This window comes from Aethalodelphis obliquidens, unplaced genomic scaffold (genome assembly GCF_003676395.1).
Source record: "Aethalodelphis obliquidens isolate GAN/ISIS:26980383/991018 unplaced genomic scaffold, ASM367639v1 scaffold10, whole genome shotgun sequence".
NCBI classification, from domain to species: domain Eukaryota; kingdom Metazoa; phylum Chordata; class Mammalia; order Artiodactyla; family Delphinidae; genus Aethalodelphis; species Aethalodelphis obliquidens.
Window position 1 is genome coordinate 29,034,141 of NW_020837954.1, and position 72,089 is coordinate 29,106,229.

The 72,089-nt window shown below is 40.7% G+C and overlaps 1 protein-coding gene across 2 annotated transcripts; it reads right to left on the bottom strand.

Moving 5' to 3' along the window:
• Window positions 1-6,877: 6,877 nt before the first annotated feature.
• GCH1 (GTP cyclohydrolase 1) lies at window positions 6,878-60,282 on the bottom strand. 2 transcript variants are annotated; one of them, XM_027111293.1, is made up of 6 exons: window positions 59,568-60,252; window positions 33,863-33,972; window positions 22,147-22,202; window positions 11,017-11,048; window positions 9,877-9,961; window positions 6,878-9,100 (listed from the first exon to the last, which is right to left on the bottom strand). In XM_027111293.1, the coding sequence occupies exons 1-6, from the start codon at window positions 59,905-59,907 to the stop codon at window positions 8,974-8,976; spliced, it is 750 nt and encodes a 249-aa protein (XP_026967094.1). In that variant the 5' UTR covers window positions 59,908-60,252; the 3' UTR covers window positions 6,878-8,973. The 2 variants fall into 2 exon arrangements, with proteins under 2 accessions (XP_026967094.1, XP_026967095.1); XM_027111294.1 differs by lacking the exon at window positions 9,877-9,961 and having other exon boundaries at window positions 8,967-9,100; window positions 59,568-60,282.
• Window positions 60,283-72,089: the final 11,807 nt, after the last annotated feature.

Here is a 72,089-nt window from a genome sequence, read left to right on the forward strand (position 1 = left end):
AGCAGATGGACGCATTAGGGCTGTGTACTGCATGTGCTAGGAGTCATCCCAACAGGATTTGTAAGCAAGTCATAACTACACTGTTATGCAGAGCATAAAAGAAGCTACTTAAATACAAGACTGGGTGTGTCACTTCCCTCCCCACCCCAGTCAGCCAGAGCCTGGTATTCTTACTCAGAGGGCCATGGACATATAACTGAAGTCAGGCACCCAAACACTCTGACCGTCACCCAAACCTTGGAATTCCCCAGGAATAGGCCCACAAAGTGATGTCCAGTCTTGTGGGATTCACCAATTCCAGTCCTACAATAACACTTCCTCCTTAACCCAAATCTTGACAGCCAAGGAACACACCACAATGAAGCCAAGGAAGTCACGTGGTAGATGTTTTAAAACTGAAGCCTGTTTTAAAACTGAAGTGTATGATCCAGAAAGGACAGACCCTCCCCAAAAAGGAGAGAACTCTGTTCCATACCTCGGAGGGTGACTCTGAGTTACAAAACAAAGGAGAGCTGTGTCTAAGGTAAAGGCTGAGCAGGACCAGGCTGAGGGGGGCTGCCTCGGGAGTAGGAATACAAGGTCATGGAGGAGTATTGTAGAAGAGAACAACCCTTTGTCTTCTGGTCAGCTGAAGTTTCACTTAGCTGGACAGCCATGGACATTCCAGCATTTGACATTCCTTGGGGTAAACATAGGGCTTCTCAAAAGCAAATGACCAAATAAATTGTAAAGGAGAATATGGGACTGAGGGAGCAAGAGGTGAATCTACAGCTTTAAAAAAGGCTTTGAGGAACTTCCCTGGTGGTCCAGTGGTTAAGAATCCACCTTCCAATGCAGAGGACGCGGGTTTGATCCCTGGTAGGGGAACTAAGATCCCACATGCCACGGGGCAACTAAGCCCTCGTGCTGCAACTACTGAGCCCGTGTGCTCTAGAGCCTGTGCGCCACGACTAGAGAGCCCGCGTGCCGCAACTACTGAGCCTGCGCACCCTGGAGCCCACACCACAACTAGGGAGAAGCCTGTGCACCGCAACGAAAAGATCCTGCATGCTGCAACAAAGATCCCACGTGCCACAACTAAGACCCAACACAGCCAAATAAACAAATAAATTAATTAAATATTTTTTAAAGGCTTTGAAAACACATCAACCAATGAACAATCTACAGAGGAAATTAACCTCTCACAGTATACACAACAAAAAGTGGCATTTTTGACATCTATATGAATGGCAACTGCAAATGAATGTCCTTGAATTTGCTATGAATAAATAGCAAATTAATAGCAGTTAACTCATAAAAAAATAAAGAGGAAATTAAGAAAATACTTTCATTTACAATAGCATCAGCAAGAATAAAATAGGTGATAATTGTGGAACATGAATGATTTTTAGGGCAGTGAAACTACTTTGTGTGACACTATAATGGTGGATACATATCATTATACATTTGTCTGAATCCACAGAATGTACAACACCAAGAGTGAAACCTAATGTAAACTATGGACTTTGAGTGATTATGATGTGTCAGTGCAGGTTCATCAGTTGTAACAAATGTATCACTGTGGTGTGGAATGTTGATACCGGGAGGCTGGGCATGTGGGGGCGGGTAGGAGGTATATGGGAAATCTCTGTACCTTCCACTCAATTCTACTGTGAATCTAAAACTGCTTTAGAAAATAAAGTCTGCTAATAAAAAAGAATAGAATACTTAGGAATAAACTTAACTAAGGAGGTGAAAGACTTGTACACTGAAAAACTATAAAACATTGATAAAAGAAATTAAAGAAGACATTAATAAATTGAAAGATACCCCATGTTCATGAATCGGAAGACTTAATATTGCTAAAAGGTCCAGCAAGCTACAGATTTACTGCAATCCGTATCAAAACCCCAATGGCATTTTTTTTTTTGCAGAAATAGAAAAAAAATCCTAAAATTCATATGAAATCTCTGAGACCCCAAATAGCCAAAACAATCTTGAGAAAGAAAAACAAAGCTGGAGGTCTCAATTGGTTTCCAAACATATTATAAAGCTACAGTAATCAGGGCTTCCCTGGTGGCGCAGTGGTTGAGAGTCCGCCTGCCGATGCAGAGGACATGGGTTCGTGCCCTGGTCTGGGAGGATCCCACATGCCGCGGAGCGGCTTGGCCCGTGAGCCATGGCCGCTGGACCTGTGCGTCCGGAGGCTGTGCTCTGCGGCGGGAGAGGCCACAGCAGTGAGAGGCCCGCGTACCGCCAAAAAAAAAAAAAAACTACAGTAATCAAAATAATGTAGTACTGGCATAAGCACAGACATATAAACCAATGGAACAGAATCAAACAGTCCAGAACAAATCCTCAAGTGTATGATCAAATGACCTTTGACAAAGGTACAAGTGATAGACAATGGGGGAAAGACAGTCTGTTCAACAAATGCGCTGGGAAAACTGGACAGCTACATACAAAAGAATGAAGTTGGACCCTTACCTTACATCATATGCAACAGTTAACTAAAAATGGATTAAAAACCTAAACCTAAGAACTGAAACTGTAAAATTCCCAGGAGAAAACAGAGGCAGAAACTTCATGACATTGGAATGGGCATTCTTGGATATGACACCAAAAGTATAGGCAAAAAGACAAATGGGACTACACCAAACCTAAAAACTTCTGTGCAGCAAAGGAAACAATCAACATAGTAAAAAGGAAACCTACAAAATTGGAGAAAATATTTGCAAACTATTTATCTGATAAGGGATTAATATATAAAGAACTCCTATAACTCAACAACAAAAACATCATATAACCTGATTTATAAAAAGTACTTGAATAGACATTTCTCCAAAGAAGATACACAAATAGTCATACGCACATGAAAAGATGCTGAACATCACTAATCATCAGGGAAATGCAAATCAAAACCACAATGAAATACTACTTCACACCCATTCCGATGGCCATCACAAAACTGGAAAATATCAAGCTTTGGCAAGAAGGTGGAGAAATTGGAACTCTCGTGCATTGTTGATGGGAATGTAAAATGGTACAGCAGCTATGGAAAACAGTATGGCGTTACCTCAAAAAATTTTAAAGAATTACTATATGATCTAGCAATTCCACTTCTGGGGTATATATCCAAAATAAATGAAAACAGGATATTGAGATATTTGCATAGTTATGTTCATTGCAGTATTATTCACAATAGCCAAGAGGTGGAAACAATCTAAATGTCCATCAGCAAATGAATGGATAAAGAAAATATAGTATATATGTATACAGTGGAATATTATTCAATTTTTAAAAAGAAGGAAATTCTTAAAAAAAAAAAAAAAAGAAAATCTTTAAACAAAAAAATGATTAAATTTTAAAAAAAAAAAAAAAACTAAAAAAAAAAAAAAAAAGGAAATCCTTATACTACAAAATGGATGACTCTTGAGGACATTATGCTAACCAAAATAAACCTGTCACAAAAAAGACAAATACTGCTAATTCTACTTATATGAGGAATCTGAAGCAAACTCTTAGAAAATAGAGTAACAGTTACCAGGGTCTGAAGGAGGGAAAAAGTGAGGGAGTTGTTCAATGGGTAGAGGGTTTCAATTTTGCAACATGAAAAATTCTAGAGATCTGTTGTACAATGTGCATATAGTTACTACTGTACCATACACTTAAAAATGGTTAAGATGGTAAATTTTATGTGTTTTTAACACAGTTTAAAAAACCCAGATCAAGCAATTGCCGTGTATAGACCTCATTTGTACTTTGATTCAAATAACTCTTTTTAAAAATTATGGGACAATAGAGAAAAATTGAATGCCAACTGAATATTTTATATTAAAGCATTGTTTTGTGTGATAATGAATGGTATTTGGGTTACGTGATTCCTCTTCTTTTAGTTAATTAATTAATTAAAATATTTATTTATTTATTTAGGCTGCGCCGGGTCTTAGTTATGCCACACGGGATCTTCATTGCAGCACGTGGGACCTTTTAGTTGCGGTGTGCAGGCTTCTTAGTTGCAGCATGCAAACTCTTAGTTGTGGCATGCATGCGGGATCTAGTTCCCAACCAAGAATCAAACCCGGGCCCCCTGCATTGGGAGCACGGGGTCTTACCCACTGAAACACCAGGGAAGTCTCTCCTCTTTTTTTAGTTAATCTGAAATATTTATGCGTGAAAGGATGTCTGTGATTTGTTTTGAAATCCAGATGGAGGAATCATGATGACCATGAGTTGAGACTTACTGAAGCTGGATGATGGGTACACGAGGCTCATGTACTGTCTACTGTTGTACGTTTTTTCCATAATAAAGACTAAAACACAAAGCAAGTGCCCCTGGAAGGGTTGGGGCTGTCAGGCATTTACACTGTGCCCTTGAGCTCATCTACTGAAAGTTTCCTCTTCACCATCAGCAGGACCAGGCCCATCACGGTGAATCTTGGTGTTCTGTGTTGATGGACCGCCTTCTCTAAAACCTTTGGTGTCTGCAACTGCTTTTCCATTAAGTGATAAAACAAGGAACTCACCCAATTTAATCTTAAAAAAATTTTTTTTTATTGTAGTTGATTTACAATATTGTGTTAGTTTCAGGTGTACAGCAAAGTGATCCATATATATATATTTCAGACTCTTCTCCATTATAGTTTATTACAAGATATTGAATATAGTTCCCTGTGCTATACAGTAAATCCTTGTTATTTTATATATAGTAGTGTGTATATGTTAATCCTAAACTCCTAATTTATCTCTCCCTCCTCCTTTCCCATTTGGTAACCATAAGTTGGTTTTCTATGTCTGTGAGTCTATTTCTGTTTTGTAAATAAGTTCATCTGTATCATTTTTTTTAGATTCCACATATAAGTGATATATATTTGTCTTTCTCTGTCTGACTTACTTCACTTCGTATAATAATCTCTACGTCCATTCATGTTGTTGCAAATGGCATCATCTCATTCTTTTTTATGGCTTAGTAATATTCATATATATATATACCACATCTTCTTTATCCATTCATCTGTCCATGGACATTTAGGTTGTTTCCATGTCTTGGCTATTGTAAATAGTGCTGCTATGAACATAGGAGTGCATGTATCTTTTTGAATTAGAGTTTTCGTATTTTCTGGATATATATGCCCAGAAGTGTGATTGCTGGATTACATGGTAACTCTATTTTTATTTTTTGAGGAACTTCCATATTGTTCTCCATAGTGGTTACACCAATTTACATTGCCACCAACAGTGTAAGAGGGTTCCCTTTTCCCCACACCCTCTCCAGAATTTATCATTTGCAGAGTTTTTGATGATGGCCATTCTGACTGGTGTGAGGTGATACCTCATTGCGGTTTTGATTTGCATTTTTCTAATAATTATCAATATTGAGCATCTTTTCATATGTCTGTTGGCCATCTGTATGTCTTTTGGAAAAATGTCTATTTAGGTCTTCTGCCCAGTTTTTTATTTTTGTTTTTTTGATATTGAGCTGTATGAGCTGCTTGTATATTTTAGAAATTAATCCCTTTTCAGTTGCATGGTTTGCAAATATTTTCTCCCATTCCATAGGTTGTCTTTTCATGTTGTTTATAGTTTCCTTTGCCGTGCAAAAGCTTTTAAGTTAATTGGTCCCATTTGTTCATTTTTGCTTTTACTTCTATTACTCTAGGAGACAGATCCAAAAAAAATATGCTGTGATTTATGTCAAAGAGTGTTCTGCCTATGTTTTCCTCTAGGAGTTTTATAGTATCCAGTCTTACATTTAGGTCTTTAATCCATTTTGAGTTTATTTTTGTGTATGGTGTTACAGAATGGTCTAATTTCATTCTTTTACATGTAGCTGTCCAGTTTTCCCAGCACCACTTATTGAACAGATTGTCTTTTCTCTACTGTATATTCTTGCCTCCTTTGTCATAAATTAATTGAACCTAAGTGCATGGGTTTATTTCTGGGCTCTCTATTCTGTTCCACTGATCTATTTCTGTTTTTGTGCCAGTAACATACTGTTTTGATTACTGTAGCTTTGTAGTATAGTCCAAAGTCAGGGAGTGTGATTTCTCCAGCTCTGTTCTTCTTTCAGCCAATTCAATCTTTAGTGAAAAAACTCAGGAGCAGCAACTTGGGCTTATTGAGCAGCTCATTGTTTTATTGACACGTGTGAGTTGTGGTTTCAGGAATGTTTTAGGAATTCCCTGGTGGTCCAGTGGCTAGGACTCTGCACTTTCACTGCTGAAAGCATGGGTTCGGTCCCTGGTTGAGGAACTAAGATCCCACAAGCTGCGTGGTGGGGCAAAAAAAAAAAGGAATGTTTCTTGCATTCCTAGTTTAGGTGATTAGGTTCACTACCTACAGGCTACAGGGTCCTTCAAAGAGCAGCAGGCCACTCCATTGGCCCCAGCACCCGGACAGGCTGACAATCAGTGACGGCTAGGGCCTCTGCCTAGGTGGAGCAGGGAATGGGAAGTCCACCCAATAGAGGGAATGATGTGGTCACCAGGCATGGACAGAAAAGAGGCAGCAAAACCTTTGCTCCTACTTGGAAGTTTTGCCCAGGCAGGCTCTTCCCTATAAAAGGGAGGGAAACTCTTCCACTCCCTGCATTGCCCAGCTCCCTGCCCCAGCCAGCTCTTCCCTCCTCAGCTGCTCCCACACAGAAAGCAGTGGAGTTCTCAGGAGCTGCAGTTATGCAAAGTTAGGCTTAGAACAAGGACATGTGGGCCATTCAGATTCCTTACTCTTAACCCAGATCTGTCCTTCCCATTACTGCAATAGGGTGAGGACAGTAATACCCAAACTGAATACCAAAGGGAAACACAGAGCCTGGGGTAAATTTATGTCTGGGATTTATATTCTAATAGCTTGATGGCTGAGAGAAGCCCTTACGAAGGGTATCTTTGCTAAAACAGAATGCAGTAAAAATAATTGAATTTATTGATTTATCTATAGCAGTGGTTCAAAAAGAAACTACTTTCACAAGAACAGTCATAACACTTTAATAATTTGAATAAAACCAACTTCAGGAACAATATACATACAATTTGAACAATTAAACTGAACAGTGTATTTAAATGCATCGAATTCTTAAAAATCCCCCAAATGAGTTCAAGCCCACGGATATGAAAAAGTAATTTTGAAGTACTACAGACCAGAGTAAAACAGACAAGGTAATTACTTTGCATTTATCAATACTCTAGACCAATACTGTGGATACTGTAGACCTTTATGAGAACACTTCTAAGGAATGTTAGAATAAACAGTCATTAAAAAGGAATATAATTGATCTCAGAAAGATGAATTAACAGCTAACAATTTCTTTGGTCCTCCAAGTCACAGGTGTAAAAACTTTAAAATACCAAACGTGAGCTGAATGTTTAATTCTATCTCTAAATGTTAAGCAGGATAATGTTTATATCAGGTTAGATTTTAAAAGGAACTCAGAATCAACCACCACTCTACTTTAGAAACTCCAAGTGAAAAAAATATATATATAGGAACTAGAAGTAGGGAAGATTTAAAATTAAAAAAACAAACAAACAAAAAACCTGCCATCTGGCCCTAGCATAAGCCAAATGGCATCAGAGTGGCAGAGACAGGACTACCAGAGTTACAGCAAGCATTGTAGTTAATCCTTGTTGGTAACAGGATAAATTTGAAGAGCACAGTGTCAACCAAATAAGAGACTTCTCCATGGAATAACTGTGTTTGTTTTTGCAGAGAGTTGGGTTTTTTTTTCATTTGTTTGTTTTAATTTGGCCCACACTGCCCCAGTGGAGGAAATTTTAAGATAATCATTAATAAGGCAGCAGCTTCCTGGACTAAAAGACCTATCCCACTTGAACAGTTACACAGACAAGATCCACGTGGACCACAAGGGAAACCAGAACACTGGCTTCCAGTAGCTTCCAATCACTCCAGAGAATGACGGTGCATTTTTACAGACACCAACAATACAGCTTTCATTAGACATGGGACATAGTTCAAAGCAGTCCACAGTGCAATTCTGCATTCTCTCATATTCACGGAAGCTATGGTTCTGCAGACCTGAAAATGATGGACACTTTCAAAAGTTTCTGTAAATACTTAGAAAAATATTTGATAAGTTAAAAAAAAAAGTTTTGAGGCATCTACAAGGAACTCACAAAGTAAGCTCCAAGAAACGTGTAAAGGTAGAACTGTGAGAGCTAGTTATTTGCAAGGTCAGTACTAAGTCTTATAAAATAATGGCTTTTAAAAAAAAGGCAAAGGTATCTACACTCTAAATGGTGTGATATTCTCATCAAGGCACAGAGAGTTAAATGTCTAAATCCCTGTACATACTGACATGAGAATACACTCGTAAACAACTCCAGGAACTAATTCCCTGTACTTGAATTTTAAAAAGAATAGAAGGTAGAAATTGCTTTTTTAACTCACAGTGAAATTAAAAAACATAGATATTCCACCACCTTCCCTTGGTGACATATGTTACAACTGGATAGTTAAAAAATAAATATATAAAAAATAAAGTATCACTGGCAGTTAAATAAACATGATTAAAATGGAGCTGTTGGACTTTGAATTTGCAGAGAAATGCTGCACAGTGTACATAAATTATTTGAAGCACTATGCCATTTTTGTTTGGGGAGGATAAAATAAATATATTGGTCATAGTTTTCTCCCATTCCCAACACACCTGTGCTTCTGAATCAAATTACCATACTCTGAACAAAACACATGAATTCTTCTCCCTTCCCAGCACCCTCAGGTTACCTGAAAGGCAGTGGTTTTATGCAAGTAACTTACACTATTGGCAGTTTGCTTGAATGTTGCCACTAAAAGGTGGCAAGAAGAAAGTAGATTAATTACCCCTTTATTAATTATCTTTATTTGACTTGCTTTAAATAATTATTAAATACAATTAGTGACAAGGGATAAGCAACAACTGGAAATGGAATGTACAAACAATTAAGACCAAATGATGCTACTAGCTGCACAATCTGTAAACCATGTGGCACATGCTGAGGTTCAGCTCTTAATGAGAGTCAGAAACTCTTCCCGGGTCTTCGGGTCCTCGCGGAACACCCCCAGCATCGTGCTGGTCACGGTTCTGCTGTTCATTTTCTGTACCCCTCGCATTACCATACACATGTGTCTACAAAACAAGGCAACAAATGTGGCTTCAAGGAGTAGACAGTTGCTGGTTTGGTTTTTAAAATAAAAGCAGCCCGAAAGATTAAATCTGATTCAACTGAGTTCACAGTTACCAAGTATATCAAAATGTCGCTTCTTAGACAAATTTGGTCTAAAACTTTTTTTTTTTTTAAGTTCCTAAGCCTTACAGCTCTCATTCTTATCACTGGTTGAGTCCTTAAGGCATCCAGTCGGAGGGGGAAAAATAGGATTTTCTTCCTGGGTGAAACTAATACAAAGTGTCTACAGAGATACACAACTTCTAGATAAAAAGAAATTCAGGATTCTCACTTGATCCATCTTCAGGACCGAGACAGCACTAAGCTAGCTTAGGTGTTCCAAGAAATACTGAGGCACGGTGGTCTCACCAGGCAGAATCCAGAGAACAGTGACCACAGTGGGTGAAGCTGGACGGCACCCACAGTGCACAGTTCACGCCATGACAAAAGAATGGGTGAAAACTGCCCACAAGATGTTCGCAATTCTCATAATTCATTCTAACTTAAAGAAGTGTCTTCAGTTGCCCTTTGTACCTATTCTTAAGTACAACTCTTTATTTTTCAAATGTGTCGCAAAATATTGGGAAAACTCTGCTCTTAGCAACAAAGAGCTAAAGAAGAAATCAAGAGAAGACTGATTTGCACTGTTATGCAAATTCACTACACCTAAGTCTATGACTCTCTACACCTCCAGCCCAAAACACCACTGGGACATTATTAAAGGCAAACACGGACTTACGTCGCTTCAACCACTACCCCCACTCCAGCAGGTCGCAAGGCCTCTGTGATTGCTACAGCAATTTGTTTCGTAAGGCGCTCTTGAACTGTGGATGTGACAAGGAGCTCAGTTTAAGAGTCTGACACGAACAGAGACCTGGAAGCTTTTGTTGTCTCTAGAATATTTGAAATCTTAAAAAGCAAGACTTTGGTGAGGTTTAAGAGCCAAGATGCACCACCTTTTACCAGTTTGCTTGCTCTGCTGTCTGGGCCACAGGACGCCCCTGTTCAGTCCCCTCACCTGCAGTACAGGTGCCAAGGGGAACTAAGGAACCCCCAGTGCCCACCAGCACCACTGGAGGGAACAGATCAGAATGACGACTGTCTCTTTAGGTGTGCACAAAGACTGACCAGATATTGATAACAAGCACCCCCGTGGAGGCAGGGTAAAGTAAATGAATAAATAGCTTGAAGCAGGGTTAACAAAGGAGCTACAGTCCAATTATTGAATTGTACTTAGAGCAATGTTGAAAATCAACGATTTAACCTAAATAACGTAGTTCCTGTGCTGAATAAACAACATCTTTGAAAACATTAAGTGTTCAGCACTGCCTCTATTTGAAAACCGACAAAATCCCCAAATATCAGAGCAGGAACTGGTTAAATCAAGCCACAGCGTAGCTGTACAATGGAATGCTGAACAGCCAGCAAAATGAATGAGATGGTTAATGTATGTGAAAAAATGTTTAAGATTTGGTAAGTGGAAAAGTAGGGGAAAAAGAAGGTGACACCAATTTTCAAATACTATAATAAAAGTAGATTGATTTTTTAAATGTTGGTATATGCAATAAAATGTGAAGGAATGTGCAAATACAATGATTTGTTCTGGAGGCTTGAAACACAGCAGACTTTCTGTTTTATATTCCTATAAAGTTTTCTTTTTTTTTTTGGTCACACCACACGGCTTGGGGGAATCTTAGTTCCCTGAACAGGTATTGAACCCTGGCCACTGCAGCGAATGCACCGAGTCCTAACCACTGGACCGCCAGGGAATTCCCTTGATTTTTATAAGCCATATGTATTACACTTGTAATAAGAACAAAAAATACTTTTTCCTTAATAAAAAAGGTTTTTCTGTAAATAAAGTAGTTTCAAAGTTTACCTTGTAATCTTCTACTATAGATTTCTACAATCCTAGAAAAGAAAGAATTGTTTTAGTTAATTATAAATTGTTTGAAGTGAAATTGGCAAGGCTTCCCCATAAGTCTAAAGAATAATTGCTTTATTGAAGTAATTGTAGGGTCTGGGCAGGAGATAAATGCTTATAGGAGGAGGATAGAAAGATACAAAAACTACAAGGAAATGAGAAGAGGGTCTAAAGGAGACCACCAACCATGACACAGTGGTACTTCCGTAAGTCACCAAAGACAGAGAGAATTAAGTGTAACATTCACTTAGGAAAAACAACAATTAGAGGTGAGTAATTTTCAAGCTCCCATGTCATCAATTTTAGGTCACATCTCACGTGTTCTAATTAATCATATTGTTTAATAAGAGCTTAAAGCTCAAGTTAAAAATAAAGACTATTTGTTAATTAATAGCAGACAAATATCAACTATGTACCAACTAAACCTATTAGGATAATCAGATGAGAGCTAAACAGACCTCTTCAGACATCTCTTTATAATATAGGTCTACATAAGCACTCAGCAGGATTAACCACCCCCTCCAAATAAAAGCCCCTGATCTTAGCTCATAACACAATCTGTCAAGTGATGAACTTCCCCTTTCAACATCTTTTACTCTGGCTGTAAAATGGCTACAGAATTACACATTTGAGGACTGCAATTCACGTGAAGGGTCTTTTCTTTAAAATTTGGCCTTTTAGTCATGAATTTGGACTCAATTTAAGGATCAGCTTACCTATGAGGTATGTTATGGCCCTTCCCCCCACTGTGCCACTCAGACAGAACTGATGACTTGCTTCTTTATACCTGCGACAGCCAATGCAGTCAGTCACAGGGGGGCTGCCTACCCTAACAGGAATGCCTCTAACATTTCACTGCCAGCCCGGGTGCCTGCCTGTTGCTGGCGACTGTGCCGGACGAGGGTCATTCGTTATTGAGTGCCTACTGTGTATATGATTATGTGGCGAACTGGGCCCCTATGCTCAGAGTTTATCATTTCTTATTCCTAGTTTGTTTTTCTTTTTCAAGTAAAGAATAGGTGTCGGATTTCTGTCTTCTCAGCATTAAAGATAATCACAGTGTATGCAGGCCATTCAAGATGGCTGCTGTCTTGCTCTCTCTACACCCCCTGCTTGATGAGTCCCTGCTTCACTCACATGACTATCCAATCCTCTTCATTATAGGGCTTAATCAGTAACTGCCTCCATGCTTGCCCCCTGCCCCAGCCGCTGGTTTCCCTGGTAACTGATGAACCAACCTGATGTCAATTCCCCCTATAAATGGTAGCCTCCTTCTCCCCCGGGGAGCGAAGGTTGTTGCCGCGCACGGTGAGGTGTTGCTCCAGGACCTGGCTTTGGACTAGTAAGATCCTTTTCTCCACTAAACCGCTGATGTCTCTGTCACTGTTTCGGGGCTCGCTCTTCAGTCTTGAGGCTGGGCTATCAATCATAAGGCTTGCAGGCCTTCGAGGCGCAGCCCAATAATTGCTGAGCCAGCCAGGAGGCCGAGGAAACTCCCGTGAATGCAGAGATGTCGGGAAATACGGGTGAGAACGGAAAGTTGGGGGAGGGGGGCGGGAATCGCGAGGTGGCTGTCCACTAGCCATGTGGGGCCCTGTGGCAGCTGACTGCCATGAGAGATGCCTTCTTCTTCCATTATACTGATGATAGCCTGTTATCCTCAGAGTCTCTTTCCAATTTAAAAGTACCAGCCCCGGGTTTCCGTGGTGGCGCAGTGGTTGAGAGTCCGCCTGATGATGCAGAGGACACGGGTTCGTGCCCCGGTCTGGGAAGATCCCACATGCCGCGGAGCAGCTGGGCCCGTGAGCCATGGCCGCTGAGCCTGCGCGTCCGGAGCCTGTGCTCCGCAACGGGAGAAGCCACAACAGTGAGACGCCCGCGTACCGCAAAAAAAAAAAAAAAAACAGTACCAGCCCCGCACTCATAGCTCATCTGACTGCACTGGGCTGGCTGGTGAACACAGACAAAACTCAAGGACCTGGAATATCTAGAAAATATAAGCATACCCCAACTCACCATCCCTAAACAATTACAGACACAGGCTTTAGGGATACTAACTCAGGGGCAGGCTTGTGAATGGGACGTGGCCAGTTACCTGGGAGGATTTGGTTGGGGTCTGTGGCACCGGCAAACTAATACGAGTACCCATGGGCTTCTGGTCCCAGCTGTGGAAGGGGGCGGAGCAACCATATGGTGTCATGGAACAACAGCCATACGCAGCCTACAGTGCATCACAGTAGGTGGAAGACGCTACAAAAGGCCTACCCGAGTCGAGCAATGCACAAAACCATGATTTGGGGTCTAGAACAGCTGCTTGTGACATACAGGACCCTCGTGGACATCGACAGTGACCAAGGAATCCACTTTGCCAGCTACGAAGTTCAGGAATGGGCTGATAGAAATGACACACTGGCATTTTCACCTGCCCTACAACCTCACTGCTGCCGGCTAATTGAAAGGCTGAATGGACTACTTAACAACTGAGATGGGAAACCAGCTCTCTCAATGCATGGGCCAGGAGGCTAACTCAAGCCCTACAAACTATAACTATAACCAGTGTCTACGTCATGTTCACCCAGAGGTAACTAGTCAACACCATCTGAGTTCAGCTGTTGACCACAAAAGGACAATAACTTGTTTTTGCCCTTATCATAGGATCTAACCCCAAGGGGAACACATTATAAAATGGCCCGGGAACTGACAGTAAGTCCCAGGTGGTTTGGGTTTGCCGCCCCATTGGGAAATAGGATTAGAAAGGGACTTAGCGATTTCACCTGTCTCCTACCCAGCCCCACCGAAGACTGCTGAGGTAATCAATCTGGGCCCCTACTGGAGAAAGGCGGCATTATATTAACCCTGTAGTCGGTTGTTACCCCACCTCTCCAATACTAGGCATGGCTCTGGGGACTGAGGGTGGACAGGCGATGTGGTCCTGCAGGCCAGGACAAAACCCGCGTTATCTCAGGATGCTATTACTGCTTATGTTTTGCTTAATGGTCATGACCTCCCCTGTATTGTGCCTGTTAAACATCTTATAATATTTTTGTCCCTTGCCTGACGGGAGGGAATCTGTTCCAGGGCTGGGTGGCAACAGTGGGCTCGCCGCAAAATGAGTCTGATTGCTGGGTCTACGGTGAGATGCCGTTGTCCTCCTCCTCTGGGCTTCCATGGTAAATGGACCTGCTAAGCGCCCTGCTTTCTCTTGCTACTCTTTAGCTGCTGCTGTCTGTACTGCATTTGTGGTATCTGGTTGCAGTGCCCCTCGACATACCTGACCCCAGGGACACTGCGCAAGAGGGGTGGACCAAGATTGTAAGGGTCGTGCAGGGTATGTAAGGGTGGAGGGTATGGTCAGGCCATTCAAGATGGCTGTCCTCTTGCTTGATCAGTCCCTGCTTCGCTCACATGACTATCCAATCCTCCTAGTTATAGGGCTTCATCAGTTACCGCCTTTGTGCTTGCCCCCTGCCCTAGCTGCTAGTTTCCCTGGTAACTCATGAGCCAACCTGACATCAATTTCCCCTATAAGTGGTAGCCTTCCACCCCAGTAGAGAAGGTTGTTGCCGAGCACGGTGAGGTGTCGCTCCAGGACCTTTCTTCGGACTAGGAAGATCCCTCTGTCCACTAAACTGTTGATGTTTCTAGGTTCTTTCTTCAGTTTTGAGGCTGGGCAACTACAGGGCTTGCAGGCCTGTAAGGTGCAGCCCAACATATAGCTTCACTGAATTAAAAAAAAAACAAACTTTATTTTGCCCTCATCTGTCAACTTGCTGAGAGGTAATTATTGGGAAAAGAATTCTAGTTTGACACCGATATTTATCTGCCTTTCAATACTGCCACAGGCAAATCAACGGTCAGTCTAGTTGCTGTTACCTTGTAGGTAACACTTTTCTGTGTGGCTGCTTTTATTATGGTATTTGAGTATGTGCACTCTTGCCTATGTTGTGTCTAGATGGGGGTTTAATTTCATTTTTCCTATTTGGGATCCATTAGGCTTCCTGAATCTGAAGACTGATAGGATGCATATGCTCTAGAAACGTCTCAGCTGTTAACTTCTCTAATAGTACACCTACCCCATTGCCTCTTACCCCTAGGAATTTCAATGAACGGCATATTATACCTTCTTATTCTTCCATGTCTTATGCTCTCATTCATACTTCCCACCTGTCTGTGTTGTATTCCATGTAGTTTCTTCAGACTTTTCTTTGGGTTAACTCATTTTCAGCTGTGCCAAATCTGTTTGATCTGAGTGTACTGGACTTCAGATTCCATTACCTCATCTCTTTTTCCTACAAGTTATATTTGGTTCCTTTTCCAATCTGCCTAGTTAATTCTGAAAGTTTCTTGCCCCTTTGTCAAACTTTCAGTATTTTTTTTTTTAGGAGTTTATTAACTTATTGATTTTTGCTGTGTTGGGTCTTCGTTTCTGTGCCAGGCTATCTCTAGTTGTGGCAAGTGGGGGCCACTCTTCATCACGGTGCGCAGGCCTCTCACTATTGCGGCCTCTCTTGTTGCGGAGCACAGGCTCCAGACGCGCAGGCTCAGTAGTTGTGGCTCACAGGCCTAGTTGCTCCGTGGCATGTGGGATCCTCCCAGACCAGGGCTCGAACCCGTGTCCCCTGCACTAGCAGGCAGATTCTCAACCACTGTGCCACCAGGGAAGCCCCCTCAGTACTCTGATTTTTCTAACACACTTGTATATTCTGTATCTGATAACTCTGGAATCTGCCCTATTTGACCAATTGCTTTAAGCTGAATCTGGCTCATGGTGACTTTCTTTTACTTTCAGCGAACACATGCTCTTAGGAACATTTGTGGGAATTCTTTGAAGCCTGGATAAAAGTATCCAAACATGCACTTGTTTCTGCTAGGTGCTAGAAGGCTACCTCCTTAGTGACATCTTAAATAATTACCTTGGGTTTTTTGAGGACCACACAGGTAATCTGAATTCTGACCCCACACCTAAGTGACTATGTGCCTAGGGGTGGTTCCTCCTGCTCTCCCCAGAATATTTAGGGGAAAATAGGGAGGACAAAACCCTGACTTTGGCCCCAGTGCTGGGGAATTCCTGTGGATTCTTACAATAACTGCTTCATATTTCCCCCAATGTGTGAAATGTTAATACACATTATATCTTAGTATGCTACACCAAGATATCATTACAATCTAGTTTACCATACTCTTGGAATCAGTAGTTCCCAAATTTTAATGTAACCTATTTTTGTATTCTTGAAGTAAAGCTCCTTGGATGATGAAAACAGTACTTGGAGCCTACTGAAGTAGGTTTTTTGATATTTAGGATTTTTATGACTACTCATAATTGAGGGTAGTCCATAATTAACAGCTTTATCAGGCTTTGTTATCAGGGACAGACAGCTTCATCTAATTAATTGTATAGCTTTTCAGGTTCTTCCATGCTCTTGAATTACTTACACAACATGAAAACTAGTGGTTACTTAGAAGTTTGAAAGAATGCCTAGTAAACTGACTGGGTCCAGCCCCTTCCCCTCCACCGCTCTCCCAACATTAATTTTACTTGTTCTAATGGTTACTAGCTGATCCAGGTTTTCTAATGCTTGCTTCATTCCTGTCCATCTTTTTCTTTAACCTGTTTTTTAAAGTTTTTAAAGCATATTCTTAGTTACATAACCCCTCATTTCTAAATAGAATTATTCTCTCAGACTTATAAGCAACTTATGATAGATTTTCATACTTTAAGCTTGTCACCATTGAGTAAGATGTTAGCTGTGGGCTTGTCATATATAGCCTTTATTACACAGGCAATGAGGTAGGTTGTCTTTCTAATCTGAGTTTTTATCATGAATGGATATTGAATTTTGTCAAATGCTTTTCTACATCTAATGAGATGATTTTATCATTCATTTTGTTAGTATGGTGTATCACATTGATTGGTTTGCAAATGTTGAACCATCCTTGCACCCCTGGAATAAATCCCACTTGATCATAGTGTGTGATCCTCTTAATGAATTACTGATTTCAGTTTGCTAATATATTGTGGATTTTTGCATCTATATTAATCAGGGGTATTGGCTTGTAATTTTCTTCTTGTAGTGGCCTTGTCTGGTTTGGTATCAGGATAATGTCTTGAACTGAGTTTGGAAGGGTTCCTCTTAAATCTTTTGGAAGAGTTTGGGGAGGGTTGGTGTTAGTTCCAAAGAATGGCTTTGCAGTAAATACTGTATACAATTTATGTAGTGTTAGCATCATGATTTTTTATCATGTCTAAGGAATTTAAACAATTTTTGACTTCTAAATAGTTGGGTTTTTAATCTTGAATTTCTAGTTTTCTTGTTACACAACAGCCTTTTCAATTTTTTTAAGTTTAAGCTTACCTTTTGGCCAAAATTCTATTACTGTGCTGTGTATATCTTTTTTTGTCCACTTCATAGACTGAGAGGTAATTAGTGTTCCTACTCCTTTCAGGTTTGTCAGTTTCTCTATGCATTTTAGCCAGTTCATGTTTTGTTTTGAACCCATTTGATGAAGATTCATGACCACTTTTATTATACAACCTTCTCAAAATAAGAGGACTCACTTTATCCCCTTTGATAAATTTTGCCTTGATTTTTACTAACATTTTATTATTTTAAAAGTGGGACATGGTTGGATACTAGATTTAACCCAGTGGACAGCTTATTTAAATAGCCTACTTACTGGTCTTATAACATCTGTGCTCGATCCTCTGTTTTCTCTTGCATTATTATGCTTTCTCTCCTCTTCCTCCTCTGGCAACTGGGAAAGTAATCTGGTGATACTTTTGCAGGAAGAACCCATGGATGGTATAATTTAACCCTTGCAAACCTTCGAAGTGTTTCTGATGCCTTCATATAACTTGACAAGCTAGACTTGACACTGGGCTGCAAATTCTCAAGTGTGGCTAGAGCAAAAAGTGAAAGAAGAGCAAGAATCCAGCCAGATCACAGTGGGACTTGTCAGCTAAGGTAAGAAGCCTGAACTTTATTAATGCTGCCCCTTCGCAGCTCCATAGCTTTTGTCAAATCCACACTTGCGAAAGAACATCCTAGCAGCATATGAGAGCAGATTTAGGGATCCTAAGAGATGAGAGGACAGGAGTTAGGAGTTTAACACATGACCCAGGAGGAACATGAAGGCCCAGAGAGTGGCAGCGAGGATAGCAAGAAGGCAGCGTGGTGATGATGTGAGGGAAGTGGAGGTGTTACAGGGGGTCAGTGAGCATACAACAGCAATGGATGGATTCCCCCTTACTCCTTGCCCCAAAATACATTTCCAGATGAAGCAAAGATCTAAATATAAAAATAAAGCCATAAAAATAACCCAAAAATACATGAGTTTATGGTTACATAGGTTTTAAACTTCATGAAAAATACTACTAGAAAACAGACAAATGACAAGCCTGGACAAATTATTTGTAGCTTTAATATTCAGAGAGCTCATACAGATCAGTAATAAAAAGACAACCCAATGGAAAAATTAGCAAAGACTAAGAGCAGGAAGTCCCTGAAAAAAATCAGCCTCACACGATTAAATGCAAATTAAAACAACAGGTACCATTTTTTACTTACCTGTTTGGGTTTCACACTCTTCAATGTTTGCCAGTGTTGGCAAAAGGGTAGAGAAACACACACCTTTAATCTATTATTAGAGTATAGTTCAGTATGATCTTTTCTGGAGAGCAATTTGGTAATATCAAAAAGTTAGCTAACCTTAACCCAGCAAATCCGATTCCAATCTTACAGACTCAGAGTAAGGAAATAGATAAGGACGTGTTCACCAAAGTTCTTCTTTTTCCCATTTTTGACAGTAGTCTCAAACTGTAGGCTATACTTATATCAAAGACTGGTTAAATGAATTATATTAAAGAAATACTATGTAGCCATTAAAAGGAACTTTTTTTAGACTAAAAGACGTCCAAGGAATTTCAAGGTACTTTAAGTTTTTAAAAAAAGTAGTATAGAATATAGGATATGATCCCCTTTCGCCTTGTTTAGCTAGTAGTTTTAAGGCTACATGTTTGTGTTTGCACTGAAATCTTCCAGAAGGATAGTGAAAGATCTCTAGTGGGGAATGGAAATAGGAAAGAAAAGTTTTCCCTCCACTCACTCACTTGTATTTAAGTTTAACTGGTATGTTACTTTTATAGCATAGAGAAACAAGAAAATGTTCCCTTTGTAATCTAATGTTCCCTTTGTGATCTAATCTACCCTTGTTCACTATCTCCCAGTCACCTCTGCCTAAATCTCTTGTATCAATCAACCTGCTCCCCATCCACTGGGAGATGCCTTGCTCCTACCCTCTGATTTGCCTTTGTTTAGGCATTAACTACACGTACAGGAATTTCTCTTCTGTTCAGAATTCTGTTCAGCCCTCTACCTCTGGGTCTCCTCAGTCCTGCCTGGCCACAGCCATCTTGGCTTCTCTGACCTCAGACCTCCTAACCAGGCACGTCTGTGGCACCTGCTGCCGAGTACTGTCCACTCTCCTTGAGGGCAGTGGCTCTGTCCTACTTCCCTCTAGCAGCCATGATAACTGGCACATTGTCCTTTCACAGGTGCCCAACAGTTGAACCATGGCTACCTGAGGCACTACAATTCTATATTCAAGATTTAATTGTGTTCACTCAATTTTCTAATTCAAGAAAATGAATACATGTTCAATGGATTTTCAGCAACAGAAGGAATTTCTATTCAAACTAAATTTACTCTAGAATTCTACTAGAGTTAAACCAGATCAACTCACTTTTGGCATTTTCTTGTTACTTAAAGCTTTACTGTTTAATATTTGACTTCCCTGGCACTGAAAGGTCATTCGTTTAAAGGCAAGCATATAACAAACTTCACATACAAGATTAAAATGAGCAGTGAAGTTTTGCTAAGACATTTAGCTTTATTTATTCCTCTTCATTCCCTAAATATTCCACCTTCTTATAAGGAATAAGCAGTTGGATAATATCTTAGTCTCCTGTTTCATTTAATAGACCCTTTATTCAAAATTTTTACAAAATATCTGAGTTCAGTTCTTTGGTTTACGCTCCATTTTTTTTTCTTACATTTTAATCCTATTAGTGTAAGGACAAATCCTCATGCTAATAATTAACTCCTCTGTTCATAAAAGCTTAATTATTGGAGAGCTTTTCCTTTCACTAGGAAAGGAAATAACCAAAGGCTATTCCCTTCTACCCCCAAGTCACCACTTTTTCCAAGATCTCACTAGATTACTCTCGAATCCATTTCTATAAAGTGTTACCCACGGCCTACATAGTGTGGTCTTCTAGAGAAGACTGCTTACATTAAGACCATGGCCGAGTGTGGTCTGCCAAGTTTTTATAATATGAAGACTGTCTATGCTACACCTTTCACACGTGGGCAGTCTGATACAGGCAGGAGCAGTGCCAGGATTTCTATATAAGGTGGAGGATTAGCCATCTTGCTGGAAGAGGGGGAACCAGGGGAGTGAGCCTACAGCTGTGTTTGCACAGCAAGCCTGCTGATCTTAGACTATGTATTATAAAACAGTAAGAATAACCAATTATAATAAAGACACTTGTATTCAGCTGATATAACTTTATCACTTGGGAGTAAGTTATTGGAGAGGAGGTTGCTAATAGAAATTATAATAAGGTTGATTACCCCCATCACCACCAATACTATTTTTCAGCCACTCCTTGGCACTGCCATTGGGTACAGATCACTGAAAGGCACCAACATGTTTGCGTTTGTATTAAGAGCCTGACTGCAGTGAAGCAATTATATTTATGATGTAAGAACATCCTTTCATGCTACCAAGTAGTCCTGTCTGGTAGTGAGATTGCCAAGTAGGAATGAAACTAGGGAAACTAGTCAGAAACTAGGGAAGTTAAATTTCTCTCTTCTACCTACTTTCTCCTTAATCCCTAGAAGAAATGAGTAAGAAAGTAGAAGTGAAAACAACGTAAAACGAACAGCTGTGGAGAGCAGGCATCAGATTGCAGGGGCGGTGTTTACAGAGTCCAACACAGAATTGAAAAAGATCTGGACCACCATTTCAGGATTGTCTAAGTGGAGAAGAAGCAGAAACATATCAGAGCCACAGATGTCAGTTGGTCACAAAGGTATGTTTATTCCAATTTTGATATGGTCACTTTCACCTCAATCAAGTTATCCAAACTTAGCTTGGTTTATTTTTAGAAGGAGGGGGACTCTTGATGTCATTTCATTACCTGCTCCTTCATTTTAACTCTCCTTTAACACATACACCTCCCAATATTTCCCCATCACCCACAACTCGCTAACTCTATACAAGGAAACTACACAAAAGGGTATTTAGGTCTAGTCCCCAATATTTTATTGTCCCTATCAGAGATATATGAACACTGACCCTCAATTTGACTTCTAGTTAAACACAGGAGACCATGCTTGTATATATCACCACTCTTTCCTAAAACTCAAAAATGGTAGCAAAGGCCAGAACCCACAGGATAAAGAATGAAAAAAGACTGTAGCAGAAAGAGAAATAGAGAGTTAGTATTGTCTCAGAATAGAGCTGGGGAGGGGGGGGAAAGCTGAAAAAGCCAAGGAAGGCATGGTCTTGGGTCTGCAGAAGCAACGGAGCCAGACATAAACCAACTGGCCCTACAGGATGCAGAGATGTGTGGAGGTACGCAAGTGGAAGGCAGGGTTAAGGCCCCCACTTCAAAGAGCAGTGCAGTTAGACCTCTGTGCCGGTTTCCTCTTCCCCGCAGGTAGCTAAACCACCCTTAAAGAATGGGGGCTGAACTGAATGCACCCTCAGGTCCTCTCCAGTCAGCGAAGGCTCTACTGAGAGAAGTGTGAGGTAAGGCTTCAAGGATGTGCAGGTGGGAGGTGGAGAAGGCAGGCAGGCAATAGGGGAGCGAGAAGGAAAGGGCATTTGTGTTTTCAGGTCCTCTTAGTCTGTCTTAGACTATACTTATTGTCTATATATTGTCTCTGCAACTATAAAGTAAGTTGGAATGTACCTTCCAAGTTAGATCCACATTGATCAAGAGACAAAGCCTGATAAGATTCTCACCATGTAGGGGCAGGTCCTATAAACCTGTCACCTTATTCACTACACAGTCATACTTACCTAGCAAGTTTGCTGAGGCCAAGAACTTGCTTGTTAGGAAGATAACCGATATGGACCTTCAGAGAAGAGACAGAAATCATGAGCTAAGTGAAAACACAGTACTTCTTTGTGACGAAAGGAAACGTAATACAGTATACTTACAGTGCGGTTCAACACAATGAAAACATATTTTTAAAACATCTAGAAGCTTTAAGACATAGAAAATGAAGCACTTACATAAGCAGTTAAAAAAATCACATAAATTAAGTAAAAGGAAAAGAAGAATGACTATTAATAAAATGACAAATTTGAAGTATAGTTGTGGTATTTCCTGGTGAAGTTAAGCTCTTGATACAATTCTTAAAATCTTTCCTCTGTTGAGGGGAAACTTTCTCAGGAAAACGCTAATTATCCCACAGCAACATTCAAATGTAGCTAAGAAAACCTCCTTTAAATGGCTGAAACTGTAAGTATAAATATTGCCATTCTACACATCATGGTGGCCTTAAAAACCTTGCCCTGTTGCACAGAAAGAGGGTCTCTGTGCTCTTTGTCATCCTGGGCAGTCCCATTTCTAAGCTGCTAGAGAACACCATCCTCCTGACAGGAAGAAAAGGACACGGCTACAAGTTGTGACTCAGAAAAAATCTGGGTCCTAAGGCCTAAGTTCTTGTAGGACTTACGATAAGGCAAAGCCATTTCTATAATCTTAAAAAGCACTGATTAATATCTAATATGAAAAAGTTACATGTCTTTCAGCCAAGTGTTAAGTATGAGAGAATATTAGTTCTCCAAAAAGATTAATAAATGGTCACTTATAGGCAATCAATTTAAGTAATATAAAATTTTCAACTCATTTGCATCATGGTTTGCCAGCATTTGTTGCATTTGTTCACCTAATATTTACTATACACTTGAATAATCCAGGAGTAATTAGTGGTTTTTTTTCATCTATTAGGCACTATGCTTTGGGAGTCTGAGAATACCAATTCATTGCCTTCCTGCTCAGCAGAAGGAGAAAGTTAAATAGCACCTGAGCATTGGGTATGTCAAAGAAAAATTAGAGTTGAAACTTTCCCATAGAACCAAGGTACAGAAGTACCACTTGACATTTATACACTTATATACAGAGCTATAATTTATTTGTTTATAATATTTTTAGTCTTCCCAAAGATCCTGTCATTTAAATGGTCACTTTTTACTTTTTTTGGCCACGCCGTGTGGCTTGTGTGATCTTTGCTCCTTGACCAGGGATCGAACCTGGGCCCTTCGCAGTGAAAGCGTGGAGTCCTAACCACTGGACCACCAGGGAATTCCTGTAAATGGCCATTTTAGGCAATCATCACTGAACAGTATGTTTAAAAACCGAGTTAGTAAGAACACAGACACAGAAGTAATCAGAGCAGAAGGTAGGAGGATATAGTGGAGAGAGGCTGAGTACAGGCTCAAGTTCCTGGGTCTGACCCCAGCCAAGTCACTAACTCCCTATGTCCTCTTGGACAATTCACAGCTTCCTGGGCCTGGTATTCTCACTTAAAATAAAAGGTAGCCATGAGCTCAAAGGTTCCCTCATTTCTGAAAATACATAGCCCTGCTGTCACGGCCCAGCATCATTAGTTGTGTGACTACCAGACCATATATGCCTCCTCATGTGATGGAATACAGAATCCTCAGCACCCCGATGAACTACTCTTGTCACATATGTTTAATCTTAAACTTAGGAAGTTTTAGATCCAGTTTATAGAAACTTTAGGAAGTTTAGATCCAGTTTATAGAAAAATGCAGAGATTGAATGGAGCAAATCCAGAAACTGAGACACGCTACAGAGCAACTGGCCTAGTTTCTCAGGTAAAGAACGTCATTGGGGTGGGGATGGAGGTGGGGCTGGCAGAGGAGACTATTGTAGATTAAGAGACTTAAGATGCATAACAACCAAATGCAATGTGAGTGCAAATGTGTAACCCTTATTTGGATTCTGGTTTAAACCAACAAGACAGCTGAGACACTTGGAAACATGTAAATATCAGTTATTAGATGCTATTTAGGAATTACTGTTACTTTTGTCTATGGCAGTGCTACTGAGGATAAGTAAGAATATTTTAGAGATAGGTATTAATGATTAGTAATGAAGAGTCGTGTTGTCTATAACATACTTCAATATATTGAAGGATTTACTGCCAACTTTTTAGGTTGATAATCAAATCAGTTATGTTTCTTAAAAAAAAATCCTTATCTTTTAGAGAAATATGCTGGAAGAAATTATAGAAAAAAACAATGTTATCTAGGATTTGCTTCAAAATAGTCCAGTGGGGACGTATATAGAACAAGATTGGTCCTTTACTGATAACTGTTGAAACTGGTTGATGGGCACATGGAACGTTATATACTAATATACCTATTCTTAGATATGTTTGAAATTTTCCGTAATAAAAGGTTTTAAAAAGAGATACCACTACATACACATCAGAATACTAAACTTAAAAAGACTGAAAGTGCCAAGTGTTGATGAGGATGTGAAGTGACTAGGACTCATGAGAGTATATGAAATGTAAACTGGTACAACCAATTTGGAAAACTAAAAGTCTGTATTTAATAAGTTGAACACAGGTATACCCTGTATCCCTGTACATCCACTCCTAGGTATATTCCAATGGAAATGCATGCAAGAGGAGGATCAAGGTGGCGGAGCAGAAGGACGTACAGCTCATCTCCCCCAACAGGCACATCAAAAATCCATCTACACCTGGAACAATTCATGCAGAAAACCAACTGGAAACTGGCAGATTTCTTATAGCTTTGGTTATATAAGAAAGTTCTCTGTGTAACCAGGTAGGATGAGAAAAAAAAAAAAAGGCATCAGGACAGGACCAGTGCCCCTGGGAGGGATCTGTGAAGGAGGGAAGGTCCACAGGGGCAGGCCCAAGCCCTGAGGGGCCCCCTTGCCTGCTGGGAGGTTTGCTGGAATAGACAGAAGGGCTAGAGGGGCCTGGACTCTGCTTGCAAGGAGTGAGCGAGCCGGCTGGCCAGCAATCGGGAGAGAGGGCACTGCTGGCTTCCACCTGGCCACACTTCCAGTCCAAAACGCTTGCCAGGGCTGGGAGGGGTGCTGCTAGTATACACAGGGCTTAGGCACTGAATCCCGGATGGACAAGTCCTGAGAGAGGACCCAGCCTAGCTGCAAAGAGATAGTCCAGAGGGCCTGGGGTGTGGTCTGGGCCAAAACTCAAAGTCCACTGTCAGCATTCACATGGTAGGGGCAGTCCAGCCATAGCAGACTTGGTCAGCACACACACTGGGTGGCACCACAGAAACGTCTTGGGTGGACAGCCTCTGGGGAGGAGTAAACAGTGGCTCACTACCTGCCAGGAGCACTCCAGGTCCGCCCACCCCCAAACTACAGCTCGGTGCCAGATCAGGGGCAGATAGGTCCTGGAAGAGGTCCACCACAGAGGCAGCCCAGGTCCCAGGCAGCAGCACAAGCACCTGGATTCCTGCAGTCATCACACCCTGGCCCCCTGCACCAGCCCACTCCACATCACCGCCTAGAGCTAGGCCTGGGATGAACACAACGGAGAAAGGGTCATGGCCTTGGGCTGCTGCTGAGCAGAGGTGTGGACACCTGTGTGGGCGGTGCCTGGGTTCACTGTGACCATGTGGGCTTCACCTGCTTCAGCAGCCACATGCTTTGAGACAGGGCATGCATTCAAGGAACATGGAGCCTTACTGAACCTGACCCTCTGGGCTTCTGCTCCAACAACTGGGGAGCACACCCCACCCCGTGTGTGACAGCCACGGAGCAAAGACGAGGCCCCACCCGACATCCAGCTCAGGCTCTGGACACACCACCAATCACATCCGCTATCAGGAGGATGACGGCCAGTACACTTTGAGGAAAGACGTGGTTGGCATGCATACCAAAAACAGCCCTTGCATCAAAAATACTGGACTCACACAGTCTACGCAGGGACACTCCCACATTAAAACACCCCTTCAAGACCACAGCAGATTAACTTTATGAATTTAGGAGAAACAGTTAAGTAAAATGAAAAAGCAGAGGAACTATTCCCAATTAAAAGGACAAGAGAAATCCCCTGAAAGAACTAATAATGAAACAGGCTTTACCAGCCAACTAGACCCCAAGTTTAAAATATAGGTAATAAAAATGCTAAAGGATTATAGATAGAAATGCAGATCACTATAATGGAACTAGAAACTATAGAGGAACAAATCAAAATTAGGTAACTCAATTCCCAAGATAAAAAACAATCTAGAAGCAATAAAACAGAACAAATAAGTGATCTGAGAGAGAGAATAATGGACCTCATCCAATCAGAACAGCAGATGGAAAGACAAACAAAAAAAAAGAAAACACCGTATGAGAACTATGGGATAATATAAAGGGTGCCAACCAACTCGTAACGGGTTTCAGATGGAGAAAAGAGAGAAGATCAAAAATGTATCAGAAATTATGGCTTAAAACTTTCCATACCTAAAGAATGAAATACATTCAGGTACAGGAAGGATAGAGGGTTCCAAACAAGATGAACACAAACAGACCCAGACCAAGATATATCATAATTAAAGTGGCAAAAGTTAATGTAAGGATTCTAAAGGCAGTAAGAGAAAAAGTCAGTTACAAGGGAACCCCCATAAGGCTAGCAGCAGATTTCTCTGCAGAAACTTTGCACGCCAGAAGGGAGTGGCATGATCTATTCAAAGTCCTGAAAGGGAAAACCCTGCAACTCTACCCATCAAGAATATAATTTAGAATAGGAGAGAGAAAGAATTTCTCGGACAAGCAAAAACTAAAAGAATTCAGCAATACTAAACCTACCCTTAAAGAAATATTGAAAGGTTTTCTCTAAATAGCAGAGAAGCAAGAATCTATAGGGGGACTTCCCTGGTGGCACAGTGGTTAAGAATCCACCTGCCAGTGCAGGGGACACGGATTCGAGCCCTGGTCTGGGAAAATCCCACATGCCGCGGAGCAGCTAAGCCCGTGCGTCACAACTACTGAGCCTGTGCTCTAGAGCCCATGAGCCACAACTACTGAAGCCTGCACGCCTAGAGCCCGTGCTCTGCAACAAAGAGAAGCCACCGCAATGAGAACCCCGCGCACTGCAACGAGGAGTAGCCCCCGCTCACCACAACTAGAGAAAGCCTGTGTGCAGCAATGAAGACCCAATGCAGCCAAAATTAAATTAATTTTAAAAAATGTTCTCAATTTTAAAAAAAAAGAATCTATAGGATAGGGAAAAATCACAATAGGAAAAGCAAATATATGGAACTTCCCTGGTGGTCCAGTGGTTAAGAATCCACCTTCCAATGCAAGGGATGTGGGTTCAATCCCTGGTCAGGGAACTAAGATCCCACATGCCACAGGGCAACTGAGCCCATGCTCCACAACTTATGAGCCTGTGTGCTGCAGCTACAGAGCCTATGCGCTCTGGAGACTGTGTGCCACAACTACAGAGAAGTCCAAGCACCGCAATGAAGAGCCTGCATGCCGCAATGAAAGATCCCACATGCTACAACTAACACCTGATGCAGCCAAAAATAAAATATAAAAAAAAAAAGAAAAGCAAATATATAAACGGACTGAAGATCACTTAAATAAGCCAGTACATAGATTAAAAAACAATAACTGAATCACTGTGCTGTACACCTGAAACTAAGATGACATTGTAAATAATGTTTACACTATTTACACTGCAAAAAAATCAAAAAAATTTGTAAATGCAATTATAACTACAATTAACAGCAAAAGAATAAACATTAAGATGTAAAATGGGACATCAAAGCCATAAAATATGGGAAAGGAGAGTATAAAAATGTAGATCTTTTAGAACATATTCAAACTTATATGATATGACTATCAGTTTAAAGCAAGTAGATATAGTTATGGGTCAACATACTTGAAAACCAGGATAACCACAAATCAAAAACACATGACAGATTCACAACAACCAAAAAGAAAGGAACTCAAGCATAATATAAAAAAGAACCATCAAATCACAAAAGGAAAAACATAAAGAGAGGAATAAAGAAGAACTACAAAACCAACTGGAAAACAAGGTTTCAAATGGCAATAAGTACATACCGATCAATAATTACTTTAAACGTCAATGGACTAAATGCTCCCATCAAAAGACATAGAGTGGCAGACTGAATAAAAAGAAACTAAAAATGCGCTGCCTACAAGAGATTTACTTCAGGGCAAGATACACACACAGATTGAAAGTGAAGGGATGAAAAGAGATATTTCATCCAAATAGAAATGACAAGAAAACAGAGGCAGCAATATTCATATTGGACAAAATAGACTTTAAAACAGAGTCCATAAAGAAAGACAAGGACATTATATAATAAAGGGATCAATACAAGAAGAGGATATTATACTCATTAACATATATGCACCCATTTTGGAATACCTAAATATATAAAAATACTAACAAAGGGAGAAAGTGACAGGAAAACAATAATAGTAGGAGACTTTTAACACCTCACTGACATCAATGTATAGATCCTCCAGACAGAAAATCAATAAGGCAACAGAGGTCCTAAAATGACACTAGACCAGTTGGCCTTAACTGATATCTATTAGAAAAAAAATTCTTTTCAAGCACACATGGAACATTCCCTAGAATAGACCATATACTAGGTCATAAAACAAACCTCAACAAATTTAAGAGGACAGAAATTATTTCAAGCATCTTTTTTGACCACAATGATATGACATGAGAAATCAACCACAAAGAAAAACAGGAAAAAACAACAACAAAAAAAAACACATGGAGACTAAATAATATGCTACTAAAAACCCAATAGGTCAATGATGAAATCAAAGAAGAAATCAGAAAATACCTTGTGACAAACAACAATAAAAACACAACCTTACAAAAATCTATGGAATGCAGCAAAAGCAGTTCTAAGAGAGAAGTTCATAGCAATACAGGATTTCCTCAAATAAGAAAAATCTCAAACAACCTAACCTAGCACCTAAAGAATTAGAAAAAGAAGAACAAACAAAACCCAAAGTAAGCAGAAGGAAGGAAATCATAAAGATCAGGAAAAAAATAAATAAAATAGAGATTTTTAAAAAATAAAAAAGATCAATAAAACCAAGAGCTGGTTTTTTGAAAAGATAAAATAGACAAACTTCTAGCCAGGCTCACCAAGAAGAAAAGAGATAGGACCCAAATATACAAGAAGTGAAAGAGGAGAAATAACAACCAATACTGCAGAAATACCAAAAATAAAAAATAAAAAAAACATAAGACAATACTATAAACAGTTGTATACCAACAAATTGGACAACTGGAAGAAAAGAACAAGTTTCTAGAAACCAATGGCCTGCCAAAACTGAGTCAAGAAGAAAGATAATTTGAACAGACCAATTACTAGAAGTGAAACAGAATCTGTAATAAAAATTTAAAAACAAAACCTCCCGGGCTTCCCTGGTGGCGCAGTGGTTGCGAGTCCGCCTGCCGATGCAGGGGACGCGGGTTCGTGCCCCAGTCCAGGAAGATCCCACATGCCGGGGAGCAGCTGGGCCCGTGAGCCATGGACGCTGAGCCTGCGCATCTGGAGCCTGTGCTCCGCAACAGGAGAGATCTCAAGAGTGAGAGGCCCGCATACTGCAAAACAAAACAAAACAAAAACAAAACCTCCCTGCAAACAAAAGTCCAGGACTTGATGGCTTCACTGGGGAAATTCTACCAAACATACAAAGAACTTACACCTATCCTTCCCAAACTATTCCAAAAAACTGAAGAGGAGGAAACACTCTCAAATTCATTCTAGGAAGCCACCATCACCCTAATACCAAAACCAAAGACACTACAAATAAAAGAAAATTACAGGCTAATATCTTTGATGAATATAGATGCAAAAATCCTCAACGAAATGTTGGCAAACTGAATCCAATAATACATAAAAAGGATCATACACCATGATCAAGTTGGATTCATTCCAGAGTTGCAAGGATGGTTCAACATACAAATCAGTGTGATACACCACGTTAAGAAAAGGAAAGACAAAAACCACATGATTATCTCAATAGATGCAGAAAAATTATTTGATAAAATTCAACATCCACTCATGACAAAAACTCTCACCAAAGTGGATATAGAGGGAACATATCTCAACATAATAAAAGCCATTTACGACAAACCCACAGCCAATATAATACTCAACAGTGTAAAGCTTAAAGCCTTCCTATTAAATTCAGGAACGAGACAATGATGCCCACTCTCACCACTCCTATTCAACATAGTATTGGAAGTCCGAGCCACAGCAATCAGATAAGAAAAACAGAAGGTACCCAAACTGGAAGTAAAGAGGTAAACTGTCACTATTTTCAGATGACACAGTTCTCTATATAGAGAACCCTAATGACTCCACACAAAAACTATCAGAATAAAAGAAATCAGCAAGGTAGCAGGATACAAGACTAATATACAGAAATCTGTTGCATTTATTTACACTAACAATGAAATATCAGAAAGAGAAAGTTTAAAAATTCTGTTTAAAATCACATCCAATTAAAAAAAAAACAACCTAGGAATAAATTTAACCAAGGAGGTGAAAGACCTATACGCTAAAAACTATAAAACATTAATAAACTAAGTAAATTGAAGATGATTCAAAGAAATGGAAAGATATCTCATCCTCTTGGATTAGAAGAATTTATATTGTTAAAATGGCCATACTACTCCACAAGCAATCTACAGATTTAATGCAATCCCTGTCAAAATACCCATGACATTTTCCACAGAATTGGAACAAGTAATACTAAAATTTATATGGAGCCACAGAAGACCTAGAATTGCCAAAGCAATCCTGAGGGAAAAGAGCAAAGCTGGAGGCATAACTCTCCCAGACTTCAGACAATACTACAAAGCTACAGTAATCAAAACAGCATAGTATTGGCACAAAAACAGACACAAGGGTCAATGCAACAGGATAGAAAGCCCAGAAATAAACCCATGTACTTATGGTCAATTAATCTATGACAAAGGAGGCAAGAATATACAATGGAGAAAAGACAATCTCTTCAAAAAGTGGTGTTGGGAAAGCTGGACAGCTACATGTATATCAATGAAATTAGAACACTCCCTCACACTGTACACAAAAATAAACTCAAAATAGTTTAAACACCTAAATATAAGACACAACACCATAAAACTCCTAGAAGAGAACATAGGCAAAACATTCCCTGACATAAGTCATAACAATATTTTCTTAGATCAGTCTCCCAATGCAAAAGAAATAAAAGCAAAAATAAACAAATGGGACCTAATCAAACTTACAAGCTTTTGCACAGCAAAGAATACCATCGACAAAACAAAAAGACAACCTACCTAATGGGAGAAAATGTTTGCAAACGATGTGACCGACAAGGGGTTAATATCCAAAATATACAAGCAAGTCATACAACTCAATACTGACAAAAGAAACCCAATCAAAAAATGGGCAGAAGGTCTAAACAGATGTTTCTCCAAAGAAGACACACAGATGGCTAACGGGCACATGAACAATGTTCAACATATTAATTATTAGAGAAATGCAAATCAAAACCACAATAGGTATCACTTCACATTGATCAGAATGACCATCATCAAAAAGTCTACAAATAATAAACGCTGGAGAGGGTGTGGGGAAAAGGGAACCCTCTTACATTGTTGGTGGGAATGTAAATTGGTGCAACCACTATGGAGGTTCCTTCAAAAACTAGAGTTACCATATGATCCAGCAGTCCCACTCCTGGGCATATATCCAGAAAAGATTAAAACTCTAACTCAAAAAAATACATGCACCACAATGTTCAGAGCAGCACTATTTACAATAGCCAAGACACAGAAACAACCCAAGTGTCTATCAACAGACAACTGGTTTAAGAAGATATGGTGTATGTATGCAATGGACTACGACTAAACCATAAAAAAGAATAAAGTATTGCCATTTGCAACAACGTGGGGTGACCTAGAGAATACAATACTAAGTGAATTAAGTCAGACAGAGAGAGACAAATATCATATGATATCACTTATATGTGGAACCTTAAAAATAATACACATGAATGTATAGACAAAACAGAAACAGACTAATAGACATAGAAAACAAACTTATGGTTACCAAAGGGGAAAGGGATAAATTAGGATACAAACTACTATACATAAAATACATAGGTAATAAGGATTTACTGTATAGCACAGGGAACTATATTCTATATCTTATAATACTCTAGAATGGAAAATAACCTGAAAAAAAATACACACACACACATACAGCTGAATCACTTTACTGTACACCTGAGGCTAAAACAATATTATAAATCAACTAAAATTCAAAAATAAATTAGTGAGTTCCCTGGTGGCCTAGTGATTAGGATTCTGGGCTTTCACTGCCGTGGCCCAGGTTCAATCCCTGGTCAGGGAACTGAGATCCCACATGCTGTGTGGCTCGGTAAATAAATAAATAATAAATAAATAAATTCTTTCAGAAAATTAAAAACTAAATAAAAATTTAAAAAAGAAATATATGCATCTGTGCACCAAAAGAATGCTGATAGCAGTACTGTTTGCAATAGCCAAAAACAAAAAAACCACCACCAACAACAACCAAAAAACCCAAACAGAGAGAGAGAGAGGAAACAATACAAATGTCCTCCAAGAACAGAATAAATTGTGGTATGTCTGTACAATGGAATTATATATAGCAATGAAAATATAATGACGGGCAATAACATAACATCAATGACTCTTTCAATATGGAACAAAAGAAGCTAAACACAAAAGAGTACATTCTGTAGACCCCACCTATTTATATATAGTAATTGAAAAACCAGCAAAACTAATCAATCTATAACGTTACAAATCCATATACTAGTTACCTGTGGGGACAAGATGGGTTAGGGATTAACAAGGGGCACCAGGTGAGCTTCTAGGACACTGATAATGTTCTAGTTCTTGATCTGTGAGGTAGTAGGAAGTACCCTAATGATTTGTGCATTTTTCTACGTTTCACTTCTATAAAAAATGAAAAAATACTTTAACAAAAAAATATGAAGCAAATGTTAACACATTAAATTTAGGTGATGGGTGTTTAGATATTCATACCACTATTTCCTATAAGTCTTCCATTTGAAAATTATTAATAAAAAGTCAAAATAAAATAAAATTATATGGGGGGAGGGAAGAGAAAAGGACAACTCTTGGTAACCCACATGTTCTCAAAAGTATGTTTAACTACAGCAAACTAGATAACATTATCTAGCTCACAGATTCATTTTTCCTAAAATAGAAAGGGTTGGAAACAAATTAAACCCACTAATACTATAACCTCTGCCACAAGACATTCTGCAATCATTACTGCTCATGTCATATTATACAAAAGTATATCTTGGATCAAGTCAAAATAAAGGGCAAAGGTTTTCAGAGCCTGCAGCAGCTACCTAAAAAAAAAAAAGATGGTCTTTAATCTCATTATTTTAACCTATTAACATGGTATTTACTGTGAAATGCTTGCCCAGAGGGCCTTCTGCTACTTTGTTTTTATTTTGTTAATTTCCAGCTATTAGATTAGTAGGGTTGATAAAGAGTAACTGTTTATGTGTAATTCTAAATATCTGGGATATTAGGAATTAGCAGGTGACAATTTAAAATATAATTATCCTAACTTTAAAACTGTCATTGTGCTTTTAAACACTGTTAGGAGACAACACAGAAAAACTTACCCTTCCAACAAATGGAACTAGATGATGTTCACACATGGAAAACATGTCTATGTCCTTCACAATCACCATCTCATCATGATCTTCATCAAATATAGCATCATTTAGGACATCTGAAATCAGAGGCTTGCTTTAGTAACATTTCCAATTTTACAGTAAGATAAAGAATAGAAAAGCTAACACCCTGTAGGTACGTGTAAATTGACAGTCAACATAAGAATGTTGATCCTAACTAAAATATTAATGGCATGCAAATTAAAACTTGTTATTTTTCTCCCACCACATTAGCAAAGTCTTTTTCTTTAAATGGTGGGGAAAATCCTTATGATGTGGTATTACATAAAAAATGCAGGATTACCAATGTATTTGTAGCATAGGAGAGGAAGGGAAAAAGAGAGAGGGAAGAAAGGAGATAGATTATGCAAAACAAAAGAGTGGGTATTTCTAGTGATAGGAATGGTCTACTTTCACTTCCTTCCTTACATTTTCCTGTACCTAACACTTTCTCTATAACAAATGTGTAGAAAACTATATCTGAGAAAAAACCAATTCTACCTCTCTGATTGCTGAAGCTAGATCCAGATACCCATAAACTTGACCTCTGTTATTACCACCCCAAATAATTTTCTATTCTTATAAAATTTTCTAGTTATTGTATGCAAGCATCAGACTCATTCTAAACAGTTGCCTTCCTCCTCCCTTCCTAAGGAAATCAATTCTATAGTTTTTATGTCTGTGCCTGTCCAGGTTGGCTTTGGGTGATGAACAGTGTCTTGTTTAACCTGTGGACTCTGTCATATAGGGCCAGGCTTACAACAGACATTTAGAAACAAAAACTTTATTTTTAAAAACTGCACTCATATCTGAACAGCTTGGCAGACTAGATACATTCAAGTCATCTAGGTATGTGATTTCAAGGATTTGGGGATACCCAATCTACACAGCATGAGACAGAAGGGAAGAGATGAACAGAGCTTTGTAGCCACATACTGCTATTTCCCCTTGGAAAGGCAGGCTGCTGAGTGAGTCACAGGGAAGATGTGCAAATGTCCACCCACACAGCCTGACCTTCAGTGGCTCCGTTGCTACCAGAAGAGAGGCTCACAGATATTGAGTTATCAGTTAACCACAGTTGTCATCCCCCGATTTAGGCTATTCAGAGACATATTTGACTGTGTGATACAGCAGTTATTAGTGTGGTAAACAAAAGTGAACATGTGGGGTTTGGACACAGAGATAAACATGACACCCTGGTTAAGAGAGGCTAAAAAAATCCAGGGAGGAAAAGGCTCAGGGCCATTCTTTAAGTAAATACTCCTCCAAAAGCAGTTTTCTCTTCTGAATACTCTGTCCTAACCTTCAGTCCTATTTTTGAAAGAAGTCCAAAAATAGATCCTCAGTGCTCCTCAAAGTATCTTGGAGTTCTCCATGATTTTAATGTAATGTTACTGCCATGCATAGCTGACTAAATAAAATCTTTAGTCACACAAGGAATCTTCCTGAAAGTAAAAACAAAAAAATTTTTCTTAAAGAACAAAAGAGAATTGTCAAATATAGGAAGTGTTCGTTTGTTTTCTCTGGCAAAAAATGAGAGCATCCCCATTCTAAACTCTGACAACAACCATATGGCACGTGTTAAATGCTGGCCCTCAAGTTAGGCTTATGTTAGCATCTGGCTCCATTGCTAACTGCAGAACCTTGGGCAAGGCACTCTGTGCCTCAATCTGCTCAGCTATAAAATGGGCATGAAAAAAGTATCTACTTCAGAGAGGTATCCTGAGGATTAAATGAGATAATCCACTTGTGTTTAGAAATATGCAGGTGGGATATGCGATAGATAATATTATTACTATTACTATAATTAAGAATAAGAGAGTTGCTAAGCTATGTTCCCATACACATTGATGTACACCAGAATTTAAAAAGCAATAATTTGCTTCTAAGGAACAGACTGCAGAAAAGGAAAAGTAATAAATTTACTATGGAGAAACCTGGCAGACACTACTTTAATCAAATAATTAAGGTTAACTTTACCAGTAATAAGACATACTGATAGCACGTAGCTCCTGACATAAGACCATGAGAAGGGCACATCACCTCTGTGGAATTCTTCCCCAAAATCTGTAACTGCAGTCTAATCACCACACAAACTGAGGGACATTCTACAAAATATCTAAAGAAGAACTCTTTTTAAAAAGACATGGAGGGAATTTCCTGGTGGTCCAGTGACTAGGACTCTGCATTCTCACTGCTGTGGGCCTGGGTTCAATCCCTGGTCGGGGAGCTCAGATCCCACAGGCCACGCGGCGTGGCCAAAAAAATAAATAAATAATTTAAAAATAGACATGGAAAGACTAAGGAACTGTCCACGCTAGAGGAGACTAAAGACACATGACAAGTAAAAGCAACAGAAAAACTAAAATCCAAATAAAGCCTGTAGTTTCGTTCATAGTGTTGATGATTGCACCATGGCCATGGGAGATGTTAGCATTAGAGGAAGCTTGGGAAAGGGTATATAGAGAATCTCTCTTACTATTTTTATCATTATTCTGTAAGTCTAAAATTATTTCAGAATAAAAACTTCTAAAAAACACAACAGAGGGACTTCCCTGGTGGCGCAGTGGTTAAGAATCCGCCTGCCATGGGCTTCCCTGGTGGCGCAGTGGTTGAGAGTCCGCCTGCCGATATAGGGGACACGGGTTCGTGCCCTGGTCCGGGAAGATCCCACATGCCGTGGAGCGGCTAGGCCCGTGAGCCATGGCCGCTGAGCCTGCGCGTCCGGAGCCTGTGCTCCGCAATGGGAGAGCCCACAACAGTGAGAGGCCCGCGTACCACACACACACAAAAGAATCCGCCTGTCAATGTGCGGGACACGGGTTCAAGCCCTGGTCCAGGAGGATCCCACGTGCCGCGGAACAACTAAGCCCGTGTGCCACAACTACTGAGCCTGCGCTCTAGAGCCCACGAGCCACAACTACTGAAGCCCGTGCACCTAGAGCCCATGCTCCACAACAAGAGAAGCCACCACAATGAGAAGCCCGCACAGCGCAACAAAGAGTAGCCCCCGCTCGCCGCAACTAGAGAAAGCCTGTGCACAGCAACAAAGACCCAATGCAGCCAATAAATAAATAAATTTTAAAAAATAAATTAATTAAAAAAAAACACACAACAGAACAATGCCCATCAACTGGAATATATAAGCAATGGAGCACTACTCAGCAATAAGATGGGATAAAATAATGATTCATGTACTAAGATGGTTGAACCTCCGAAGAATTATACTAAGTAAAAGAAGTCAAAGACCTGCACACACAAAAAACTATGTGAGATTCTAGGAAAAGCTAATATAGTGATAGAAAGCAGACAGAAAGTTTACCAGAGACCACAGAGGATTGGCTGCAAAAAGATATGAAGACATTTTTTTTTGGTTGATGGAAACCATCTACATCTTCGTTGTACTGGTGGCTATGAGTTTGTCAAAATTAAAATTGTGCACATAAAGTTGGTAAATTTTATTGAATATAACTTACACCTTAATAGAGCTAACTTAAAAAAAAACTGTAGCATAAGGGACTTCCCTGGCAGTCCAGTGGTTAAGACTCCACACTTCCACTGCCAGGGCCACTGGTTCTATCCCTGGTTGGAGAAGTAAGATCCTGTGTGCCGTGCAGTGTGGCCAAAAAATAAAAAAAAAAACAAGAAAAGTTTAAAAGTTGTGGTATATTATGAAATCTTTTGTGTAAAAGTCGAAAGGAGATACGAACATATACACACATATATATGCTTATCTTCAAAAGGAAACACTAGAAGAATAAATCAAAAAGCAAATAAAAATGATTACCCATAAAGGACTAAAAGAACAGGCAAAAAGGGATATGATAAAATGAGACATCTTTGAATAAAATTTGTTACATAATTTTGACTTTGAAATCATGTAAATGTTTTACATACTCAAAACTAAACTAAAAAGAAAACAACTAGCGACCCCATACGTTGTGATGCTTTGTGCGATAATGGAGCACTGATGCTTTGCCTCTATCCTATTTCATTAAAATGGATCCAGACTATAAACTTGACCCAGCCTAATCATTTTTCTTCAGTAATGAAGTCTCCCTGCTATATTTATTTATGTTTTGCTCCAACATTATCTGAAAGCTACCATCTGTGGCTAATAAGAACAAAACACTATCATGGATTGTTTTAATTTCCTGTCTGTTATCAGCAGCAAGGAGGTAACCCTGGAAACAAGGATTTATGGTATTCTATTTCCCACTGTTGGTCATAACCAACAAAAGAAACCAAAGCCACCTCCAAAAGTTGAAGGCCTATCTATAACAACACCACACACAAAAAGTATAAAAGTATACCTTTCTCATGTCATTAATGACTAAGCAATGACAACAAACAGCCCTGCTGGGCAGCCATCCCTCAAGCATTTTGTCCCTTCCTGAAAGTGCATTAAGGCAGGCCCACGAATGACCCAAAGTATTTAAGCACCCTCTGAAGCAGAAGTTCTTACTCCCCCAGTGAGCTTGTTAAAACACAAATCCCTGGACCCCACCCCCAGAGCATCTGATTTAGGAGGTTTGGGTGAGCCTGAGAATTTACATTTTTAACAAGTTTCCAGAAGATGCTAATGCTCCCGGTCTGGGAACCACACTTTGAGAGCCGCTGTTTTGAGGTATTCCATGTTCTGTGCTGCTACACAGAATCTTTACATCTTGAAAATGCTCCTACTGATACAGCATATATATTAAGGAACACAGACCTGTTTCTGCTGGGGTAAAAGGAAACTCCTAGGGGAAATTCCACACAAAAGGAAAATTATATCTAAGGAACTTTCTTTTGCATGAGTGTTAACAGTAATTAGCACTATCCTGGATGTTCTGTGATCAGCACCAAAAATTAGAGATCTTTGAGGAAGTCAGATTTGCACAGATGATCCATCTTCCTGGAGGACAGCATTTAGACAATGGAAGAAGACCTGGAACGCTGAACATGCGTCCATCCTAAGGGACAGGAAAGAGAGAATGGGGTCTGCTTACTGGTTTTCGAATTAAGAGAGAACAAGACGCAGAGAGTGAGACCTAACAAGGCATCAGGCCTCTTCGCTCTTGGCTGGAATTAAATCAACTCAAGGGGCTAACAAAGATAAGCCCACCTGATTTAGGGGAGAAAGATCTGAATCACTGGCCCAAACCCTCTAACATTAGAGCTGCCTCAACCAGCATAGAGTACTTACTTCATTGTACTTCCTGGTACCACTTATCTGTGTTGATTTCTCCCAACCTTGGAGGTAAGTGTTGTAGCTGAAGGCTTTGGAGTTTCCACACAATACCCTACACACCATGCACAGAGCCAGAGCTAAACAGAGATCTTCCATTTTATCTAATTAATATCTCAGTCTTTATCCTGTGATTTACTTCCTTAAACTAGAAGACTCCAAAGAAACTCATGTGGCCAAGGGAACATAAGAATTCTCATTGCAACATTATTGGTAATAACAAATATTAGGAATTTAAATGTGCATCAGAAGAACAATTATACATCTTACTTAGAAAAGCACTAAAACCATTAACTAAGGTATCTCTTCCCTGTGAGTAGCAGTAACCTTCGACCAAGATGTATGCTTGATTATCCCTTGTCAAAATCACATATGTACTGACCTCCCCGCTTACCGCTTCAGAACAGTTCTCAAAGTTCTCTGAGAGACTGTCCCTCAGGTTATAATCCTCAGGTTGGCTCAAATAAAATTTTCCATTTCTTACTTAGATTGACTATTGATTAATTTTTTTCATTGACAAGAGTATGTCCATTTAAATGAAGTAGAAACAATACTACCTGTTGTTTGTGGACACACACATAAAATGAAAGTAAAAACATAGGCATGAGAGTAAGAGATCACATTCAGGATAGTGGTTAACTCTGCACAGGGAGGCTAGCAGGATCAGAAAGAGATAACTATGAGCTTTATCTGTATTTTTTAAAGCAATTATAGCAAAATATTAAGGTTTGCTAAAATTGGATGAATGTTGGCTAAATTAGTTCTTTATACCTGTTCTTGTATATTTGAGATATTTCATTAATAAAAAAAAGATTTTTTAAACTGAGGAGTTCTTACACATGCTGGTGTTTTGTTTTTTTCCTGAAAGAAAAGCAAGCAACTGAGGTTACCCTTGCACAAGACTGGGGCTAGAGAAGGATTCCACAGGAAAGACACAGCCTGCTTCACGCAATGCTGCAAACGCCTTCAGAAACCTCCCTAAATCACACTCTGCAATTAAAACAAAGGCTTCTGCCCTGAGTGTGGCACTGAAACTTTTTGCTTTCTACCTCCTGTTTGAAAAGTTTGTCCTATGAGTACGAGCAACATTAAAACAAATTAAAAGAGAAAAGAAAATCACTATCTCTGCTTTCATTTCCATCATGGTAATACACCTCTTGTTAGTATTCCAACAGGCACAGCTTTTTGCACTTAACAAGACAGAGCTAACATTTGTAAACTGGCCAAAATAAGCATGAAACCGAATATTCCACAGACTGACATAATGATAGAAACTAAGATGACTTTAGACAACCATTTGCACCATCTGCTGAAGTAGGCAGAGCTGCTGCACAGCTCTGATATGCTCCATGAACGTACTTCATAAACTGCAAGTTTGTCAGCAGGAAAGATCCAGTGCATTGCAAAGAAAGTCAAAGTTTGGTTATTTGGGAAATTTTCCTTCCTGCCATCCTTGGCAGAGATAAATTCCCATGTTGCATCTAAGCAACTAAAATATAGCTAAGACAACATGAATGGACCTTGAGGGCATCATGCTAAGTGAAATAAGTCAGACGGAGAAAGACAAACAGTGTACGATCTCACATGTGGAATCTAAAAAAGCCGAACCTGTAGAAACAGAGTATAATGGTTACAAGAAGCTGGGAGGGTGGAGGAAATGGGAAGAGGGTAGTCAAAGAGTACAAACTTCAAGTTAGAAGATGAATAAATTCTAGGGATTTAACACCTAGCTTTTTAATTATAATTAACAATACTGTATTAAATATTTGAAAGTTGCTAAGAGAGTAGATCTTAAAAGGGTGGTAATCATATTGCAACATCTAAGTGTATCAAATCAATACATTGCACATCTTAAATTTATACAATGTTACATTATCAATTATATCTTAATAAAGCTGGGGAAAAAATACATAGCCAAGGCTATGGAAATAAATGTGCTAGCTGCCCTCAACAGAGTATTGATATGCATGTTTCAGCAAATACAGTAGCAGTATGCTCTTCCCATCCTCTCAGCAGCCGTTTTTATGAACACAACATCTCTCCCTGAGAGACAAGTTTCATATGTGAAGTTAATTAAGACCTTTTCCTTGATCACAACAGTAATGTTTGTTACAGTTTATCTATAAGACATTAAAACACTGAAATGAGAAAATGGAAGCACATAAAATCTCTCTACCCACAATTACTTAACGGGCTCTTAGGGAACCACAGGCACAGTAGTTCAAGAAGTATAGTATGGTAAAGTAGAAGGAATGAGTTAAAAGAGTCCAGAGACCCGAGTTCTCTTTCAAGCTCTGTGCCGACTGTGCCCTGGGTGGCAGGGTCCTCACAAGTAAGGTTTTGAAAAAGGAATTCAACATGACTCCCAGGTTCCTGGTTTGCACAAGTCTGCGAGTGTTGGAGATCAATGCCAAATTACAACAGGATTACCCTCCCACTCCACTGGTCAGCTTCTGAGACGTGCACAGCAACGGCTAGTGGCTTTCTGTACTGAGGAAGACAAAAGCACCTGTTTTAAACTATTCAGATTTATTCATGGATAAAACTGAAGGCTCCCAATCATATACACTATTAACTCTCAAAGTTACCTCAGCCAAAGAACTCTCATTCTGGTCACAGCTTAACTACTCTGAAAATCTGTGGTAGAAGTTTCTTATTTGTGGAAAATAAGATCCTTAAAAGGCTGTTTAAAGAAAGAAACACAGTGTATTCAAGGAATCATTAAAAAAAATACACACCTGTCAAATTTAGGGTTTTTTTGTTGTTTTGTTTTTTTTGCGGTACGCGGGCCTCTCACTGTTGTGGCCTCTCCCGTTGCAGAGCACAGGCTCTGGACGCACAGGCTCAGTGGCCATGGCTCACGGGCCCAGCCACTCTGTGGCATGTGGGATCTTCCCGGACCAGGGCACGAACCCGTGTCCCCTGCATTGGCAGGTGGACTCTCAACCACTGCGCCACCAGGGAAGCCCAAATTTAGTTTTTTAATTGGATAATTCTGTATACCTTTCACAATCCAGCTGTTTAACTGAAAATGGAATTTACAAAACAGATGGTAACACGGTCTGGTGTGCAGCAGTTCTAGAGAAAGAGCACACCAATCTGATAAACTATCAATTTGCTTCAAAGCCTTTAGTAGGCTCATCCCTTATCATCCTACTTTCACTTATGCCGTGAGATTTCACACTGACGGATGTCATGGAACCATTTGTAATGCTATCCGACAAATAAGTACCAGCAGGGTGTGCAAGTCTCTATCATTCATGACAAATGATTAAGGGACAAGGGATCATCTTTTAGAACAGTGGCTCCCAAATACAGCCAATCATAGGGAGCCTTGGAAAACACAGCTTCCCAAGCCACCCTGATAAAGTCTGATTCACTGAGTGTCGGGGTGATCCCAGGATTACGTCTTTTAAAAACCCAAATGATTCCGATAACCAGTCAAGCTGGGAGCGTAGGATTTTAAGGGGTGAAAGAGGATGAAGGTTGAAAATGGACCCACTATTGGCTCTAGCTTGCTGTTCAGCAAGGCCAAACAGCGGGCAATATAATTCTTCACCATAAACCCTCACTACAGTCCCCAAGTCACAGGGTGACAACTTGCACGGAACACTGTGAGCTCTGCCCAGGAGGCCTGGAAGAGAGACTGAGGTTGGAGGTGGTGGGGTGAGTGACCAGGAGAGACAAAGGGAAGAAGCTGGAGCCACCTTCAGAGCGGGTGGCAGAGAGGGCCACATGGCCCAGCAAAACATAGAGGAAGGAGGACCTCACACAAGAAAGTTGTACCCATCTCCCAGGAAAAATATCAGCCATTTAAAGACACCATTTGGCCCCGACAGCCAATGCACTAGAAACCAGTTTCAAAGGTAACATGATCATGTTTTCACAGAAATCCTGTACTAATTTCCAAGCTGGATGCAAATATATCAGACTGTGACCTCAAGAACCTTAAGATCTGAGGAAATAAGAAGTCTATGTGTAAAAATATTTGGATAATGACTATAGCTAAACTACAAAAGCAACAGTTTACAAAAAGGGAAAATTATGGGCCAGGAGAAGAAATACGGCTAAATTGGATAAAGATTTGAGCCAGGCCTTAAGGATGGATACGAGGAAAGGAAGAGAGGGTTTTCTAGAGGACGTGAAGAAGGGAGGTACTATATGAGATGAAATACAGAGGTGAGAAACAATAAAAGGAGAGGTACACTGCCTGAATGGGTCATGCACTGGGCAGAAACCAAATTCCCTTCTGTTTTAGAGCATTTTTCAAGTTAAAATTTACATTTAGTTCATAACCTCTTTCAAGTCCTGCCACACTCTGCATTGGTCAGAAGTTATTATCCTCATTTGACAGATGAGGAAACTGATGCTGTGCCTGCTGAAGAAGAGCCAACTGCTGGTTTGAGGGCTGGATTTTGACGCCTGTCCTCTGACTTCCAGGTGAGAGCCTGATCACCAGCCACCGGAAGTCTGAACCTGGTGAGCCCAGTGGCTGGAAAGCCAAATCAGGAGTTGCTGCAGCCATGAGGTGACAAGGCCTAGAACAGCAAAGGAAATGAAGAGAGCAAATCCGATTCTTTAAAAGAAAAATAAAATATCAATAGTTATGTATAGGGAGGCTGAAGGAGAAGAGAGGGTCAAGCTAACCGCCAGCCCAGGAGAGCAGCTAGGAAGAGTGGCCTGATCACAACCATCTGCTAGAGCCCAGAGCTGGTGCACCTCAGTCACAAAATACTGTTTAGCCAACTATTTATTTGGTTTATATGCAGGAAAATTCAGTAATTTAATGCTACTTTGACCTTTACTTTCCGAAATCAAACTGGAACAGTTTCAGGGGAAAAGGAGAATCACATTAAATCTTCAAACTAATAAAAAGGCTTTTTTTTAAAAAAAGGAACTTCTCTATGGAAGTTTATTCTAGGAAACCAGTAAAAGATAGCTTTTCAAACCAACTAGAGTCTTACAATCTTCAAGATCCAAATATTGTGTCTCTCCTGATTGTGATATTGCATGAAGAAAACAGCATTCCTAATAAAAAGGTTTTCCCTGAATTTAATCAAGTCTTTAGACCTAACTTCCAGTTTCCAGGAATATGAGGGATAGAGAAACAAATTAAATGAAAACAAGAAGAAAAGAATCACACACATCTCAAAGGTGGAGTATCTTACAGGATAGCTGACAATCTCTGATAAATCGGGGGGAGGAGGGTAGTAGGAACTTTTCTAGATTTAAACCTAACAATCAAATGCAAACGTATGGATACTGAGTGGGTCCTAGTTTGAACAAATCATGAGTGAAAGACATTTGGGACAACTGGGGAAATCTGAATGTAGATCAGGTACTAAATGATAAGAAGGAATTACTAGTTAGTATAGGATAGTATAAACGGTTAAGAAGAAAAACACCTTCAAGGGTGACATTTCACCTCTAAATACACATCTCTGATTTGCTCTCAGTACAAGAACAGATCATACCAATATGACAAAATGTTAATTTTGAATCTAGGTAGTAAGTATACAGCTGTCCCTCATATAATTTTGTCTACTTTTGTGTTTGGAAATTTTACATAATAAAAATTAAAAGTAAAATAAAATGTCATGATTCTAACAGAATATCAGTTTTATTGGCATTACTGTTTAACCAACGAATCCAACAATTCCTCTTCTAATTGATAAAAAGCTTTATTAATAGACTGAAACCTCAAGTGCTAGTATGACTAGCAACTACTTACTCTTCTTGGAGAAGTGTCTACAATACTCCTGAGGGGAAAGTCTTTAAATAAATGTTTTGTCCAAGCAAAGGGGCTATAGGTTAGAAGATCACCAACCCTAAAGAGCATATCGATGAAGAACCTTTTAAAAAATCTGCGTCACAAGAAAAATAAGAGAGACCTGTTACCGTAGAAACCATCTGTGTGGCTTGAATGTTTCAAAGGAAAACAGCACCTCTAGCAACAAAAGAAGCCTAAGGTCCTTGCTAGGACCTCACCTGTCAGCTGCTGGAAGTCAACAGAGTGAGCAAAGAGAGAATGCCAACAAGCGTGCCCATACTACAGAGACCTTGGCGAGACAATCCAACTCTAGTCTAACTGCCTTTCCCCGCAGACCAGATCCACAATAGTCTTGAAAGTGACTTGTGCAGGGTCATAAACTCGTTAGTGCAGATGCTGTGACTAACCCAGAGTAGTTGTTCTTCCCATTATACCAGGATGAGTCTTTGTTAACACTAAAATGGTTTGAGAAACACCCAACGGACCCTTAGCATCAATATTATATCAGTGAACATTTCTAACATGCTAAATATGTAGCTAAAAGACTTGTCGTCCTCTTATAAACTACTTCACTTGTAAAGGGCCACCCTTGAAAAGGCTCAGTTTATTGTGCTGGAGGGGTATAGGAAGAGTTAGATATTAAAATGAGAGAAAAAAACAGCATGGGCTAAGCTTGGCCTCCACTGAGGCAAATCCTGAAGGCGCTGGAGGCTGTCAGCTAACTGCACCTTACCTTTATGGCTGAAAGGCAAATTGTTTTTGATGGGCAACCAGAGTGGCACTCCTCCACAGTTGCCTGTGCATTAACAGAAGCACTTATATCTTGAAGGGGTGGTCAGCTAGAGAGGTGTGATCTACAGCAGCTCTACCTTAAAGCGGTCTGGAGTTCTGTAGAGTCCTCGCCGAGTTTGCAGCCTCTCAGTTGAACTCCAGCACCCAGTACCTTCATCACTGCTCATGAACATCTTACTGCGAGTGCATAAACTATACCATCGGTGTAATTGTCTTTTAAGCTATTTTAGTGACAAATTCCTTGTTTGGGACATTTGTCAATGGCCTCTGTTGAACTGGGCTCTGATTCCTATTTGGAATGAAAACTAATACATGTATGATCATGCCTCACATCAGTAGCCATGAACTTCACTGAAACAGCATCTGGACCAACCAGATCTCAAAAAATGTCAACCCAGAACTCAGCAACTGCCAATTTCCTCACCTAAACCTGGATGTTTGTTCACAGAACTCTAGAGAGGCAAAAGGTGTTGACTGGTGGAGGTGGCAGGGGGGAGGATTCTCATGGTTAGCAGCCAAAACAAAAAAAAAACAAAAAAAAGAGGAACAATTAGAGGAAGAGAGCAGGCATAAGGGCCAAATATTGCAGAACAAGCCTCATGTAGGACTTCTGCCTCAGTCTCCAGCTCCAGTGTGAGAAGGAGACAGAGTGGATTTTCAAAACAGGCTATGCACTAAGCTATGCACTAAACTAAAATACTCACTTGCCCTCGTGAGGAGGTGGTGATGGAAGAGAATTTAAAAATGCAGGCAAGAGGCTGGAACACAACAAAACATTACAGCCGTGGTGAGGAAAGACAGGAGGAAATCAGTCAAGTGTTTCTGGAAGGAAGAGATCTATCTACTCGATGTCTGTAAAATCACTCTGGCACTGATGGATGGGAGCAGGACAAGCTAGGAGGTAAGACAGCCAGTAAAGAAGTGAGGGATGACCAAGAGTCAGAGCAAGAGAAGGTAAGAGAGTCTAGAGATATTCAGGAAGTATAAGAGTCAGGACCTGGGGCACGAGTAACCAAGGGGATTAATGAGAAGGAAGAATTGCAAGAGGAAATGAACGACCAGATTATAAAGCCTGGACAAGCAACATGTGTTCAGGTAAATTTGTTCATTAGAAGGGCTGACTGGTCAAAATGGACTTTAGAAACATCAGAGAAAGAAGCCAGCCCTAATGCCTTCCCATGCTGATCTTTAAAAAGTTTAAAATAAACCTGCTTTGAAAGCTTCATTTAATTTTAACTCTGTGGTACACAAAACTATGAATATTAGTGTATTCCTTTTATTCCAGAACACCTAAGAGAGTAATCTTCTCTTAACTATCATGGACTATTTGTTTAAAAAAAAAAATTCAAAATGAATTTCCTTCTAGGTTCAGCTCAAAATCTACCTCCTCCATAGTCATCTGTGGTTTCAAGTCTCTCTGCCATAAGAACCCACCTTCCTTCTGACCACACAGGACCCCACTTGCTCCTCTCTGCAGGAACTTAGTACTGGTCCCGGCTAGCACAGACCAGAGGCTCCCTGAGGGCCAAGCCAATGCCAACCAGTTTTGCTTCCCTTTTAACAGTTAGCTCAGGGTCATTCACAGGCCTGATGTTTGATAAATAAACATGCACACAGCTAATATATCTTCAATTCTAAAGATTTCTTAAAATAAGAAAATAAAATACTTACAAATTTAAAAACATACAACATTCTATAGATGAGTTACTGGCTCAAACAAGGACCAAACGGTTCTTTTCTAACTTTAAAACGATGCTCTTAACACGGACGAACCTTGAAAACATTATGCTAAGTGAAATAAGCCAGACACAAAGGACAAAATGATATGATTCCACTCATATGAGGTCCCTAGAATACTCAAATGCAGAAAGTAAAACAGAGGTTACCAAGGGCTGAGAGAAGAGGGGACCAGGGAGTTATTGGTTGATGAATATGGTTTCAGTTTGGGATAACGAAAATGTTCTGGAAATAGACTGTGGTGATGGTCGCACAGCAATGCGAATGTACTTAATGCCACTGAACTATATACTTAAAAATGGTAAACTTTATGTCGTGCATGCTTTAAAGCAAACAAATAAAAAAAAGAATATACAACATTCAACGGTATGCACTTCAACACAGTTGCAAACATGCTGTAGGAAACACAACTGGGTAAGTTGGTAGAGATACAACATAATTATGTTGTATTATTTTGCCTAATTATTCAAAGAGAAGATAAAATAAATTGTATCTCAAACTTACATACCATTGTAGTTACAGAAAAAATTACTTTAAATAAAAGGAAAGATTAAGAATTTATAACTGCATTTAAGAAAAAGTACAAACCCTAAAAACAAAGATTTAAAACAGAACTGAAGTTTCCAAATAGTAAAACCATTAAAACAGACTCACATTTGTAAAGTATAAATGATCAAAATATAATTAAATGTGCTTTAGACAAAATGTATAAAATTTTGGTTTTCAAATATCTCCCTCAAAAGATTAAGTGGGGAGGGCTTCCCTGGTGGTGCAGTGGTTGAGAGTCTGCCTGCTGATGCAGGGGACACGGGTTCGTGCCCCGGTCCGGGAAGATCCCACATGCCGCAGAGCAGCTGGGTCCGTGAGCCATGGCCACTGAGCCTGCGCACCCGGAGCCTGTGCTCCGCAGCGGGAGAGGCCACAGCAGTGAGAGGCCCGCGTACCGCAGCAACAACAAAAAAAGATTAAGTGGGGAAAAGTTTGTTAGTTATTAATCCACCTTTGAACTGAATGTAATTTAGCTAAATTTTTTTGCAATTATTCACAAATTCCCCTGATTAAAAATTTCATGAACTATCTTAAAGTCAGGATGTTAAGAAATGCCTCAAACTAAAACTACTTGGCTTTCTGTTTGCTACAATTCAAGAAGAAAAACAGAATGCCTATGGATTACACTGCTCACATCTTAAATGGATCTTCATATGAAAATGTAACACAGGCACTTAAAACCTGAGGGGGCACGGTGTCCACTGGAACATGATCATGGTCATCACACACACCTGGGTTTTGCTCTGTGCCCTCTGGCAAGTGACTTGACCAGAGGCCTCTCAGTTTCCAACTCTTTATAATGAGTACAGCCTCCAAGTTGACAGGAAGATCATATGAGATCACACGCATACAACCTGGCCCACTTCCCAGGGTTTGGGTGCCCATACTCTTCTCTTCAACACCTAACACTTTCATTCACCAACAACCAGCACATTGCTGCCTTGATACACACCAAGGGGAAGCTCACATGATCCTACCAGTCAGGAAAAAATACCTCAAAAAATTTCTTATTTTCTGTAATTTGTTATATTACTCCCTAAAGTCCTACAATCTGTCTTCTGAGCACATTAAGCTATAGAAACTACTAACAACACCTTCAAACAAAATCTCAGTACTCACTGCTAACACAGACAAAATGTCTATAGCACTTCATACATGCTGGGCATTTCTCTCAGCACTTTATATGTACTAACCCACTTAATCCTCACAATAACCCTATAAGATGGATGATTGCTATTAACTGCCCCATTTTACAGATGAAGCAATTAAGGCACAGCTGGTCAGTAACAGGATTTGAAGCCAGGCAATCTGACTCAAGTCTACTATGTCTCGGGACCTTTTCCTTCTGTTCCACATTCCTTTTAAAACCATTTTCTGCCAACACTTACACTCCTGGATCTCCTGCCTCTCACATCTACCTTTCGGGCAGTCTCTGCTGGTTCTTCTCTCACTCTCCTTAGTGTCGGAATGCTGACATCTCCTCTTCTCACTCCTTTGAGGAGCTCAGGCACTCTCTAAGCTTAACTCTCAGATTTATACCAATAATTCACAAATTTGAATTTCTAGCCTTAAACCACCATGCCATCTCTTGGCCTGTTTAAGTCACTCCCTTTTCCTCTGCACAAATGCAAATTTTAACCACCCTCATCTCAAAATCTGGTCCAGTTGCTTTTGGTGCATAACAAAACATCCCAGAATTTAGTGGTGTACAACTATTTTATTATGTCCTGGGATTCCGTGGGTCAGGAATTCAGACAAGGCACAGGAGAGATGACTGGCCTCTGGTCCACAATGTCTGGGACTCAGTGGGGATGACTAGTTGGCTGGGGACTGGAATCACCTGGAGGAGTCTTTACTCACATGTCTAGTGTTTGGTGCTAGCTGTTGGGTGGGACCCCAGCTAAAGCCATCAGCCGGAACACCCAGTTGTGGCCTGGCCATGTGGCAGAGCTTCCTCACAGCATGGCAGCCTCAGAGTAACTGGACTTTTTACATGGTGGCTCAGGGCTCCAGAGTATCCCACATTCTTAGAACACTTTCCAATTAATCCAACCCCACAGTTCTTCCTCATCACAAAAGAAGGAATATATTAAGCATCAGGTGCTTTTCGCATACCTTCTTAATTCTTGTAAGAGCCCAGGCAAAGCAGGTATTACCATTCTTTATAAAAAGAGAAAGATGAAAATTAAGTTTGGAGACATGCCAGGAATTATACAGATAGTTAAGGGACAAGGTCACATTCAAACTCAGTCTCTTTCTTTACACTATATGGATCACAATGAAGATCAGGCTTGCAAATATATACATCTAACTATTTTTCTCTAATTCCAGGGTAAAGGTTTTCAGTAACCAGATTTTTCTTATTAGCTAGCCCTTAAAAAGTTGTATTTCCTTTGCTCCTAGATTTGAAACAACTTTGTCACAATGTTTTTAATTTATCTATCTGAAAATACATGTACATACTTCAAAAATAACAAACTGAAAATATAGTGAAAAGTCTTGCTTCTACTCTGGTCTGCCATCTGCCCAGTTCATATCCCTGATTAACATATAACCACTTGTATATCCTCCAATTCTTAATGTCAATATAAACATTTTATTGTCCCCCGCAACATAACTCCTCTGCATCATTTAGCCATTCTAAGGGACTAGACATATAGGATGGTTCTTTTCATGGCTGCAGTGACTAACCTTGAGCATATGTCATTTCGTGTATGCAATTCCCAGAGGCAGGATTTTCAAATAGGATATGTGTATTTGAATTTAATAGATGTTGCCAAATTATCCTCCATAAAGATAGCTTACACTCTCAACAGTAATATTTGTTTCCCTATAACTTCCATAATGTAATGCAGTATCAAGTTTCTAGACTTTGGCCAATCAAACAAGGAAAAAGTATATCTTTGGGTGGTCTGCGTGCATTTCTCTTATTGAAGGTGAGGTCAAGCATCTTTCCATGTATTTAAAAGTCATTTGTATTTCCTTTCCTGTGAATTGTCTGCTTACATGTCTTGCCAATTTTTCAATTGTGTTTTTGGCCTTTCTCTCCATTAATTTCTAGCATCTCTTTTATATTAGTATGATTATCCTGTTGTCTACAATATGAATTGTAAATATTTCTTCCCAGTTTGTCATTTCTGTTGGTATTTGACCTGTAAAAGTTCTTAGTTTTTATATAAAGTAACAATTATTTTCTTTTATGGCTTCTAGATTGAGGCATAATTAGGTCAATCTCCAGTGCAGAATTAAAGAAATATATCAGAGAAATTAACAACCTTATATATCTTTAAGCTTTATTTAAAATACTTTTAAACTTACTGAATAGTTGCAAAGATGGCCTAAAGAGTTCCCATATATCTTCTTTATAGACGAAGTCCAGTTAATAAATTCAGAAGGAATTAAAGAACCAAACATCATTATTTTTCAACTTCTAAAAAATACTGGATCTAGGCAATCACCAATGGCTTCTAAAGTCAAGTGAAATGCTGGTGAAAAGCTCTGTAATGGACAACTTCGGCTGATAACACTTAAAGCTAATCGATTATAACATCACAAAAAGACAACTAGATATTTAACTGCTTACTGATGGAAGCACATGTCACCACCTATGAAGTATTCTTGACTAAATTTAAGAGTTATTTGGTGGGGGTGGGAGTGGGGAGAAGCAGGAAGGCAAGCGTCTAAATCTAACTGCTAGTATATAAGCAACACAGGAGCTAAAGGAACATGTTAAATTAAATCGTGAGAAAAATAACGAACAGAACCCAGAATGTGGGAAATTCTATAGGACAAATGACCCTGTTTCTTCAACAAATTGTTAGGGGATAAAAACGAATACCAAACTAACAAATTTTTTAAAAACTTGAAGACATTTATCAAATATAATACGTGAATCTTGTCTGAGTCCTTATTCAAACAAACCAATTTGTAAAGAGATACCTGTGAGAAAAATCAAAGAAATGTAAATATTGGTTAGATATTTTCTATTAAGGAATTACTGTTGATTTCAAGTATGATAATATTTTTAAGTCTCTATTTTCAAGATATAGTAAAGTATTTATCAATGAAGTGACATATCTAGGATTTGCTTTAAAATAATTCAGTGGGGGAAGGTGTGTGACAAGAGGAACGAAGCAAAACCTATGTTTATGTTAAAGGCTGGGTGATGGGCACATAGAAACTCATTATACTATTCTAATTTTGTGTACATTTGAACACTTCTACAATAATTTAAAAACTGCAATCCTGACAGATTTTCTAGAGATTCTTCCCCATGAGAATTTTGATGTGCCAGGGAAACACCCCAGTTGCTTCAACTGATACCTTGGAATAATATGTTGACTGGATACAGAAGAAGCCATCTCGCCAAACAGGTGAGTTTCTACAGGCACAGGACTCTATGAAGGACACAAAGATGTCTAAAGGATGACCTCTGGCCTAGAAGAGAAGTGTTCAGGAGATCCAGTAGAAATAACTTCCATGGCTTTTCCATAAAGCTAATCCCCTACGTTTTTCTTTAGTGTATGAAAAAGCCAGCATTTATTGAGCACCTATGCACAGAGCACTGTGGTAGAAGAAAGACAAGTGTTAAGAAAGGGTCCTTGTCTTTTTTTCTTTTCAATATTTATTTATTTGTCTGCGCCAGGTCTTAGTTGCTGCATACGGAATCTTAGTTGCGGCCTGCGGGATCTTTAGCTGCAGCATGCAGGCTCTTAGCTGCGGTATGCGGGATCTAGTGCCCTGACCAGGGATCAAACCCGGGCCCCCTGCATTGGGAGCACAGAGTCTTAACCACTGGACCACCAGGGAAGTCCCAAGAAGGTGTCCTTGTCTTTAAGAAATTAATTCAAACATTCATCAAGTCATCTACATGTGCTGGGCAATTTGCTAGGCATTCAAAGGTGAGTACAGACAGTCCTCCTTCTAAAAGACTGTGACTGAGGCTTATAACAGAACCAAATTCTAGTGAGTAAATGTCCTCTCAATCTTGAGTATAACAAATTTACCTTGATTCAGACAATCTTTGATTAACCCCAATCTAAATTATCCCTCCATCTAATTGCCCTAAACTCAGTAGAGAATGTATAACCATAGGGAACATATTCATTACATAAGCTGGACTTATGAATTGTTCATATAATCTAGGATTCATAACCTAGGATTCACCAAAGATTAGATAGTTGCCCTCTCCTGGCAAATTTTATTACTGCAGCCTGACTCAACCAAATACTGGACTCAAATAGAGGTATACTGCAAATGAGTCAGTGGGGGAATGCCTAGGCATAGAAGAGTTTCTAGAGCTGGACAAAGAAAACAGCAGAGGGCTTCCCTGCTGGCGCAGCGGTTAAGAATCCGCCTGCCAATGCAGGGGACACGGGTTCAAGCCCTGGTCCGGGAAGATCCCACATGCCGCGGAGCAACTAAGCCCATGCGCCACAACTACTGAGCCTGCTCTCTAGAGCCCACGAGCCACAACTACTGAGCCCACGTGCCACAACTACCGAAGCCCATGTGCCTAGAGCCTGTGCTCCACAACAAGGGAAGCCGCCGCAATGAGAAGCCCACGCACTGCAATGAAGAGTAGCCCCCGCTCCCTGCAACGAGAGAAAGCCTGCACGCAGCAACGAAGACCCAACGCAGCCAAAAATAAATAAAATTAAATAAAATAAAAAAGAAAACAGCAGAGAATATACAAAAAGGGAAGGGGAGGGGAGTTGATTCAAATAAATCAGTAAAATATTATGATTAAAATTAAATAGACTATGAGAGATTATGATGATTCTCATTCTCTATCATTCTCCCAGTGCTGCTACTTTTCAGATATGATCTTGTACAAGTTCTCTCTGTGCCCCAGTTTCCTTATCCCTAAAAACACGGCTAATATTAGCTACCCCGTAGGGTTATTGTGAGGATCAGTGAGGCAATACATGTAAAGAACTCACAACTGTGCTCAGCACATAGTAATCAGGAGTGTTCGTTGTTATTCAGATGTCAGCTCAAGCATCCACACTTCCCATCTCCTAGCATAGATCAAGTTCCTTTGGTAAATGCTCTCATTGAGCTGTGTTCTTTTTATCACTAGATTTCTCCATCTATAATCACATTCATTCATGTGATTCTGATGAATATCTGTTTTAGTCTAATAGACTGTCTGTTCCATGAGGGAAGGAACCATATCTGGTTTTGCTGAGCCTGTTTCCCAGCATTCAGCGCAGTGGTTGGCACTCAGTGAATAAATTAAATGAAATTATAAAGTTCCCAGTCAGTCTTATGAATAATAGCATTTAACATTGGTATAGGTTAAACTGTGTTGAAGGTTAAGTTGAAGTCCTAAAGCTCAGTACCGTGGAAAGTGACCTTGGAAATAGAGTAACGTAATTAGCTAAATTAAGATAAGGCATACAGGTGTAAAGTGGATTCACTCCTATGTGACTGATGTCCTTAAAAGAGGGAAATTTGGACACCGACAGAAGCAGAGATGGGAGTAATGCAGTTGCAAGCTAAGGAACACCAAGGATTGACAGCTACCACCAGAAACTGGGAAGAGGAGGAAGGACCGCACTCCCCTCCCCATTCCCTGTGATTTTCAGAGGGAGTATGGTTCCACCAATATCTTGATTTCAGACTTCTAGTCTCCAGAACTGTGAGACAATAGATTTCTGTTGTTTAAACAGTCCAGTCTGTGGTACTTTCTTTTTTGTTGTTGTTGCGGTACGCTGGCCTCTCACTGCTGTGGCCTCTCCCACCGCGGAGCACAGGCTCCGGATGCGCAGGCTCAGCGGCCATGGCTCACGGGCCCAGCCGCTCTGCGGCATGCAGGATCCTCCCAGACCGGAGCACGAACCCGTGTCCCCTGCATCAGCAGGCGGACTCTCAACCACTGCGCCACCAGGGAAGCCCCTGATAATACATTTTTAAAAGAAACTAGTAAGACTAGATTTTCTCCTCCATTCTCCATGACTCTTAACAGCTTTAATCAACTTTGACTACTCCCAAGTTCCAGTCATAAACTTCAATGGTCTTGTTATTTTTTCTTCTTTATTCATAGTACCTTTTCTGGCAATACACAGAACTAAGTCCTATGTAAGAAGTATTCATTAACAAAATGAAAATGAAGCTTATTAGTGAATCAAGATTTAAATACACCTCTAAAATAGCACCTCTCAATAATGAGATTAACTTTTCTACAACCTACTTTAAAACATGGGACATAAACTTACCTTTTGCCCACAATATGGGAGGCTATGATAAATAAGTATTATCACATCTTAGAAGTTGTTACAATTCTTAGTTCATCATGGCAGTCTGATTTGGTAAATCACAGACGTTCATGATTCAAAAAGAAAATCCTTTTGTGAGTGCTGGCACGTTTCAGTATGAAGTGGCTAAGACTCATTTTTGTGTAAATAAACTATCTAATTGCCTCGCTTTAGCTTTAGAGAATAGTTGTCATCTTGTAGTGAACATGGTTGAGGCAGGGTGGGGAAACAGTCATGAAGTCCATCACTGGGACTTCCCATGTGGCGCAGTGGTTAAGAATCCGCCTGCCAATGCAGGGGACATGGGTTCGATCCCTGGTTTAGGAAGATCCCACATGCCGCAGAGCAACTAAGCCCGTGCGCCACAACTACTGAGCCCGTGTGACACAACTACCGAAGCCCACGTGCCTAGAGCCCGTGCTCCGCAACAAGAGAAGCCACCGCAATGAAGCCTGCGCACTGCAATGAAGAGTAGCCCCCGCTCGCCGCAACTAAAGCCTGCACACGGCAACGAAGACCCAACACAGCGAAAAATAAATTTAAAAAATAAAATAAATAAATTTATAAGAAGTCCATCACCTGTGATACCATCTCCTCTTCCTGCATTATATACAGGCTCACAGGCTTCCCAAATTTGGGACACTGTCAACTTGATTTATGAAAACTGCCTTGGCATCCTGGATAAGACAAGCTAAAACCTACTTCAACTAGAAATGTGACAGAAGACTCAAGACTCTTGTGTACTCCCATAAACTTATAAAAAGGACAACTGATGAGACAAGTTACATTCACTTAACCTTTGATGGATAATACTATCTAAGAGGTTGTTCCTATTTATACCCAGGAGAGGACAGGGAAAGAGAAGGGTCAGACACAAGAACATGAAGATCAAAGACCTCAGGCAACAGCAGACCCTCCACTTTAATTAGGATTCTGAATTTAAAAAATAGTGGAAATACAGGAAATATATAGAAAAGAAGATCTCATCAAAGGTTCTCTGAATATGTAAGAGAACTAGGATATGGTTAAATTGAAATGGGATAGCAACAGATAAAGATGAGCTGGTCCAAGGATCACCCTGTGATGCTATTCAAAGGACAGCCATTCCTGGGAGAGGTGATCGTGTCTTCTTCCAGCCCTCCCTCCACTACAAGCTACAGCCCAGTGGTGAACAGTAACCAGGAGACTTGCACAACCTTGACAGAGCCCCATTACAGGTGACCACAGATGCACCCATAATGAGGTACATACTGGAAAGTAAAGAAAGTTGTACCACGCAAGGGTCATGAAAATACACTGCAGTGCAGGGAGAACTGACAAATTCCCCAAACATCAGAAATTAGCATCAATTCACTCAAGAGGAGCTAAAAAAAATAATTTGGGGAATGTAAAGTACCAACTTATTTTAAGTCAACACTAGTAACAAGTAATTAATATACAGAGATATAAAAGATGTTAAGTATCTTATCTACAAGCATAGAAAAGTGACAGTTTCAAAGAAGTTTGCTTCTATCCAAAATAATCTATAGTGGTCATTGACTTATACTCTCTAAAGGAATAAAAATTAGGGATTGGGTAGGAGTGTTTTCTCTATTACTTACTTCTGTATTTTCTATAGATTTAAAGTATCCTTCCTTCTCCCACCCAGGTTGGTCCAAGGCCTGGACCACCACCATTTCAGGTTCATTCCTTTAAGTTCAGCATCATCCTTGTCACCCTCTCCTCTCTGTCTTCTATTTATGTACCTCTAAGAAATCAATATTAAGTCCTTAAGTGTGACCCTCTAGACAGAGGCTTTCAAACTTTTGACCACAACAAATACAAGAAATACTACATTCTACAACCGGAGCCAGTACATACCAGAAAAAATCATACCTATAAAACCTACTTGTAAGCTTCTCAAAACATTTACCCTTACTACATATGATAGACTGATTTTCTCCATTCTACTCCACCTTATTTTAATGCTGGTGACCCAAGTATTAGGTCCAAACTCAGTGTGAAATGCTTAGTAGAGAAGATACACTGACGTATCTCACCAAGTAGCAACATAAGGAAGCAGGTAAGAGTTCTGCATTCAGGCTGCCTAGATTCCAACACCAGCTCTACCACCTGAAGCTGTCAACCTCTCTGCCTCAGGTTCCTTATCATGGGGTAAAAGAACAGCGTTTACCTCAAAAATGAGGCTTAACCAAAGACCATCCACAAAAAGCACTCAGAGAATAAAAAGTATTCAATTAATGGCTATTAATAATTCTTAAATGGTCTGTGACATTTTCACTGTCATAAAATACATATGACACTCATCATCTTAACCATTTTAAAACGTGCAATTCAGTGGCATTTAGCACATTCACAATGTGTGCAGCCATCACCACTCTCTAGTCCTAGAACGTTTGCATCATCCCAAGAGGAAACCTGGAACCCATTGAGCAGTCACTCCCCATTCCACCCTCGCCCCCAGGTCCTCTTGGGTAGGGAGATGATTAGAGTCCCCCTCATCTGATTTCTGTTCCTAGGTCCATGGACTTTTTAAATAATAAATTAACACTTGACTAGAACCGTCTTCTAAGGTAGAATGAAGTGTTCTTTGCAGTCATTAGTCCTATGGCTCATGAGACAAACTTCTGCTAATCATTTCTTAAGTAAACCTTTTGAGACACTTTCGGTCTCAAAAGTCAGGAGGACCTCCCCTACTCTCGAGGTCAGAAATCCCTCTCTCCTGTGAATTCTATTAGGGCGATTCCCAAAGCCTGACCAAGTGCGGCGGACACTTTCAGTGTCCACAAGAGGCAGACTGAGCAAGGCCCTAAGAAGATGTTTCTTCATTACATTCGTGGAATATCACCAAATGGTAGAATATTCACCAAATGAAGAATGTGTATTCTTCAGTCTTCCCATTTTGAAATTCTGTATTTGAGGCTCCAAACTTTTACCAACAAAGGTTTAAAAAGTAAACTTGGACAAAGAACTAGATATCCATTTCTTGGCTTTAAAATGTAGTGTCATTTCCTTTATGTGCCTCACCCCTCTCACACTGATTTCTCACCCTTCCTTTGGGGTGGGGGAGACTGGGCAAAAATAACTGTTTTCCCCAGAATCTATTCAGGAAGTCTCCAGAAACTTGATTGGGGAAATAATCTGAGCAGGGAGGTTACCTTGCAAAGCAGCACTGTTATTCTTTGAGAAATGGTGAAGGCAGAAGGCTTCTTAGACCAAAGGAATAAATGTCACCAAGAGGTACAGAAGATGTGGACTGGAAAACAACGCCCTTGGTCCGAGCTGTGCAAGTCAGATCTTTTTTAACTTTTTTTTTTTTTAATTAGTGACCAACATCGCTCACCCAGCAATTAGGCAGCGAAGTTCTCAATCATTTTCCACCGCCACCCCGCGCCCCCTACTTCCCGGCCTCCTGGGCAAAAGCCTGACCCTCCTCAGGCGCCGAAAGCACTGGGCCAACCCGGCTCCTTTGGGATGTGTGGGTGGGAAGTGCGTGATAGAGAGACTCCGGGTCCCACAGCCCAGCGAACCTCCCAGACTTCCAGGAAGTCGCTTTCCTGCTTTGGGGTTTGGGGAGTGGGGGAGAAAAGGCGGAGAACGCTTTAAGCAGCAAACTAACCTCCCAAAAACCTCACACTTCAAACTCCAGGAAAGCCCATGCCCAGAACTATGCCAAATTCTGGCCAAGTCCTGAGCTGGAGTGAACTGGATGTGAACAAAAGAGAATTACGACCTTCGGAACACCCGGATACCCTGGCAAGCCAGCAAGAGTGAGGGTCCCCGAGTTTGCAGCAAAGAATCACCCCCGGCTTCAGACACACAAAGCCAAGGCTTCACCCCAGACCTACCAAAAATGAGACCTCCAGAGCAGAGATGACCTAGGAAGCCGTCACTTCCACGAGCCCAGGTGCACGTTCCTCGGGCATCCGGCCCTGGGCGTTCAGGCGACAAGGGCTCCAGGCTCCCACCCGGGGGCGGGGGTAAGGGACGTGGGGAGGCTCTGTGACTGCGGTCCCGCCAACCCGAGGCTGGAGGAGAGGGCCGCGTGCAGCGAGCGGGGAGGACCCCGCGAGGGCCGCTTCAACTAGTCCCCGGGTGGAGAGGCCGCTGACTCCCACCGCGGCCGAAATGCGTCCCACGCAGGGCCCTCTCCTTGGCCGGACGGCTGGGCCAGGGCCGAGGGCGGGGTTCGGAAAAGTGACAGCACTCGGCTTCCTCCGCCAAGAGTGAGCAACTCCGGGAACTAACTGGAACCGGCGCGCGCTTCCTGCAGCCACCTCCCCAGTGACCGGCACGCCGGCCGGCGGGCGCACTGACCTGAGATGGTCTCCTGGTAGCCCTTGGTGAAGAACTGCATGGCCGTGGCCGCCCTCCAGGGCGTCTTGAGCAGCCCCTGCCGCTGGGGGTCCTCGCCCAGCGAGCGCAGGATGGACGAGTAGGCGGCCGCCAGGTTGGGGAGGTTCAGCTCGTTATCCTCCTCGCTGCGGGGCCGCTCGCCCTTCCAGCCGTCCGCCGGCTGGATGCTCTTGCTCTCCGGCCGCGGCTGCTTCTCGGAGGGCGTACTGGGCCTGGGCCGCGGCGGCTCCCCCTCGGTGAACCCATTGCTGCACCGGGCGTCCCGCGGCTTCGCCTGCACCCGCCCCGGGCCCTTCTCCATAGACCTGCCGCTGCCGCCCCGGAGGGACCCTCGTACGCGTTAGGGGCTGCAACTGAACTTCGCCGGCGGGCAATGGACTGTGACCGCAATCACCTGAATAACGTAGGCCTCGTGCCAGGGGTAGGCTCCGAGCCCGGAACAGAAGAGACTGAGGAGTGCCGGAGCGCCTCCTTTTTATGGGCTGGCGGCTCGGCCGGCGCCGCGGGGCGTTTCCATTGGCCGAGGCTCCTGGCGTCATGGCGCTCACTCCGCCCCTTCGCCCCGCCCTCCGCCGGGTGCTTTGGAAGCCGGCCCCTGAGGCGCGGACTTTGTCCGAGTCCGTGGCGCGGACCTTGTCCGAGTCCGTGGCGCGGACCTTGTCCGAGTCCGTGGCGCGGATCTTGTCCGAGTCCCTCCCGCGGACCTTGTCCGAGTCCCTCCCGCGCCAGGCGGGAGGATTGGGTTGGACCCCTCTGGCTATTGCCGGATGAACTGAATCCTAAAGCGGGCAGGTGTTCGGAGCTGGAACCTCGGCGAGGGGAGGCAAGGTCTGGGTGCCCCGTCAGCCCTCTCCTCTTAGGGCAAAGAGTACGCTGCATCAGAAGTGTTCTGGTCGCCTCGCCCTGTGAAAGATGAGCAAACAGGTGGCCTCGCCGGGGAAGAGACTGGGTTAAAATGTAGGTATGGAAACCAACTCATACTTTTAGGGCAACAGAATAATATGAATTGAAACGATTGCGTTCGTTAGTTAAAAACATGTCCAACGCACCTGCCTCCAGCCGCTGTCAGGAGGAATGTTACACCAAGTGGTCCTTAAGTGAGTCCCTATATCTAGGAGGACGGTATCTGTGGTGGCCAGAACTTTGACCCTGCAGAAATGGGTTTGCGAGCGAAGAAAAATTAGGGGTCTCATTAAAAACCCATTTGCGTTTTGTGGAAACGCAACTGTGGAAATATGGTGCTGATCGTTTTAAGAGTGACATGCTAAGTGCCTTTCTCCTGATGCTGATAGAGATTGTGAAACGTTATTGATCAACTGGACTCTTAACCAGTGACATCTGCTTTGACTGTTTAAGATTTTTTAAATGGACTTTTTTTTTCTCACTAGAGGGATTATTTCATAACATCAAAGGTGAGTTTTAAAACATGTATCAAATTAATATTTTATGATTTGCCCCAGAGAGTTTCTAATGCTGATTTTCTGACATATAAACACATATTTAAAGGCTTAGGATCAGACAAACCAGGAGGGAAGCCCCTGGAATTATTCTATGCTAATAAAGTAGCTCAGTCATTATTATTAGTAATTTGTATTTATTGGATGTCTGCTCCAGGCATATTCCTGTTCTAAACATTAAGGAAAGAAATATGGGAAATACCTAGCCTCCTAGGTACCTTTAATCTAAAGTAGAAGAATTATTGGTGTAAGTGGGGTTTTTCAAAATAGTTATTGTATTTCTGTATACAGTAAATATCAAATTACATAGATCAAGAAATATGAACATCCCTTGGAAAGCCTCTTTGTCACTCTCCTACTATTTATTGTCAGTGTTCCAACCCGTCCCCCTCGTCAAGGTCCTATAATATTTTTTCCCTGTAACTGCTCTGCCCACTGTCCAAGGATACTTCCTGGTCAGAATTATCCACTGGGTCTCAAACTATTTCAAGCTGGAGACAACATTAAAGGATGGCCTTGTATTTAACAAATGAAAATAAAGATACCAAGTGAAGTATTTTTAAAACAGAGGGATTCAATGGAGATGCTTTCCATGAGATTTTTTTTTTAGAGGCAATCATTTGCCTTCCTTTAAAAACACTTGTAAACATTAACTAATATATTTCCCAAAGCAATTTCTAATGAAATTTTACCCTAAAAATTAACATTTTCTTATAAACACTGCCACTAAGTCATTAACATTTTTATTGCCAGTTACCAGTACAAGGTCTCTGGATTTGTTCTACATTTACTTGTAAATTGGAGGCAGTGTATTTCAGCCAAATGCCCAAAGGCAATACAAGGAAGCTTTAAAATCATGAACACTAGGCAAACAGTTTAACAGTGAAATGTAGGTAGTTGGCAGGGATGGTTATAAGTAGAAATGGGAGAAGAAGAGGGAATAAATTAAAAGAGGAGGGATATATCCCACAGAATTAATTAGCATAAAATGGTTCAGCAGTGAAACTATGAGCATTCACAACCAGGAATTACAACAGCATTCATGTTTTTAACCCAGTAAGGGGACTCATTTTCACCTTGGACTCAACCTGCGAGTTGCTTTCTATCAAAAAGCCAAGGAATTTTTTTTTTAAGTTCTCCCATTTCTAGGGCAGTAGCAAAACAGAGAAGCAGATGAGTGAGATACACAGCACCAAAGACTGAAAATACTGCAGGGCTACAGACATATGTAGTCACTTGCCAAGGGTAACAGGTAAACTAACATTAAGCATTTGGCAATAGTAATTGGAAAAAAGCAAATTTCTCCAAGTGTGCTTGATGAAGGTTCTTTATTTGAAATCCAAACTTTGGAGGAGATTCTGGATCAAGATTGGACATAGGGCTTCCCTGGTGGCATAGTGGTTAAGAATCTGCCTGCCAATGCAGGGGACATGGGTTTGAGCCCTGGTCTGGGAAGATCCCACATGCCGCGGAGCAACTAAGCCCATGTGCCACAACTACTGAGCCTGTGCTCCAGAGCCCGCAAGCCACAGCTACTGAAGCCTGCGTGCCTAGAGCCTATGCTCCGCAACAGGAGAAGCCACCGCAATGAGAAGTCCACGCACTGCAACAAAGGGTAGCCCCCATTCTCAGCAACTACAAAAAACCGGCGTGCGGCAGCAAAGACCTAATGCAGCCAAAAATTAAATAAATGAATAAATAAATTTATAAAAATAAAAATAATTTAAAGATTGGACATAGATAATAACAAGGTGGACGCAGGAAAAGTGTCCTTGTTCCACTCCTAACTTCCAGAAGTTAGCCTGTGGAGTCAATGCAATCCTGAGATGTCTCACTAAATCCCCCAAATGTAGGGAGAAGCAAAGTGAATGGAAGCCCTTACATTTCTTCTCTTCTGAATGAGGAGGAATGGAACAAGAGAGAAAATGGGAGAATGTGAACACTGAGCTGACTTTCTGAGATGGAAGGGAAGGCTCGAGGGCACCTCACTGAGTTGAGAAAACTATCCATAGCCCAAAGGTACCTCACAAGGGAAGAACAGACATACGCCAGGTAGTCACCTGTCCCTGGTAGAGGATCTTTAATACCATCTCGGAAGAAAGGGCAGATGCTGAAAAGGGGACGTTAATGGAGAGTCCAGCCACCACAGCTGAATTCTGTCCTAATCGTCACGATCCCTCAGGGAAAACAAGATACAACACAACCTCCTCCAGCCCCAGACTGTAGCAGAGTGAGGGAAACAAACAGGCTTCCACTGTAATAGGAAACACAAAGAAGTCACCCTCAATAATATGAGGCAGGGACAGGAGGCAGAGAAGCAGCATGGCAACCGTGCAAACATACTGTACAATGGCCAGATGGAACAAAACTAAACAAAGAAAGATAATAATGTAGCATATAAAAAGCACAACATCAAAAAATGCAACTGAAAACAAACTCACAGAATAGAAGAAAATTCTTCACAAATGTTTTGTTTGTTTGCTTGGTGTTGGACACCCGTTTAATGTGGACACTCAAGGCCTGGGCAGACTAGGGAGCATGCAGGAGTTGGGCAGGTGGGCAAGGTGGGTGGGTCACTGGCCCACACCTGGCCCCAAGAGGAGGTGCTAGAGGTGGGGGCTGACCCAGGCACGCCAAGGGAAGTACCAGAGGGTGGCCTAGGCAGGCAGACCCCCAGGAGACCCATAGGCCAGCCCTGGAGAAGGTGTCTAAGCCAGAGGATGAGTGCTCAGGCCAGAGCCTGGCCCAGGGAGGCAGGGCTGGGGCATGGCTGGGGGCTCCCGAGCTTAGGGGCTGGCATCACTGGGGGCCTCCCCAGTTGGATTCAAGCAGCTCCTGGAGGCGGGCGTGGAGGTTGTCATTCTTCTCCTCCAGGTGGCCAGACAGGAGTTGATCTGGTCCAACATGGAGTTAATGGCAGCGTATTCTGCTTCCCTGAAGTCATTGTCCCCACCTTCCACGCTTGCCTCCACCGGCATGCCCGGGTCCCCACTGGGGCCCAACATTGCAGGCTGGGGTGCTGCAAGTGCAGAACGATGATGGAACGTGGCTATGGTCGCACTGACAGCTGGCGCAGGGTGGAAGATGGAGGCTCATAAATGTTTTCTGCTACAGAAAAACTTAATAAAAACATTGAGTTCAATAAGACAAAAACCAAGGGCTTCCCTAGTGGCGCAGTGGTTGAGAGTCCGCCTGCCGATGCAGGGGACACGGATTCGTGCCCCGGTCCGGGAAGATCCCACATGCCGTGGAGCGGCTGGGCCCGTGAGCCATGGCCGCTGAGCCTGCGCGTCCGGAGGCTGTGCTCTGCAACGGGAGAGGCCACAGCAGTGAGAGGCCCACGTACCGCAAAAAAAAAAAAAAAAAAAAATTACACAAAAACCAAGATAATAAAATGATAGAATTGAAAAAGGAGTTACAGATCTAAGAAAATAGAGGACCATCATTATTATGGCATTAATTAGAACCATGTACAAAACAGACACTGTTGAAAATGTAATTATTGACATGAAGAAAGGCATGGGAATGAATGCAGAATAAAAGACAAAGATGAAAGTTGTTAGAGAAGACAAGGATGATCTAGCATAAGAAAAATCAGTGTTTCTGAGGTAGAGAACCCAACAAATGAGAGAATGTAGTCAAAGATATAAGCATATTTCTCTACCAGAAATAAATGTTTATATTTATGTTCAACTGATATTTTCTTTTTTTTGAATTTTATTTTATTTATCTTCTTATACAGCAGGTCCTTATTAGTCATCCATTTTATACACATCAGTGTATACATGTCAATCCCAATCGCCCAATTCATCACACCACCACCCCCATGCCCCCGCAGCTTTCCCCCTTGGTGTCCATACATTTGTTCTCTACATCTGTGTCTCAATTTCTGCCCTGCAAACCGGTTCATCTGTACCATTTTTCTAGGTTCCACATATATGCCTTAATATATAATATTTGTTTTTCTCATTCTGACTTACTTCACTCTGTATGACAGGCTCTAGATCCATCCACATCTTTACAAATGACCCAATTTAGTTCCTTTTTATGGCTGAGTAAGATTCCATTGTATATAGGTAACACATCTTCTTTACGCATTCGTCTGCTGATGGGCATTTAGGTTGCTTCCATGACCTGGCTGTTGTAAATAGTGCTGCAATGAACATTGGGGTGCATGTGTCTTTTTGAATTATGGTTTTCTCTGGGTATATGCCCAGTAGTGGGATTGCTGGATCATATGGTAATTCTATTTTTAGTTTTTTAAGGAACCTGCATACTGTTCTCCATAGTGGCTGTATCAATTTACATTCCCACCAACAGCGCAAGAGGGTTCCCTTTTCTACCACCCTCTCCAGCATTTGTTGTTTGTAGATTTTCTGATGATGCCCATTCTAACCTGTCTGAGGTGATACATCATTGTAGTTTTGATTTGCATTTATCTAATAATTAGTGATGTTGAGCAGCTTTTCATGTGCTTCTTGGCCATCTGTATGTCTTCTTTGGAGAAATGTCTATTTAGGTCTTCTGCCCATTTTTGGATTGGGTTATTTGTTGTTTTAATATTGAGCTGCATAAGCTGTTTATATATTTTGGAGATTAATCCTTTGTCCGCTGATTCATTTGCAAATATTTTCTCCCATTCTGAGGGTTGTCTTTTCATCTTGTTTATGTTATCCTTTGCTGTGCAAAAGCTTTTAAGTTTCATTAGGTCTCATTTGTTTATTTTTGTTTTTATTTCCATTACTCTAGGAGGTGGAACAAAAAAGATCTTGCTGTGATTTATGTCAAAGAGTGCTCTTCCTATGTTTTCCTCTAAGAGTTTTATAGTGTCCGGTCTTACATTTAGGTCTCGAATCCATTTTGAGTTTATTTTTGTGTATGGTGTTAGGAAGTGTTCCAATTTCATTCTTTTACATGTAGCTGCCCAGTTTTCCCAGCACCACTAATTGAAGAGACTGTCTTTTCTCCATTGTATATGCTAGCCTCCTTTGTCATAGATTAGTTGACCATAGGTGCCTGGATTTATCTCTGGGCTTTCTATCTTGTTCCATTGATCTATGTTCCTGTTTTTGTGCCAGTACCGTATTCTCTTGATTACTGTACCTTTGTCGTATAGTCTGAAGTCAGGGAGCCTGATTCCTCCAGCTCTGTTTTTCGTTCTCAAGATTGCTTTGGCTATTCGGGGTCTTTTGTGTCTCCATACAAATTTTAAGATTTTTTGTTCTAGTTCTGTAAAAAATGCCATTGGTAATTTGATAGGGATTGCATTGAATCTGTAGATTGCTTTGGGTAGTATAGTCATTTTCACAATATTGATTGTTCCAACCCAAGAACATGGTATACCTCTCCATCTGTAGCTATCATCTTTAATTTCTTTCATCAATGTCTTATACTTTTCTGCATACAGGTCTTTTGTCTCCCTAGGTAAGTTTATTCCTAGGTATTTTATTCTTTTTGTTGCAATGGTAAATGGGAGTGTTTCCTTAATTTCTCTCTCAGATTTTTCATCGTTAGTGTATAGGAATGCAAGAGATTTCTGTGCATTAATTTTGTATCCTGCAACTTCACCAAATTCATTGATTACCTCTAGTAGTTTTCTGGTGGCATCTTTAGGATTCTTTATGTATAGTATCATGTCATCTGCAAAAGTGACACTTTTACTTCTTCTTTTCCAATTGTATTCCTTTTATTTCTTTTTCTTCTCTGATTGCCGTGGCTAGGACTTCCAAAACTATGTTGAATGATAGAGGTGAGAGTGGACATCCTTGTCTTGCTCCTGATCTTAGAGGAAATGCTTTCAGTTTTTCACCATTGAGAATGATGTTTGCTGTGGGTTTCTCATATATGGCCTTTATTATGTTGAGGTAGTTTCCCTTTCTGCCCATTTTCTGGAGAGGTTTTATCATAAATGGGTGTTGAATTTTGTCAAAAGCTTTTTCTGCATCTATTGAGATGATCATATGGTTTTTATTCTTCAATTTGTTAATATGATTTATCACATTGATTGATTTACATATATTGAAGAATCCTTGCATCCCTGGGATAAATCCCACTTGATCATGTTGTGTGATCCTTTTAATGTGTTGTTGAATTCTGTTTGCTAGTATTTTGTTGAGGATTTTTGCATCTATATTCATCAGGGATATTGGTCTGTAATTTTCTTTTTTTGTAGTATCTTTGTCTGGTTTTGGTATCAGGGTGATGGTGGCCTAATAGAATGAGTTTGGGAGTGTTCCTTCCTCTGCAATTTTTAGGAAGAGTTTGAGAAGGATGGGTATTAGCTCTTCTCTAAATATTTGATAGAATTCACCTGTGAAGCCATCTGGTCCTGGACTTTTGTTTGTTGGAAGATTTTTAATCACAGTTTCAATTTCATTACTTGTGATTGGTCTGTTCATATTTTCTATTTCTTCCTGGTTCAGTCTTGGAAACCTATACCTTTCTAAGTATTTGTTCATTTCTTCCAGGTTGTCCATTTTATTGGCATAGAGTTGCTTGTAGTAGTCTCTTAGGATGCTTTGTATTTCTGCGGTGTCTATTGTAACTTCTCCTTTTTCATTTCTAATTTTATTGATTTGAGTCCTCTCCCTCTTTTTCTTTTTTTTTTTTTTTTTTTGTGTGGTATGTGGGCCTCTCACTGTTGTGGCCTCTCCCGTTGTGGAGCACAGCCTCCGGACGTGCAGGCTGAGCGGCCATGGCTCATGGGCCCAGCCGCTCCGCGGCATGTGGGATCTTCCCAGACCAGGGCACAAACCTGTGTCCCCTGCATTGGCAGGCGGACTCTCAACCACTGCGCCACAAGGGAAGCCCTTCCTCTTTTTCTTGATGAGTCGGGCTAATGGTTTATCAATTTTGTTTATCTTCTCAAAGAACCAGCTTTTAGTTTTATTGATCTTTGCTATTGTTTTCTTTGTTTCTGTTTCATTTATTTCTGCTCTGATCTTTATGAATTCTTTCCTTCTGCTAACTTTCAGTTTTATTTTTTCTTCTTTCTCTAGTTCCTTTAGGTGTAAGGTCAGATTGTTTATTTGAGATTTTTCTTGTTTCTTGAGGTAGGCTTGTATAGCTATAAGCTTCCCTCTTAGAACTGCTTTTGCCGCATCCCATAGGTTTTGGATCATCGTGTTTTCATTGTCATTTGTCTCTAGGTATTTTTTGATTTCCTCTTTGATTTCTTCAGTGATCTCTTGGTTACTTAGTAATGTATTTTTTAGCCTCCATGTGTTTGTGTTTTTTTACGTTTTTTTCCCTGTAATTCATTTCTGATTTCATAGTGTTGTGGTCAGAAAAGATGTTTGATATGATTTCAATTTTCTTAAATTTACTGTGGTTTGATTTGTGACCCAAGATGTGATCTATGCTGGAGAATGTTCCATGCGCACTTGAGAAGAAAGTGTAATCTGCTGTTTCTGGATGGAATGTCCTATAAATATCAATTAAATCTATCTGGTCTATTGTGTCATTTAAAGCTTGTGTTTCCTTATTTATTTTCATTTTGGATGATCTGTCCATTGGTGTAAGTGAGGTGTTAAAGTCCCCCACTATTACTGTGTTACTGTTGATTTCCTCTTTTATAGCTCTTAGCTGTTGCCTTATGTATTGAGGTGCTCCTATGTTGGGTGCATATATATTTATAATTGTTATATCTTCTTCTTGGATTGATCCCTTGATCATTATGTAGTGTCCTTCCTTGTCTCTTGTAACATTCTTTATTTTAAAGTCTATTTTATCTGAAACGAGTATTGCTACTCCAGCTTTCTTTTGATTTCCATTTGCATGGAATATCTTCTTCCATCCCCTCACTTTCAGTCTGTATGTGTCCCTAGGTCTGAAGTGGGTCTCTTGTAGACAGCATATAGATAGGTCTTGTTTTTGTATCCATTCAGCAAGCCTGTGTCTTTTGGTTGGAGCATTTAATCCATTCACGTTTAAGGTAATTATCGATATGTATGTTCCTATGACCATTTTCTTAATTGTTTTGGGTTTGTTTTTGTAGGTCCTTTTCTTCTCTTGTGTTTCCCACTTTGAGAAGTTCCTTTAGCATTTGTTGTAGAGCTGCTTTGGTGGTGCTGAATTCTCTTAGCTTTGGCTTGTCTGTAAAGCTTTTGATTTCTTCATCAAATCTGAATGAGATCCTTGCTGGGTAGAGTAATCTTGGTTGTAGGTTCTTCCCTTTCAGCACTTTAAGTATATCATGCCACTCCCTTCTGGCTTGTAGAGTTTCTGCTGAGAAATCAGTTGTTAACCTTATGGGAGTTCCCTTGTATGTTATTTGTTGTTTTTCCCTTGCTGCTTTCAATAATTTTTCTTTGTCTTTAATTTTTGCCAGTTTGATTACTATGTGTCTCGGCGTGTTTCTCCTTGGGTTTATCCTGTATGGGATGTGCTTCCTGGACTTGGGTGGCTATTTCCTTTCCCATGTTAGGGAAGTTTTTGACTGTAATCTCTTCAAATATTTGCTTGGGTCCTTTCTCTCTCTCTTCTCCTTCTGGGACCCCTGTAATGCGAATGTTGTTGCGTTTAATGTTGTCCCAGAGGTCTCTTAGGCTGTCTTCATTTCTTTTCATTCTTTTTTCTTTATTCTGTTCCGCATCAGTGAATTCCACCATTCTGTCTTCCAGGGCACTTATTCACACTCTGCCTCAGTTATTCTGCTATTGATTCCTTCTAGTGTAGTTTTCATTTCAGTTATTGTATTGGTCATCTCCGTTTGTTTGTCCTTTAATTCTTGTAGGTCTTTGTTAAACATTTCTTGCATCTTCTTGATCTTTGCCTCCATTCTTTATCCGAGGTCCTGGATCATCTTCACAATCATTATTCTGAATTCTTTTTCTGGAAGGTTGCCTATCTCCACTTCATTTAGTTGTTTTTCTGGGGTTTTATCTTGTTCCTTCATCTGGTACATAGCCCTCTACCTTTTCATGTTGTCTATCTTTCTGTGAATGTGGTTTTTGTTCCACAAACTGCAGGATTGTAGTTCTTCTTGCTTTGCCGTCTGCCCTCTGGTGGATGAGGCTATCTAAGAGGCTTGTGCAAGTTTCCTGATGGGAGGGACTGGTGGTGGGTAGAGCTGACTGTTGCTCTGGTGGGCAGAGCTCAGTAAAACTTTAATCTGTTTAACTGCTGATGGGTGGGGCTGGGTTCCCTCCCTGTTGGTTGTTTGGCCTGAGGCAACCCAACACTGGAGCCTACCTGGGCTCTTTGATGGGGCTAATGGCGGACTCTGGGAGGGCTCACACCAAGGAGTACTTCCCAGAACTTCTGCTGCCAGTGTCCTAGTCCCCACTGTGAGCCACAGCCACAGTCTGCCTCTGCAGGAGACCCTCCAACACTAGCAGGTTGGTCTGGTTCAATCTCCCCTCGGGTCACTGCTCCTTCCCCTGGGTCCCGATGCACACACCACTTGGTGTGTGCCCTCCAAGAGTGAAGTCTCTGTTTCCCCCAGTCCTGTCGAAGTCCTGCAGTCAAATCCCACTAGCCTTCAAAATCTGATTCTCTAGGAATTCCTCCTCCCATTGCCAGACCCCCAGGTTGGGAACCTGAGGTGGGGCTCAGAACCTTCACTCCAGTGAGTGGACTTCTGTGGTATAAGTGTTCTCCAGTCTGTAAGTCACCCACCCAGCAGTTACGGGATTTGATTTTACTGTGTTTGCGCCCCTCCTGCCATCTCATTGTGGCTTTTCCTTTGTCTTTGGCTGTGGGGTATCTTTTTTGGTGAGTTCCAGTGTCTTCCGGTCGATGATTGTCCAGCTAGTTGTGATTCTGGTGTTCTCACAAGAGGGAGTGAGAGCACATCCTTCTACTCCACCATCTTGGTTCCTAATCTCAACTGATTTTCAAGAAGGGTGCCAAGACAATTCAATGGGGTAAAGAAGAGCCTTTTCAACAAATGGTACTGGGACAATTGTATATCCTTTTGCATGTAGCAAAAGAAATAAGTTGGGACTTCCATGGTGGCACAGTGGTTAAGAATCCACCTGCCAATGCAGGGGACATGGGTTTGAGCCCTGGTCCAGGAAGATCCCACATGCTGCAGAGCAACTAAGCCTGTGCACCACAACTACTGAGCCTGTGCTCTAGAGCCCACAAGCCACAATTACTTAAGCCCACATGCCACAACTACTGAAGCCCGTGGGCCTAGATTCTGCACAACACAACGAAGAGTAGCCCCCACTCACCACAACTAGAGAAAGCCCGCACGCAGCAACAAAGACCCAACGCAGCCTAAAATAAGTAAATTAATTAATTAAATTAAAAAAGGGAAAGAACTAAGTTGGATCTCTATCTCATGCTACATACAAAAATCAGCTCAAAATAGATCAAAGACTAAATCTAAGAACAAAAATTACAAACCTTTTAGAAGAAAACATAGGCATTAATCTTCATAACCTTGGATTAGGCAATTAGATTTACTAGAAATGACACCAAAAGTGGAAGCAACAAAAGAAAAAAAAAAAGATAAATTAGACTTCACCAAATTAAAAATTGTTATGCTTCAAAGGACACTATCAAGAGAGGAAAAAAACAACCCACAGTTGGGAGAAAATATTTGCAAATCATATATCTGATATGGGACTAGTATCTAGAATATATAAGAACTCGTACTACTTAATAATAAAAGGACCAATAATCTAATTTTAAAATGGGCAAAGGATTTGGATAGACGTCTCTCCAGAGAAGATATACACATGGCCAATAAGCATGAGAAGAGATGCGCAACATCATTAGCCATCAAGGAAATGTAAATTAGGGTATGACTGAATACTACCTCATACCCACTAGGATGGCTATATTCAAAAAGATAGGTAATAACAAGTGTTTCTGAGAACTAAAGAAATTAGTATCCTTATACACTTCTGGTAGAAATATAAAATAGTCCAGCTACTTTAAAAAACAGTCTGGCAGTTCCTTAAATGGTTAAACATAGAGTTCCCATATAACCCAGCAATTCTACAGCAGGTATAAACCCAAGAGTAATAAAAACATATATCTATACAAAAACTTATACATGAATGCTTATAGCACC

Bases quoted from the DNA above. Each gene is read 5' to 3' on its own strand.
- GCH1 (XM_027111293.1), bottom strand. From the start codon at position 59,907: ATGGAGAAGGGCCCGGGGCGGGTGCAGGCGAAGCCGCGGGACGCCCGG. The intron at 22,203-33,862 runs GTAAGTTTTTCT...TCTTCTCTGAAG, and splicing joins TAGTTCCATTTGTTGGAAGG to GTCCATATCGGTTATCTTCC. The intron at 9,101-9,876 runs GTAAGTCCGTGT...CTTGTTTTGTAG, and splicing joins GGGGTAGTGGTTGAAGCGAC to ACACATGTGTATGGTAATGC.